Source organism: Caretta caretta, chromosome 2 (genome assembly GCF_965140235.1).
Source record: "Caretta caretta isolate rCarCar2 chromosome 2, rCarCar1.hap1, whole genome shotgun sequence".
Taxonomy (NCBI): Eukaryota; Metazoa; Chordata; order Testudines; family Cheloniidae; genus Caretta; species Caretta caretta.
Window position 1 is genome coordinate 79,962,862 of NC_134207.1, and position 72,089 is coordinate 80,034,950.

Below are 72,089 nucleotides of genomic sequence, written 5' to 3' on the forward strand. Positions count from 1 at the left end.
TGTCTTCACTGCACACCACCCAGGGAAGGAATGAGTGGCAGACCAGCAGCAAGAAGCTGGGGGTAAGCGTCTTGTTCTTACTAGGGAGCTAAGCCTGAGTTTGTTCGGTGGACTTGAGATGTTTAGAAATTGCAAAGGTAGCCAGGACAGGCATAGGTGGTGTGGGGAGGGGAGGGGGTTTGTTCCTGATCTTTTGTAATCAGCTGTATTTATTAGAGAGTATTCTGACTGTATTTTTCCTGCCACTTTTAGAGCAACGAAGGACGACGTGTGAAGAGGGGAAAGGTGGGGGAAATACAGATCTTCTCCCGAGCCAATGCACTCAGCACCTCCCAGCCCGACCCCAAACCCAAGCGAGCACTCACCCAGGGGTTTCCCTGCTTTCCAACTTGGCTCGGCAAGAGCTGGCTGTCCAGCGCGACTTGAAAGAAATTAGCAGGAGCCGGCACAAGCCGTTCAGAGCAACAAACCCCGCTTTGTTCTGGGGCCGGGCTGGGCCCCGTCCAGCGCTGCGGGCGCGAGTTGCAGCCAAGGGCCAATCGGCCGCCCCGCACGGAGCGCCGAGGGGGCAGAGCGGGGAGCGCAGGCCGGGGGCCGCAGCGCCGAGAGGGTTAAATGGCTCGGCGCGCCTGTTGCCTGTGTGACGCCAAGGCAGCTGCGGCTCCGGGGGCGGGGGGGGGGGGGGTGCTGCTTCGTCTGCCCTCCCCAGTGTCCTGCGCCCAGAAGCCCCGCTCCCGGCTTTCTTCGCAGCAGCCCCAGCCCCACCTCCTCCCCCTCCCCGCTCTCCGAAGCGCAACACATGAGCGGTGCCTTTAACACCTTCCCCGACCATCCCCGCTGGCCCGGGGCTGCTGCACCGGCCTTCCCGCTCGCTTGTGAGTTGCGCTCTTGGTGGGTTTTGTTTTCCGCTCCCTGGGCAGCCGGTGGTTGGCTTCCAGAGCAAGGCAGGGGCGGGGAGGGATATTTGTTGCATGATCTTGGCCAAGAAAGTCTTTGGTTGCAGTGGGATGAAGCTGCCCTAGTAACTGGGCTAGCCCGTCCCTGTCTGGTAGAGGGGTGGGTGTTTTGTCTGTGTGCTGAAGGGGAAACATTAAACCACACGGGGCTGCAAAGTGGTCACGAAAAGGTCAGAGGCGATGCATTGCCTTTCGCCTGTTTGGACAGGGTCCTAAAAATACCTTTGTCTGTAAAAACAACAAGGAGTCTGGTGGCACCTTAAAGACTAACAGATTTATCTAGGCATAAGCTTTCGTGGGTAAAACACCGCTTCTTCAGATGCATAACTATCCCCTGATACTTTTCAGAGTAGCAGCCTTGTTAGTCTGTATCCGCAAAAAGAAAAGGAGTACTTGTGGCACCTTAGAGACTAAACAAATTTATTCAAGCATAAGCTTTGGGATGCATCCGATGAAGTGAGCTGTAGCTCACGAAAGATTATGCTCAAATAAATTTGTTAGTCTCTGACTGAAAGGTGCAACTGAAACTGTTTTTCGCTTGTAATATGGGGTCACTGTTAGGGCTGCCAACTTTCTAATCACACAAAAGGGAACACCTCTGCCCTGTGCCTTCTCCGAGGCCCTGCCCCTGCCCACTCCATTTTCCCCCTCCCCCCAGTCACTCACTCTTCCCCACCTTCACTCAGTTTCACTGGGCTGGGACAGGGGGTTGGGGTGCGGCAGGGGGTGTGGGCTCTGGACTGGGGGGGTGCAGGCTCTGGGATGGGGCCAGAGATGAGGCGAGAGAGGTTTGGGGTGCAGCAGAGGGCTCTGGGCTGGGGCAGAGGGTTGGGGTGTAGGGGGGATGAGGGCTCCGGCTGGGGCTCGGGATGAGGGCTGTGGGGTGGAAGAGGAGACACCCAGCGTTCCCGTCGAAAACCAGATGCCTGGCAACTCTAGTCACTGCCTAGAAAAGATTGAGAAGCACTGCACTGGATGTTTCCATCCAACCAAGCCATAGGTTTGGTTTGGCTCATAAGTTATAGGTTATTTTCTCCTGAAGAACTACAGTACACGTGTGTTTCTTGCAAAATTGGGTTGAGTTACATTTTGAAAGCAAAACAAAATTGGTGAGAAAAACCTAGGACAGCATGTGCTTGCCTTGCTACAACAGCTGACTGTCACACAAATTGTATGCAGGGTAGTTGTAGATGTGTCCGGCCCAGGATATTAGAAAGATAAGGTGGATGAGGTAATATCTTTTGTTGGCCCAGCTTCTGTGGCGAGAGAGACAAGCTTTCAAGCCATCCAAAGCTCTTCTTAGACATCCAAGTGAGTAATGTCTGTTGAACTGCAGGCAGCTGTGCCATAGAGGGCTGAGAGTGCTCCAGCTTGCTACAGAGGTGGCTGTTAAAATATTTGTGAGATTCACAAAACATTGAAACAAGTGACACGTGGAGTGTTGTTTGTAGTAATCCTTCACTTTGTTTGCTCTGCTCACTTTTAATCACTGACATAATTTTAGTTAGAAATGGATGAATTTTTAAAATTTAAGTGAACTTTCTTAGTGCTGTCTTTATTAGTGGTATTGCTTATAGTAATGCTTAGAGACCGTAATTCAGGTTGGGGTCCTGTTTCACTAGGTATGTATATAGTAAGAGACATGTCCATGCCCCAAAGAGCTAACACTGTAAATAGACAAGGCAGGCAAAGGACATGAGGGAAAACTGAGGCATGAAAGTGAAATGACTTGCCCATGGTCACACAGCAGATCAGTGGCAGAGTGAGAAATAGAACTGATGTCTCTTGACTCCCAGTCCACTGCACTACCCTTTAGGCCATAATGCCAATCTTCGTATCAATCACAGTTCACATTTCAGTGTCATAGCTACACTGGCACATCCATGCCCATAGGATGTTAAGAAAGAGAGGTGTGTGATGGCCGTCATGCTCGCTGAGGCACCCAGGTCCTCCAGAGCAAAAAGCATGAGCAGCTCCAGCATGAGAAAAGAGTTACAGCTCTGTAACTAAGGGCTGTAACAATTCATATCCTCTATGGATCAGCACAGAGGGGGACCAGTAACACACTCATTAGCGGGTTACATGTGCGTAAACAAAGCAAACACTTAAGATAATACTTGTAAAAATATAGATGAAACAATACAGGGCTACTGTGTTTTTCCACAAAGCTTAACAGGATGGAAATTCACCTTCTCTTGATAAACAGAGCCTGACTATTCATTTGTGTAATGCCTTAATATAATACTTGGCTCTTAAATAGCACTTTACATTTTCAAGACCTTCACACTCTGACCTGGATTGCCAGTTTGCAATCTGCCCTTTGTAAGGAGCAACCTGTTGTTGCACTGACCCTGGAGCAGCCTAGGAGAGACTGTGGCCTGGTCTACACTACAGAGTTAGGTCAAGGTAAGGCAACTTACGTCCATCTGATTATGTCAGTGTCTACTCCAGCCGATGTAAGTGCCCTACTACACCGACATAATAACTCCACCTCCACGAGAGGCACAGGGCTTATGTTGGTGCAGTTAGGATGATGCAGTGTCTGTGTAGACAGTGCATTACAGTGTTGGCTGTCATTCTTGTCAATTTCACAGCTCCTGACTGGAGCCCTAAAATTGACTAGAAAGGCAGGTAGGTTCCCTCCTGAGAACCTTGTGCCCGGCTCACAGCTGGTGCTGTCACCCCGGAGTAGGTGGAGGGCTCCAGCTGTAAGCCCGGCTACCGCCCAGGCTCTCAGCTACCCACCTGCCACAGAGCTAACTGCTGGAGCCTGGGCTCCCGTCGCCCCATTCATCACTAGGAGCCCAGCTGCCACCTGGGCTCCCCACTCTCTGACAGGAGCTTGGCAACTGCCTAGACTCCCTGCGGGGACTCCATGCTCAGAGTCTGGGCTGCTGCTTGGCTCCCAGCAGAGAGCGGGGAGACAGGAGCCCATGGGGCAGTTGGGCTCTAGATGGAGAGCTCTGCAGGAAGCTGAAAGCCCAGACTGTCAGCCTCCCACCCCCATACTGCTCCTCTTAACTCAGAGGAAGTGCTGAAAGTGAGCAAGAGCACCATCGACAGTGTAAACATGAAAAACCGCAGTAATTACTGTGGTGGCTGTAAATTGACCTAACATAGGTGCACTTAATTTTGTAGTTTCAGAGGAACAGCCGTGTTAGTCTGTATTCGCAAAAAGAAAAGGAGTACTTGTGGCACCTTAGAGACTAACCAATTTATTTGAGCATGAGCAGCTGTGGCTCACGAAAGCTCATGCTCAAATAAATTGGTTAGTCTCTAAGGTGCCACAAGTACTCCTTTTCTTTTTGTTAATTTTGTAGTGTAGACATGCCCTGTGACTCCCCAAATTAGTCTCCCTTCTGGTCTCTCTGCTGCTCCCGGGAGGGAGTAAACTGCACCAGGTTGATTCCTAGATTTATAGTTTTCAAGGCCAGAAGGGACCAGTGTGATTATCTAGTCTGACTTCCCATATAACACAGGCCATAGAACTTCCCCAAAAGAATTCCTAGAGCAGATCTTTTAGAAAAACACCTAATCTTGATTTTAAAATTGTTAGTGATGAAGAATCCACCACGCGCTTGGTAAATTGTTCCACTAGTTAATTACTCTCACAGTTAAAAATGTGTTCCTTATTTCCAATCCTAATTTTAGTTTCAATTTCCAGCCATTGGATTGTTTTATATCTTAGTCTGCTAGAATGAAGAGCCCATAATTAAATATTTGTTCCCTATGTAGACACTTATAGACTGTAATCAAGTCACCCTTTATCCTTCTCGTTGTTAAGCTAGATAGATCAAACTCCTTGAGTCTGTCTGTATAAGGTGTGTTCTTTCATCATTCTCATGGCTTGTCTCTGAACTCTCTCTAATTTATCAACATCCTTCTTGAATTGTGGACACCAGAAGTTACTCCTGAGGGAATTCTGTGCCAAAAATATTAAAATTCTGCACACAATATTTTAAAATTCTGCAAATTTTATTTGTCAATAAATAAGTGTGGAGGCTCCAGCATGGTAGTGGGGAACACAGACCACTGACTACACAGAGGTAGGAGATCACCCTGTGCCTCCTCTCCCCCAGACATGGACTCGGCGGTAAAGTTGCACCCGACCCTGACATTGTGCAAGACCAGGACTGTCCCAGAAACACCCCAGGGCCCTGCCCCTCCGTGCCAAGCACACTAGATGTAGGCAGACAGGCTCAACCCAGCAGGATCCAAGTATGGAGGGACTTAGTGTAGGGAGATCCAGGTGTGGGTGATAGGGTTCTGTATGGGGCAATCTGGGTGTGGGCAGGGTGGTGGGGCGTCCGGGTGCAAGGGAGATCTGGATGAACAGGGGCTTATTGGGGGTGGGGATTCTGGATGCAGACAAAATGGGACTCTGCTGGGGGGTCCAGGTGAAGGTGGTTGGGGCTCAACAGGGAGGTATGGGTGTGAAGGGCTCAGCGGGGGAGTTCAGGTGCTGGCTTTGTGGGGTGCAGGTCCAGGTGCTGGCTTGGTGGGATTCAGTGGGGTGGAAGTCTGGGTGCAGGGGTAGGGTGACCAGATAGCAAGTTTAAAAAATCGGGACGGGGTGGGAGGTAATAGGTGCCTATATAAGAAAAAGCCCCCAAAATCGGGACTGTCCCTATAAAATTGGGACATCTGGTCACCCTATGCAGGGGACTAGTCAGGGTGGTCCAGGTGCAGGTGGGTGGAGCTTGTTCTGGTGCGGGTTCGAGTGCAAGGGGCAGTCTGGGTGCAGGGGTGGGGTCCAGATGCAGGGAGGTTGTGCTCGGCGGAGGGGTCTGGGTTCAGGGGGCTCCAGCTGCAAAGAGAGGCTTGTTGGGGTATGGGTTTGGGTTCAAGGGAGTCAGTGGGGGGGGCGGTTCTGGGTGCAGGGCATGAGGCTGGGTATGAGGTGAGTCTGGATGCACGGGGGTTGGGCAGATGAGGGAGCAGCTTCCTGTACAGCGACCCCTCCCCCCCACAGCTGAGGAGCAATGGGGGCAAGAAGCAGCGGGGGAGGGAGTGCAGCGCTTCCTGCAGCTAGAAAGATTTCTGGGGGTGGGTCTGACCCAGCCCTGGCTGTTTCTTGGAGAGGCAGAGGAAGTCCTGTCATCCCCAGCCCAGCCAGGATTACTAGCTGAGCCTGGCACAGGGTAGGAGCCACTGACCAGGACGTCCCTAGCCCGCCCCCCATCCCCAGTGATTACCACTCCACTGGCTGCTCCGGAATCCCAAAACAATGCGCCCACGCTGCTGGGGAGTGGCGCATGGCCGCTCTTGTGGCTTCCCTTTGTTTCCCTGTCAGAAAGTCATTTTTTCTGCAGGGAAGCAAAGAAATCTGTGGAGGACATGAACTCTGCGCATGCGTAGTGGCACAAATTTCCCCCAGGAGTAAGAACTGGGCACAGCATTCCTACTGCAATCACACCAGTGCCAAATATAGAGGTAAAATAACCTCTCTACTCCTACTCAGGATTCCTCTGTTTATGCGTCCAAGGGTTACATTCGGCCTTTTGGCCATAGCATCACACTGGAAGCTCACGTTCAGCTCATTATCCACCACGACCACAAAATCGTTTTCAGTCACTACTTCCCAAGATAAAGTCCCCTATCTTGTAAGTATGGTCTATTGTCTTTGTTCCTAGATGTATGTATTTACACTTAGCCATATTAAAATGCATACTGTTTGCTTGAGTCCAGTTTACCAAGTGACCTGTCCTCTTCATTATTTACCACTCCCCCAATGTTTGTGTCATCTGTTTGTGTCATTTGTGTCATTGTGTCATCAAACCTGACACATCATATGCTCTCTGATGTGCTAGTGTAGCTATGCCAACAGGTACATTTTCCAAGGCTCTGCCCCTTTCTGCTTACTTGTGCAAGGGTGGGGAAATGAAGAGCCTGCTGCCCCTGCATGCTGGAAGCAACAGTACAACACACTGGTGCAAGGGAATAAGGAGGCACTTCAGGCCCCCTTACATTCCACCAGCATATAGGACAGGCCACAGTGTCCTCTGTCAGGCAGGAACATATTTTTATTCTAATTTTACAGAGGAGGAAAATTAAACACAGAGTGGTTGTAATTTGGCCAGCATCGCACAATGACGTGAGAGTAAATCCAAGGTGAAGATTAGGAGTTCCTGTCTCCCTGTCCCATGCACAATGCACTAGACTACGCTGTTGCCAGGGAGGTAGTATTTGGTTGGATCTGTGTTAGAGTTAGGCCAGCAGTAGAGGGTGGGTTTAAGTGACAATCTGGTTTAGGGTTCAAATTCAGTGTCAATTTCATAAGCTGTTTTTGTGAACGTTTGGCCATTTTGAATGATAGAAATGTTGCAGGGTTAGCTGTTGTTGCATGTCTTAGTTGTCTTAGTGTGACTAGGTATATTCCGCCTGGCTGGGAGCCCCGTGGTACTACTGTACCCCAGCCCAAGAAATAGAGAGCGGAGAGGAGAACAGCAGCGAATATGGGTCCTCCAAGTTTACCTAGAGAGGAGTCTTCAGAACAGCTGTTTTGGAAACCACAGGGACCAGGTACTCCAAGGGCTAGAGGGGTCTGAAACAGCCAATCAGGCCCTAGTGGCCCAGATAAAAGGAACTGCAAGGGCCTTAGCAGTTCAGTTTCTCGCTGGGAGCAGAGGGGAAAGGAAGGGTGCTACTCTCTGGCCACAGGAGCTTGTGGGATAGCCAAAGATTGCCTGGCAGTATTTTGCAGAACTGGGTTTGCACGGAGAGAGAGTACCTAAGAACCTTAACTCTGGGATAAGGATGAAGTTAAAATGCCTGGTGGGAAGAGGCCTAGGGAAGAAGCAGCAACTGATTGACTCAAGCAGTGTGTGGTTGCTAGTGTGTAGGGTCCCTGAGCTGGGTTGGAACCCAGAGTAGCGGGCAGGCCTGCATTCCCCCACAGGTAACATGGCATAAACCCCAAGAAGGACACGGAGTTTGTTTGGGAGCCTGAACAAGGGGCTGAACTTAAAGGACCCAGAGCCTCTGCGGAAGACCCTACCGAGGGCAAAGAGATTGTTTATTTATTGGGCTCTTTAATACCCTGGGAGGGGTTCACTCAGACTTTGTGACTTGGACAGAGGGCCAAGCCACTGAACACCCACAAAAGTCAGTCTGCAGGAAGAACCTGGGGTGAGAGAAGGACTGCAATACTGCATCCAGCCCCACGGAGGTGGTCAAGAGGTGAATTTGTCACACTGTGGTTGAAATCTTGTGAAAACAATCTCATCTGGGTCAAAAAAAGAAAAATTTTGTCCCATTCTTGTTCAGGCCCTGACTGAAACCAAAACTCTAGGTGCTGGTTCATATCTAGGTATCCAACATTTTAAAGGGGTTTAAGGTTCCAGTTTTGCTTTATCTCTTCATTGCTTCTATGGGGGGTTGTCCCAGGGAAATGCAGCACTAAATAGTTAAAGGGAAGCAGAAGGTGGCTGCTACTTATAAGGTCCCTGGGTTGGGACTTGGAGTAGTGGGCATGCCTGGGTCCATTCTCTCCCCCCCCCCCCCCCCGCCCCACACACCCAGGCCCCAGGTGGAGTGGCCAATTCCCTGAAGAAGGGGCTGAAGGCCTAGAAAGAGGGGCAGTATTTGTGGGACTTCTGATACAACATACACACCCCAAAGGGGACTGAACTGTAAAGAGTGACCCAGCTGAGACAATAGGTGAAAAATCTCCAAGGAGGAAGCCCTGGGGGTACTGCTCCATACCAGAGCAAGGACAATTTAAGACTGAGCCCAGGGAGGGCTGCAGGAACAGACCAACTGTGGGTACTTGATTGGCCCTGTTGGACTTGTACTCCAGAAGGGATCTGTTTGTTGTTTCACAACAACAGAGGGCTGAGTCACTGAAATCTGCCTAAGACATTTAACTGCCAGTAGGGGTCACCACAAGCAGAGCAATGCAGAGGGAGTGCAGGTGTAGACACACACTCAGCCAGTACGGGTGCTCATGTGAAGTGGGTGGGCCCTGCCACACCTCCTCTGAGAGCATCAAAACTGCACTGCTGAGAAATTCATGGTCATGTGTGCCTCTGGTGCTTATGAAGATACATAATGCATTCTTTCACGTGGAAGTGTTGTTGGGTATGTACTATGGCTCAATTACCTTAGGTAACTGGTTATTACATTCCTCCATCCTTCCACTTGAAATTCTGCTCTGAGTTGTAGAAGTTATTTTCCTTTGTTTAAATTAAAAAAAGAAAGAAAATCTTGTTTGCATTCCTTGGAAACTCATAAAATGCTACCTTTTTGGTTTATTCTCAATTTATTAATACTACAAATAACTTCTTCAGTAACCCACTTTCATAGGTCTCTGGGCAGCGAACAAAAATGTAACTCATGATGAAGGCAGCGTAGCCTACCTAGTAAATATCGGTGCTGGTGCACAAATGAAACCAAGGTACTTCTTTCTCCTCCCACCCACAGCTCTCCACAATACTTATCCAATAAATATTACTACATCTCGCTCCTCACCCTACAAACATAGCCCAAAGGAAATTGAATGTTTGATTCAGGGGACAAGATTTAGGATTTCTTGTATTCTCCTGGTTGTATTCATTTTACCAAATGTCCAGCCTGAAGAAACTGTTTCTTATTGACACAAAGTAATATTTCAAAAAGAGGCTCTCTTATAAATGCTTCTAGGGCAACTTCCAAAACTGCAACACCAATGTTGCAGTTTGGGAAATTAGGATTTTGATTGGGCTCTTGGCCTTTTATTAAAATATTGTATATGTGCTGGTAAAGTACGAATTTGCACAGAAAGGGAAGTTCTCCATCGAACACACACAAGGGACAAAGGGGCCACTGAAGTTAATGGGGTTTTACAGTATGCAAGGTCAATGCAGGATTCAGAAGAGCAGCCGTGTTAGCCTGTATCCACAAAAAGAAAAGGAGGACTTGTGGCACCTTTTAGAGACCAACCCATTTATTGGAGCATAAGCTTTCATGGGCTACAGCTCACTTCATCGGCTGTGTGCAAGTTCAATGCAGACTTTGATGCAACTAGAAGGACAAGCCTACTTAGTTTTAAAAAAAACTATAGGCTTCTTTACCTGAAACTCCATCTATTCAGAGAGACTTTCCTTCTCAAACATGATGACTAGTTGCCCTGCGTCCTTTAGACTGCAGTATACTAAGAACAGGACTTCCTGAGCATGAGTAAGGTTTGTTTAGGAGGTCACTCTCTCTCACAAGGCACATCTTTATTATTAGCCCCACCATAGAGTGCCCAGTGTTGCTGCCATCCCCAGAAGGTCAGCCATATAATAACCCTCTGCAGCAAGATCTAAGGCTGACTTGGTGAATTCTGATGCAGATTTGTTTTCTTTTTCAGTAAGTGTGGACGTCTGTGTAAGTGTGAGACCATCATGGTGGCATTTAAAGGCGTCTGGACTCAGCCTTTCTGGAAAGCTGTTTCAGCAGAATTTTTGGCCATGCTAATTTTTGTCCTCCTCAGCCTTGGCTCTACAATCAACTGGGGTGGATCTGAAAAGCCTCTGCCTGTAGACATGGTCCTTATCGCTCTCTGCTTTGGACTGAGCATTGCAACCATGGTGCAGTGCTTTGGACACATCAGTGGTGGCCATATTAACCCTGCTGTGACTGTTGCTATGGTCTGCACTAGGAAGATCAGCCTTGCCAAGTCTGTCTTCTATATTGTTGCCCAATGCCTGGGTGCAATAGTGGGGGCAGGAATTCTCTACCTTGTCACACCCCCAAGTTTGGTGGGAGGCTTGGGAGTTACTACGGTAACAACTTTTGCTCCTACTCTTAAAGTAGAATAACTTTTTAGTGTCAGATTTAAACCCAGAAAGTAGAAGTGATGGTTTAAGTGCATTGCTGGTTTATTTACAGCTCCTATATGTGGCTTAGATCTCTCATTAGAATGGGTTTATACTAAGCAATATTTACAGCTATTCTTTTACAGAATATTTCTCTTCTAGAATTCCCCAAAATCTGGTAACAGCAGGTAATGCTAATCTACATTCACAGTTTAAATATATATGCATGAAATACAATTTCAAGAAGAATTCTGAAATTAATTCTATGCCAGTATGATGGTGATTGAAAAAAACATCAATTTAAAATGACACACTTCTGAAATAGATTGTGCCTCAGATTTCCACTTTGTTCTAAGCTAATAAGGAATGCCATCAGTTAGCCCTGTTGCAGGACTTATTAAAAATGCACTTGAGCCACACGCTGCTTAATTTTTAATTGAAATTTCAATTAATTAAGTCAGGGCTAATTAATTAATTTATAATTGAATCGTAAATTACAGTGCTCTCAAGGAAAAAAAGTTGTGCAAGTTTAACTGCAGCATTTGCAAATTCAAGATATAATAAATGCAGTCTAGCTTTGAAGTGCTACATTAAAATCCAGTAAGAACTTTGTCAGTCCATCAGTAATTTTCCATGGCTGTCAAAAAAAAAAGGGGGGGAAGGGGGGTAAAAAATGAATCCATACCTTTCCAAAGTGCAGTGCCATTTCATCACTGTGCATGATTCAACATTTTCAGTCATAAAACAATTAATATTTGTAGTAGCTTTTTGAACTGCAAACTCACCTTTGCTTCATCTTCGGTGGTTGTTTCTTTTTCCAGGTACATGGAGATCTTTCCGCTGGCCATGGACTTCTGGTGGAGTTGATAATTACATTCCAGCTGGTTTTTACTATTTTTGCCAGCTGTGATTCAAAACGAAGCGATGTCACTGGTTCAGTGGCTTTAGCAATTGGATTTTCTGTTGCAATTGGACATTTATTTGCTGTAAGTTAATGACTTCTGCTTAAATAATAGAGCCCGTCTTCCACTGTCCCTACTCCTGAACTAGATGGGAGCTCCAGGAGCCTTTAGAGCTGTAATTCTTTAATAGCCTGTTGGGGATCCCTTGCAAAGCCCAATGACCTCAATGGGCTTTGCATTCTATTGATAGGGTATTGGATCAGGTTTTTATCTGTCTATGTATATGTTAATTCTGTCACTAGAAGGGTGATCTGGAGAATGATAACACAGTCTGATACTACTGTAGCTGGTAGGAATACAAAAGCAGAGATGGCTCGAAGTGGTTTGTGTGACAGTACTGCATTCCAGCAAATGGCGACAGTAAATGGTTGAATAAGAATGTTCTAATCATAGCAATAGTTAACATTTTATTTTTACTGTAGATCAACTACACTGGTGCCAGTATGAACCCTGCTCGATCATTTGGACCTGCAGTTATCATGGGGAAATGGGAAAACCACTGGGTAACCGCTTTTATCCTTCATTTATAGTAGTAATGACCAACTACCAAATTATATTTTTTCTTCATTTTCTCTTCTTATTCTTCATAATGTTCTATAGAGACAATCACTGAGAAAGATGGGCCACTGACCTGCCACAAGCTTTACCATATTTATCTGTTCTTTGCCTAAAGTACAGGTCTTAAAGTTGTACTCTGTCTGTCCTGCGTGGGATGAATTATAATTGCCTATTGTGTATTTGGAGGTTAGGTTTTTGAGGAGACTGCAAGCATGGAGAGAGAATCCGGACATGTTAAAAACAAAAAACGCAATGTGATCAAAATAATTTTTGTTATTGGAAAGAAAGATACTTTGAGCTTGATTGCAAACCCCTCAGTCAAGCTGGGGAGTAGCTACTCAGGTAATCCATTGGCTTCCCATTTTCTAAATGCTTCTAAAAAAAGGAGGCCAGATATGCAATGTGAGAACTTCTCCATTTTGATCTGGCATGAGTGGGCATACGTGAGTAACTGCTCACCAATGTGAGATAACGGGATCAGAATCTGGGCTTGTGAGAGTAAAACCTGCTTTGATGAGCAAACATCAGCCCAACTAAGAGTACATGTGTGGGAGGCAGTTTTGATTAACAGATTTTGCAGTGCTAATGGTGCAATAGTTTATTAAAGCATTCTGGATAAAATAATTATTAAAAACAAATTCACGTATGATAGGCAAGAGGGGTAATGTCTTACTTTCCCCTCATTAAAGTCATGACAGGCATTTTTAGAAACACTTCCAATATTATTTTTAAGACGGCCACATCCTGTCGTGTTTATCTATATTTCCTAATTTGAAACAATGGGCCCATCTTATTTCCCCTGCAGTTCATAGCAAAACTTTCATTGCCTTCAACTGGAATAGGATCAGGCCCATAGGCTCTGATCCTACAAACACTTACAACACGCGTAACTTTTCCCCCCATTAGTCAATTTACTGAAGTGGATTTACTATTACCACCAAATGGTTTATTCAGATTTTAAAACTACTGTAATAATTCACAAGATTAATTAATTATCCAAAGACATCTAATATAGAACTGTCAAGGTTTCTTCCCCACTCTGAACTCTAGGGTACAGATGTGGGGACCTGCATCAAAACCTCCTAAGCTTACTTTTACCAGCTTAGGTTAAAACTTCCCCAACGTACAAACTATTTTACCTTTTGCCCTTGGACTTTCGCTGCCACCACCAAACATCTAACACCGGTTACTGGGAACAAGTCCATTTGGAAACGTCTTTCCCCCCAAAATCCTCCCAAATCTTACACTCCCTTTCCTGGAGAAGGTTTGATAAAAATCCTCACCAATTTGCATAGGTGACCACAGCCCCAAACCCTTGGATCTTAAGAACAATGAAAAAGCATTCAGTTTCTTAAAAGAAGAAAAAAGAAAAAGAATCACCTCTGTTAAATCATGATGGTAAATACCTTACAGGGTAATTAGATTGAAAACATAAAGAATCCCTCTAGGCAAAACCTTACGTTATAAAAAGATACAAAAACAGGGATATCCATTCCGTTCAGCACAGCTTATTTCCTCAGCCGTTTAAAGAAATCAGAATTTAACGCATCTCTAGCTAGATTATTTACTAAGTTCTAAGACTCCATTCCTGTTCTGTGCCTGACAAAAGCATCACACAGACAGACACAGACCCTTTGTTTTTCTCCCTCCTCCCAGCTTTTGAAAGTATCTTGTCTCCTAATTCGTCATTTTGGTCAGGTGCCAGCGAGGTTATCCTAGCTTCTTAACCCTTTACAGGTGAAAGGGTTTTTCCTCTGGCCAGGAGGGATTTTAAAGGTGTTTACCCTTCCCTTTATATTTAAGACAACAACCAAAAGTGTAAATATATGTATAGTATTTATTGGAGTAACAGCCCAGGGGAAGCAGAACTGCTGTCCTAGCTGCTTGAAAGATCTCTTCTGCTCCTGAAATAAGAGAGAGTCACCTGCCCTTAGCAAAGGCAGGTGAGACCTGTAACAGTACATGGCTAACTAGTATTGCAGGACTATTGGGAATTATGTTGAAGCAAATTGGCATACCATGCATTTGTGTGCAAATAGGATAATTAGAAGTCTAATTGCCTCTTCTGGGTGAACAGAAATCAGGTATGCAGAGCTGTCTGCAATTTCAGAGACCAGGTTTGGATTCTTTTGAAAATGTGGTCCTAAAAATAAAAGTAGAAATATTTGTTTATGCACTCTGATTTGTTTTCTGCATTTATACACAAGACAATGAGGTGTTGGTGAGGAAAAGAAAGTTTTTAATTAATAAAGGGTTTTATTTTCTTTGTGCCCTCTTGTAAGCAAGGCAAATATAAACATGTCTTTAAGTGACCAAAAAAACAAACACAAGGACATTTAGAGGAGGCCTTATGACAGACTATATATCAACTAAACTCCCTAACAACTGCTTTCACTTTGCAGATAAGAGGCTTGACTCTCCACTGCCTTTCTTGCACAGTCACTGACACCTGTGCAAAGCAAATACCAAATGCTACCACCACAGAATAGTGGCATTTGACCCTCATTTTGCACAGGTATCAATGACTGTGCAAGGGGCAATTCCTTTTCTCCAGAGGGAATTTATTGCTGGGCTTGGCTTGGCCCAAGATGCTTTCAGCATCTCCAGCCTGTCTGATAAAGAGTTTGAATTTTTGCCATGCTGAGAAAAATCAAAAATTTAAGCCAGATCTCTTCTGTCCCCTCAAAGAGAAAAATAACATAGGCGATTGGGGTGGAGGTGGGGAGGGTGGGAGCATGCCCAGCATATACATAGGTAGGCACAACTACACCAAAAAGCCCACCAATGCCACTGTTTCCAAGGCCACCGATGCCATCTACCCAGTAGTCCCCAGGACCAAAACTTAAGTTGGGGACCAATGAGGCTGGGTATCTGCCTGTAGTGAAGCATAGGGAGGCTGAGGAATACTGTACAGAGGTGGTTGGGGACCTCAAGGGGAGGGAAATGTGTGCTCAAGATGAAGCATTTTCCCTGTGTCCCGTGTTTGTCATAGTATCCTGACCTGTCTCATCAGAAAATGAGGGAATGCCTTCCTAACATTCCTGTAAAACCACTCAGTGCCCTCTCTGCACCATGTTGTTATGTTGCATGATGGTTCCACTCAGGATGGCTAGTCAGAGTTTCACATATTTTCTCCTCTCCAGAAGAAGGAGAGAGGGACTGAGAACATGTGAAGGACATACAATCCCTCTGAGATAATCACATGGAGCCCACTGAAATCAGTGGGAGTCTTTCCATTGCCACAGACTTCCTATGTGACTTTAGGCAAGCCACTTAATCTCCCTGTGCTTCAGATTTCCCTTCTACAAAACTGGGATGATACCACTTATATCTCATAAGCGTGTTGTGAGGACAAATTTATCAGCATTTATGAAATGTTCAAATACTATGGTGTTAGAGGCCACAGGAGGACCTAGACAGGCACAGCCTCATTGCTCAGAGCATGTCCACTTCTGAGCAAGAGAGGTTGGTTAAGCTCTCTACTCAAGGGGCTTTTGTGTCCATTTAAAGTCTTCACTAAACTGCTTTTCTCTGAAACATTTTCCTTTCCATCATGTACCCCTGTGGGGTTTCTTCCCTCTCTTGTAGGTCTATTGGGTTGGACCAATAATAGGAGCAGTCCTTGCAGGTGCCCTTTATGAGTATGTATATTGCCCAGATACTGAGTTCAAGCGACATTTTAAAGATGTCTTCAGTAAGGCTACCCATCAGTCTAAAGGGAAATACGTGGAGGTGGATGATAGCAGGAGCCAGATAGAGACTGACGACTTGATCCTGAAGCCTGGCATGGTTCATGTGATTGACATTGAGAGTGAAGACAAGAAGGGGACTGATCCAACCAATGAGGTGCTATCTTCTGTATGACTAGCAAGGAGCACTGAAAGCAGAGAATGGCCTACTAGAATGTCCACAGGTATCCTTCCACCCATTAAAGAGACAGATCTACTGTAAACCAGACACCTGCAATATCTGAAACTGTATGGAGATGACAGCAGCTATGTAGTTCTTCACCAAGCTATACACCTGCTCAGTTTGATTAGAAATTTACTGTATTTAAGAGTCCCCATAGATTCTTCCAAATTCAGAACTATCCTTTTTTGGGAGAGAGCATCCCAAGGTCAATTTGAAAGAGCTGATAGCATTTCCTTTTTAATAAGGCCATCAATAGCAAGATGGAAATAAAGATGTTTAACATTCAGATTGATAGTTAAGACTTATCTGCAAATGCCTATAGCACACAGACAAATTTATCAGATTATTCTTCTGACACTTAATTGGCTGTTGTCAACCCTGATTAGAATGTCTTATCCGTTAAGTGTTCTTTGTAAGGTTCAGTGACAATAATGCCAAAGTACAGCATGTAACAGATTCTTCCAAATTTAGGGTAGTATTTTTTGTTCTTATATATCCTATCATTATTTCTTTACAAACTCTGAAAAACTATATTTTCATAGGCAAAAATTGGTTCCTGTCAGTCATCCTACCAATTTTCATCCATTACATATCCATGTTCTGGTGTAAAAAATACTGCCTTCTTCCCGTTCCCCACAACTAAAAATATTGAAGCCAAAGGCTCTAATCTAATGCAATAATGCTGCAAAACCTTTAAATGTATTGTATGCAGGTTAGCATAGTTGTCCATCTCGTGAAACTTTCTCTTGAGGTTCAGCTATTGACCATTTAGTATTAGCTGACTATAGATCATGCAGGGAACCTGAAGGTCCACATGTTACTCAGTAACTCAAGCAAAAGTAAATAAATGTTCAGGTATCAGAAGAAAGGAAGGCGTTATCTGTTTTCAGTGCACTTATTCAAACAAATGTCACTGTGCTAATTTATATAACTAAACATTTAAATTACTTACCCACTTTGCTTACAATCTTATTTTTATTTATTAGCAAAATAAAGGTGGATTTTTAAAAAACTTTTAACTATATTGAAGCACTGACTGGAACATATTTGTAATAACAGGTTATATTGATATGACTGCTTTTGGTTTTGACATTTTTTTGCAAACTGGTCTCTAGTTAGTTGAACAGCATCAATGACTGTGGCACTGTTCATATAATCTTATTCTGTCATGTCTGTGGCAAAGTTTTCTCTGTTAATTAAATTTGACAATAAGAAATGCAAGCATGTGATGCTTTTTAGAGAAACAGGGAAAGGGATGCCCCAATGATATTACATGCAAAAGTGCTTAAGCGACCAATCCTTCTTGTATAGACGTGTTTCAACAGATGTAGCTAACCCAACATAAAATCTTTATAGAATCTTTTTAACTGGCTCATGGCTTTGTTCCTAACTAGTTGCTTTGGGGTTTGTTTGTTTTTGTTGGGGGTTTTTGTGATTTTTGCAATATGCCATTACAGTGCTTGTTGGAACACCATTTTCTGTCACCCTAGTTATATAGGTTGTATCTAAAACTTGAAATATGTTCATGATTATTTAACTACAGTACAAAAACAAGGTTGTGGATTGTATGTAATAGACTTGTCTGTCCTTTGATTTACAATATGTGCAAGTGTGTAACTCATTAAAATGAGTAAGGGGTGTGTGTGTGTATGTATATATAGTAATGGGATAACAGACCACTGCTAGGATCAAATCTCTGCATCATTGCATAAGGGCATGTCTATTACCAACTTATTTCAACCAGTAGTCTAGGCATTATCATGTTATATTCATTTTCCTGATCTCTTCCTCTCTTTGATAGTTTCTATCTCTGTAAGAAAGGGGACTGTTTTTCATGAATTGTATATATCTGATACAACTGCTGCATCAAAATTCAGAAATACAAACATAAATAAGAACATGCAAGACAATTTCAAATTGTATTGATGAATGTTGTCATGTGCGAAGGATGAAATCCATCCCTGTGCAGAGAACAGTGCAAGACCGCCACATATGCTTACCAGAGAGATTTTGCTAAACATTTAATAAATGCATGATTTCAACAGGCTAACTAAAAGAGACAAGTTGTACAACATTTGCGGACTGTTGGATAGAGTTTGTTTCTTGCATTTCAATATTTTAAGAAGCACGGTATCCAGTGACTCATCACTTGTGAAGTTTGTACAGCCTCATGTTCTTTAAATACAAGGCTGTGGTTTTTGCACTCAGTGGCTCGTCTAGACAAAAGGAATGAAACTTGTAGCTTCCTAACCCATCTACAGCCAGATTCTGTGGCTGAGGTGAGCATGAAACCAGCCAAGACAATTCAGAGACTTTTCCTTGTTACACTCTTTATTAATGAAGCGTGGCAAACGCTCAGAGCCAGTCCCAGGAGAGCTCCTCACACAAGGAAAGAGACAATGATAAGACACAGAATGTTCAACAAAGAAGTGAAAAAAGGAGGCAGCCAAAACAAATAGGACAAACTGATAAAGAATATTGCCACTTGCTCTCTGTAGACTTAGGAAGGAAGGGGCAGAAAGTGAGATACAGTGGGTCTACTCTTCCTCCATTGAATTAGAAGTTTGCCATTGACTACAATGGAAACAGGATTAAGGCCTAAGTATGTTTTCATTGAGTACCTTCTTAGGGCTTGCTCCTGTTCTCTGATACACAATGCACTTCACTATCTGTCTTGCAAAATCAGAGGTCAAAAGAGAGCCATTTCATTTTGAAAGTAGACGCATTGGATTTGAGTTTTATGACCCATCCCTAAAATAAACTCCAGCCGTACTCCTCTTTATCATCTGTTCTTCAGCACCACAAGGAGAGAGCACCATTTATCCAAGCCACAGTTTGATCTCTATAAGAAATTGATTTAGTCTGACTTATTGATTTTTATGTTGCTTCTAAATAGTTTTATGGTGGTATCATTAACATACAATATTTGAGTTAAACAGTATAGGCCTACATGATCTTTTTAACTGCTTGTATGTGTGTTTGCCTCACTTAATTTTTAAAATATATTTATTTGTATTTTAATATTCTTTCATGATCACTTATGTGCTACATTTTGTCAGCTATAAGTTTGTTGCAGCTGGTAATGTAACCAATGATCTATTAAGTGATATGTGGGAGCTTTAAAGCTTAAAACTTATTTTGTTTATGATGGCAGACGGTCACTGCAATAAATACACCCGGTGTGTCATCATAATCCCAGAAACTTAGAAATGGAGAAGACTTCTTGTATCCCCTCTGTCAGTATAGGATTGGTTCTTACAGTAGAGGCACATCATGACTAGTGTGTTCAAAATATTTATTTTTAATTACTGTAAATCATAAGAAAAAGATGAACGTTAAAGGTGGGGTGAACTTAAGCAAATACTTTTAGTTTGCAAATACCTTAAGTAGTCTATCACCCAAACGACTACTGATCTCAGCAAAAAATGTGATTCCTGAAGCATCTGGTATACTGTAATTCTTACCCCACTGAAGTACTAGAAGCTGTATCGTTGACTACAGTGGGAGTAGGAATAGGCCAATAGTCTCGTATCACATGCTGTGCTAAAATCTGGTATATATGTTAGTACACAAACTTTCTGCAATATATTTTGTTTCTGGTTATCAGTACTCTGCTCAGCAGTTAAGTTAAAAACATCCTTTAAAATAATCCTACATATTTCCATTTTTTAAATGTTTGGTTACAAAGATGTAACATTTATGCTTTGCAGTGTTTAGTCTGCAGCTTATGAAAATGTATGCCAGATATTCTGCACTCGACAATGTTGACTATATAAGAGAAATTACAATCTGGATATTTTATTCTAAGATCAGAGATGCAAACTAGTTATCAAATTTATATAACTCACCATCAAGGTGTGTGCATCTGAGTTGTGCAAGGACTCATTAAATAAACATGCGTGAAAATATACACTCAAGTATTTATTATTCTCTTGTATGAACCAAGTTATAATTGCACAGTTACTGTAATTCAGGATAAATTGTGTAAAACACACTGAATATCAGGATGTTTCCACAAAGTTATGTATTATTGAAACATTAGTCACCACAATATTAAAGCTAATATAATAGTATTTTAAACTTCCAGTGTGTAACATTTGGAATAATCTATTTAAATATATGCTTGTCTGGTGCATTTCGCTTGCATTGCTGTATCTCAGAGAGTTGAGCTATTGTAAATAAACTATTGTCTGTTTAAAAAATATATTTGGTCACTGGAAAATATTTTAAAACTATAGCTAAAGTACATAATAATACAAACAAACAGCAGGTGTCTGAGACCTTCTTCAAATGAACAAATTTGTGCTGTAAAGAATGAATGACTCTGTGAGAGAGAGCGTCTCCCATCAGTGAACAGATGGGTGTGTTTCTGGAAAGACTCCATAAGTTTACTGACACAAGCTAAACAAATTGAGGCAAGGGGTTAAACTGGTTTAAGTGCATCGGTATCAGGAGTTTGCACTCATTTAGGTAGATCAATTTAAAATTGAGTTAGAGTAGTTCCACTTTTCTTGTAGAGCCAAGGGGTAACATTTTTTCAAATTTTGATTTGTCAAAAGTGACATAGGCTCTTAAGTGCCTACGTCGCATTGTCTGTCTTTCCATGAGATGAAAGCTCTAAGTGCCTCTGAAAATGAGAACTTGGCTCATAAGTCACATACGCACTTTTGAGATTTTAATCAAGACTTTGGAAGATGATTGGTAAACTTGCTGAGGAGCAAACAGAAAGGCCAGCAAATGTGGAAAGTGTGTCAGATCAACTGCAACTGTATCCTCAGGGATGGTAATACAGGGCAGTCTACTGATAAAAATTACCTCATTTCCTCAAAATCAAAATGTTTCTCAAAGTCAACTTCCTCATAATCAAACTTTCTTTTAGACTCTTATCAAAAGTAGATTGTAGAGTGTTTCATGTATTTTTACCCCTCTTAACTTTTATCAGTCTGATAGGACTATCTTGGTTATTAATGCTTTTTCTTTCTTTTTTTTTCTTTTTTGTCCTTTAGCAATTAGAAAAACAATTGATACAAGTACAAAGATTGTAAAAATAACCTCACTTAAAATCACAAGGTACTCTTGAATGGAGAAACAAATCTGTTGTTATTAATTTCTAACCTTTTCATTTATGAGAGAAAAAAACAGGCACCTTCTATGGTGCTCACTATTCCACTCATAGCAAACATGGTTCATAACCTGCCTGTCAAACTTTTCATCTCCAATTCTCTTTTGGCTCTGAATGCCCAAAAAAGCTATGCAATTCATCTTCTTTTTAGAAGATTATATCGGTATAAAGTATAATAGGCTTGTGTGTGTTGTACAACTGGACATATCTGCAGGACTTAATTTTTCCCATGCTTCCACCATCATAAAAGGAAATGGTATAGTTATACAGTATCTTAAGGTGCTCGAACCTTGACATGTTCCTCTCTGTGTTGCTGAAGTACATTATTTCCTTTAAAGAGTCCTGTAGACTTTTTTTCACTTGACCCATTTAAAGGCAATGTGGTTGTTTACTGTGTTTTAGAACTTGAGGTTCTAGCACTGTAAAGTACTGTACTAGTCTCCCAACATTAGGCAACTGGGGACTGTTCCCTTTTACATCATGATTAAATCTAGCTATTCTATACAGTGTATGCTATGTTGTGTCGATTATTTGCTTTGTAACAGAGTCTCATTAGTTAACATCAGCTCAGGCTGACTCAGCATTCGTTTTTGTGTTGTGTTGTGTTTTTTGTTTTTTCATGCATGAGCCTTTGTAATTCTGATGATGAGTCTATTCTATTCAGGTTCTCATACCACTCCCATCTCCATGGTATGTGTGAGCCCAGCTACTTAACAAGGATCTCTTCAGATTGACATGCTGCCATGTTATTTATTCTGTGCAAATAATTTCTAACAGAATGGGCTCGCCAATGATCGGTGGCCAAATTCTTCAACATCAGTGGATCTATGTTGATTTAAACCAGCTGAAGATCTGGCCCTGGTGTTTTTAGAGTGGGGATAGAATCAGCAATGGCCCAGAGGTCCAATAATACATTTTGAAAAGCCTAATGTGTTTCAATGGCTCTGATTTGACAATTTAAAAATTGAGGAGAAATCCAGTACAGCAGTATGCTGTCCCTGTGCCTTCTTAGCATATACCCAGGAATATATAGTAAGATAAAGACTAACATGTAGTGATTAAACATGACAGAGTAAGGACAAAATGAACTCCAAAGACCAGGCAGATGTACAGAGATGTTTGGCTGTGCTGTTGTTTGCCCAGTGGTGTTGCTCCAGAGAAACAGCTGCACAGCATCTTCTCAGAGCTGACTCAGACCAGCTGCGCTGGGTAGGTTGCACACAATCAAACACAAATGTTTCAAATGCAGTTCCCCCTCCCCGCCCCTTTCCACAGCTGTCCAAAGCAGTTCAAGCCTACAGGGGGAGGGCATACATTGCTAGGGCACAATGCAGAAGTTGCTGTAGCCTCGAGAGTAATGTGAGTATAATGCTGTGTGTCCTACAACCTTTTATCTTTGAAAAATCCTAGAAAATAAAACATAGGCAGTCTTAATATAGAAGGTCAGAGAGTCCCTCTGGATCTGTCCGCCATCCAGGTCACTCCTAGAGCTATTCTTGAAACTTTATTTCATAGATTAATTACACTGAGTGTAAATAACTTCCATCTAATTCCATTTAATACCACTTTCCTTTATCCTTGGATACAAATTTATAGCACCTATTGCTATTTTGCCTGAGTGCTGGAGAAAAGGCCGGAGCAAAATGGTCTTTTTCTTTCTCCAGAGGAGCATGGTTTTCTGTATATGTAGGATTTTTTCCCTCTTACGTATCTATGTTCTTTTCTGTATATCACAACTTTATTTTCTATACCATCTTTCCTATATGCTGCATCCAGAAATGCTTTTCAGACTTAAATAGTACAATTAGTTTACAGTTTATCACAGTGATAGCTCTTACTCTCCTTATTCACCCAGGAATATGGATTGAGGATGCTTTAACTTTTTTAAATTATTAATATCCTCCTGTTGCATTATCTGTTTACATCCTTTGCTATATGTTCTACATTTCTACATCTTTACTCCAGAGAGAGACGTTCTTTCTATGGGGTTGGCGCAGAGCTTGGCATTTAACAATGAAGTTGCAAATGCCTGAGTTTCTGATAGAAACTTTTGAGCTTTGTTTTTGATTTTGTTGATAATTTTCCATATTAATAATCAAGACACCATGAACTTCACTACCAGCTGGACTGAAATTCTGCCTTTAAGTTCCTGGATTTTGTGACTTTGGTGAAGCAGACTAGAAATTGTGTGGAAGCATGATGTAAAAATGGAGGGCTTTTTAATTTAAAACAAACATGAAAGCAGAATAATAAAGTCCTGCATTGATTTTAGTATAAAAACAATTTAGTGTATGTTGTCCCCAACACCATAGACAGAGTCAAGTAGGGGCAAACTGGAGGTTTTAGCAGTGGTGTAGAGTATAGTGGGGACTTTTGACATCTGAGAGAGCATGGGAGACATTTGAGATAAGCACAGTCATTTTGTATCCCTAGATGTTTCTTCCAAAATGAACATCAGAGAAATAGCTAACATGAAACTCCTGTCTTTAGGTTTCAGAGTTTACAATCCATTGAGAAGAATAGGGCAGTTCACACCTCCCTAAGTTATTGTTTTAGGCTGTGTGCGGATGAATGAAAATAACACTGCATTTGTTAACCTAGAATATGTGAACCAAACGTAAACTTCACATGAGGGCTTTTTTAATGAAAGCCTGGATTCTGGAGTCAATTTTGTAGCAAGGGGTGGATTCCGTGACCTATTTCTCAGCCACAGAAATGCAAAATTCTTAGGGCCCTAATAATAATTGGTTTGTATTTATGTAGTAGTGGTTGTGTAGTAGAGTTGAATTCATAGAGTCGTTGGCCTGCCAGGCCCCAGAAAGGACGAGGGCATGTTGTACGAGGACCTTAATAAAGTAGGAACTTCAAGCATTTAGCAGAGAGTGATCTTCTGTCTAGAAGTCTGATGTTTTTCTGCCCATGATCTCTTAATGCATACTACACTGTTCACCGGAGAATCTGAAAGCACCTTGGAAACACTGAATCCCACAGCTCTGTTGTGAAGTAGCTAAGTGCTATGTTGTTTTACAGATGGCTAAACTTGAGGTACAAGGGAGGTTGTGATCTGGTCAACGTGTCCCAATAAGTTAGTAATATTCCTTGAATGGAAATAAAACCTAGGTATAACTCTTGTTCAGGGCAACAATAAACCAGCCCCAAAAGGATTGCTTTTACTCCTAAATTCCCTTTTGAGTCTCTCTGGCAGCATCACCCCCATAAAAACATAATGCAAATAACAGTGAGAACGTTGTTCATCTCCATTTTTATACCAACACAACCAGAATTATTCGCAATGTATCAAGTGTTGGTGATACACATGGTGAGGGTGGGTGCCTAACAGAAGTGTATGTGCCAGGCCCCACAGCCTGTGAGGCAGGTATTTTTCCCCAACTAACCCACCAGCAAACTGGACGGCACAGTCACCATGAACGCTTTTTTCAAGAGTATCGTGATTATGGTGGAACCCCACTCCACATGGCGGCAGCAGCAGCGGGAAGGGCTACTCTAATTGTTCAGGGGATGGGCCTCTCCATTCACCCAGAGCCCTGGTTGGTTAGAGAACTGGTAGAAAATCCCACCCCTACTGTCTGCTGCCAGCTCTCCCATTGGAGGGTGGGGATGCCACTAGAGAAAAGACGTAATGGGCTGCTGTGGGGGGGTCTATCATGCTGCAGGCCCACAGTGTGAGCTCAGAGCTGGGAGACAGGCCTAGGGAGCCGCTAGAATTCATGACTACTATGAGCTTGCATTACATTCAAGATTCAGTCACCGTCAAAAGGAACAGCGGTGACCTGACTGGTGAATGTGGAGGGGCACTTTGGACTGTGTGTTTGCTGATGGCATTTGAGTTACCTTTGAAGTATTGGCTCCATGAGACCAGTAATGCCAGACCCAGCTATTCAGAACTAATGAGTTAGGATCCCCCAAAATCATACAATTGGCTTTAAGGTTATGAGACGTTTTTAAAATAATAAATAAATGTTGGCTTCTTTTTATTTACCTTCTGGATTTTGAACCTGTGTGCAGTGAAGTCATAGTTTTACAATTTCCTCTGCAATCATGAGGGCTGAAAACTCATGTGGCCCCCTGTATCTGGGGTCTGAGAAATACGCCTTCTGTTGTGAGACTGGTGATAAAATCACAGGTGTTGGCAATACTGTCTTATTTGCACTACCTCTCCCTTTCAGTGACACTGGGGTTCTGTGATGCAGGTGCTGAATTAAAGAGGTATGCACTGGAATGATTCCTGGGCAAAATGCTGTCACCCCAAAGGCAGTAGGAGGGTTCCTCACCCCAAGGCAGGGGCGGGAGTTTGGTAAAACCTACTGGAGAGGGGAGCCCTCACCATAATTACAATGGACCACACCATAATTACAGTTGGTCAAAAGTTCCTCCCAGGTTGCCATATACTAGATTTTTGCCCCCTTTTGAGTATGGTAAAGTAGTTGAGAGAAACCTATAGATACCAAAAGTCTCTCTTTACAGATTTCTTGCATAGACCCTGTCTGGCCTCGAAGTTCTCTCTTTGGAGAGTCCAAACAACTGGAGTAACAGTGTTGCTTGTTCACCAAACACAGTGTTCCATTGAAATATTTTCCATGTCATCTACAAAGCTTTTGTCAAAATACAGTTACAAGTGTAGCCTGGTGGGGAAGGTGTTTGTGCTGCTAATTAGCAAGTCTGAGTTGAAGGTGAGCTCATGGTCTCAGGGGCAGATATCATTTGTTCTAATCTCTTTGGGGAATGAGCTATCATCTCTGCAAAAAGTCACCTGATTTATGATGACCATTTGTATCAATACACTGTAACAGAGTTTAATTTTCTGTTGCAAGGAAAATATTAAAATTACAAGTCTGAAATGCACTAGAGTCCTAATTAATGGTATTAAGGTTGGCCAATTTAAATGTGCTCAATAAGAAAGCTAAGCCCTTTGGGATGTACTTTTAAATCTAGAGATCAGGGTATCTGGTTCCAGAAATGTGCATGCACTGAGCATATGTGCTCTCAAAAACTGGGAACATGAGCATTCAGATGAGTTCTTAGGAACCTACAGAGTTGTCAGTGGGCACATTTTTCTGCTCGACGTGCACACTTGTGGTAAATATACACGCAAGTCCAAATACATTGTGTGCGCTTATGCATGGACTTCTGATTTGTTTTAAACATTTTCCCTTTATACACACTATTGTGGCGATCACTTCTCCCCTAGCTGGGATAACAATTAAAAGAGCCAGCACACCATACTGTATAATGGCAGCTGAAACTAAGCTGTGTGGCACTGCGGATACAGCACTAGACTAGGACTCAGACCTGGTTTCTATTTCCAGCAGTGCCACTGACCTGCTAGGTGACTTTGGGCAAGTCACTTTACTGCCCCGTGCCTCAGTTTCCTCATCTGTAAAGCAGAAACAATAATAATCACCTCCTTTGTACAGCATAGCACTTTGAGCTCAAACGATGAAAAGCGCTATATAAGAGCTAGCTATTGGTATTGTAATTAAGTAAGCTGGAGCCTGATCAGAAACAACCATGCATGTCTTTCTTTAATAATCTGTAACCCAAACTACATGTACTTAATGCATGGACTCTCTTTATAAATCTATCCCGCCAGCTCTCTGATCATTTTTCTTGCACATCTCTGAACTCCCCCAGATTTGTCAATGTCTTTGTGGTTGTGGTGACACCTGGAACTCGTTGCAGCATTACTGATGTGGTTACACCGATGTATGGAGAAAGATTAATACCTTCCAGCTCTAGGATGCCTCTGAATACTGAACTCAAAATTGTCTTTGCTTGCTGCTATGCTGCATTATAAAATCAAAAGGCCAAATTCTGAACTGATTTATTGGGGGGTGGGATAGTTCAGTGGTTTGAGCATTGGCCTGCTAAATGCAGCGTTGTGAGTTCAATCCTTGAGGGGGCTGTTAAGTTGATCTGGGGCAAAAAATGGGGATTGGTCCTGCTTTGAGCAGGGGGTTGGACTAGATGAGTTCCTGAGGTCCCTTCCAACCCTGAGATTCTGTGATTACCTGATTACATTGACAGAATAGGAGAAAGTGTTAATGTTTTTTCATCAGTGGATCTCAAAGAGCTTCACAATCTTTTTAACATATTTATCCCCACAGCACCTGTGTGCAGTATGGAAGTGCTATTATCTCCATTTTTACAGATGGGGACCTGAGACACAGAGAAGCTAAGGGACTTGCCCAGAGTCACAGAGGAAGTCCGTAGCAGAGCAGGGAATTGAATCCAGGTGTCCTAAATTCTAAGATAGTGCCCTAACTATTGGCCCATCCTTCCATTCATAAGTGGCTTATCATATCCAGTTTGCTGCCTACAGTCACCTCTAGCGCTCTTTTAACATTACCATTTGCTGGTTCTTTCCTTCCCATTGATTAACTGTATTTTTTAGACTGTTTTTCCAATTTGAATCTCACTGACTATGAAAATTACAACTTTAAATGCTGGAGTGGGGGCAAGTTGAAACTCTGCAAACATAACTAGGCACCAAGTCTAATCCTGACCAGCATTACCTCCTCCTTTGTCCTGCCTCCATTCAGCATCAGGGCAGGAATCCTAGTCAATGCTCTATGTGCTAGGAAGGTTCAGCTATCCTGCCAGCTCAAGCACCATTCCCGCAAGGAGCACAGTTTGCTAGCTAAGTACTATGGCTTGCTCCCAACTGATTGATCCAGGTGCTGGTTGGGGTTGCCTACTGCATTTCATTGAATGTGTCACAAACCTTCCTGGCATCCTGCCCTGGCCAACAGCATCCTAAAAGCAAAGGGCATGCCAGGCAGTTTTTCGGCTCACCTACTTGCTGCTCGTGAAAGCAGAATATGACTGATAATCTATCATTCCTAACTAGAATACATCAAACCTAGGAAATCCCAACACCCCAGGGTCATTAAAACTATAGGCAAAAATATTAACTTTTCTTCAACAAAGCTGCCAGTTTTGAAACTTTCACTTTGCAGCAACCAAAGAAGACTGAACTGGTGAGAGGGGAAGAAACAAGCAGAAGCAACGAGATGGCCGAGGAGCAGGAGAAAAGAATCAGTGCAACCATAAGGTAAAAACAACAAGCATTTGTCAAGCTTCATCAGAGCCTTCTGTACTTGCTTCATTACATGCACATTCTTGGATAAGAAGAACTCAGCACTTCTCGTTAGTGAGAGAGCTTTGCTCGCTCTGTTTTAAATGACAGCCACATTGTGCCACCTTATGGTAATACCAGTTCCTTTAGCTTTAGCTTCATACAGGGATGAGGCAAATGTTTTTATCTTTCATTATTTTGAAAATGATTTGAAAAGAGAATAATTCTGTTTAATATGACCTACTTAGACAGCGATTCCAACTTCTTTTCTAAGGGGCCAAGAAACTGCAGCCTGGCTATAAATCTCTCATGTGTTATATGCACTGAAAGAGTTGAAGAAATTTAAAATATAAGCTAAATGTTGTCATACCCTGTCATAAATATAAAGGGAAGGGTAAACCCCTTTGAAATCCCTCCTGGCCAGGGGAAAGCTCCTCTCACCTGTAAAGGGTTAAGAAGCTAAAGGTAACCTCGCTGGCACCTGACCAAAATGACCAATGAGGAGACAAGATACTTTCAAAAGCTGGGAGGAGGGAGAGGAACAAAGGGTCTGTCTGTGTGCTGCTCTTGCCAGAGACAGAACAGGAATGGAGTCTTAGAACTTTTAGTAAGTAATCTAGCTAGGTATGTGTTAGATTATGATTTCTTTCAATGGCTGAGAAAAGAATTGTGCTGAATAGAATAACTATTTCTGTCTGTATATCTTTTTTGTAACTTAAGGTTTTGCCTAGAGGGGTTCTCTATGTTTTGAATCTAATTACCCTGTAAGATATCTACCATCCTGATTTTACAGGGGGGATTTCTTTATTTCTATTTACTTCTATTTTTTATTAAAAGTCTTCTTGTAAAAACTGAATGCTTTTTCATTGTTCTCAGATCCAAGGGTTTGGGTCTGTGGTCACCTATGCAAATTGGTGAGGCTTTTTATCCAACATTTCCCAGGAAAGGGGGGGTGCAAGTGTTGGGAGGATTGTTCATTGTTCTTAAGATCCAAGGGTCTGGGTCTGTAGTCACCTAGGCAACTTGGTGAGGCTTTTTACCAAACCTTGTCCAGGAAGTGGGGTGCAAGGTTTTGGGAAGTATTTTGGGGGGACAGACGCGTCCAAACAGCTCTTCCCCAGTAACCAGTAATTGTTTGGTGGTGGTAGCGGCCATTCCAAGGATAACGGGTGTAATATTTTGTACCTTGGGGAAGTTTTGACCTAAGCTGGTAAAGATAAGCTTAGGAGGTTTTTCATGCAGGTCCCCACATCTGTACCCTAGAGTTCAGAGTGGGGGAGGAACCTTGACATGGTGGCACAGTGGTGGGATTAACCTGAAATCATTTGAGATCCAGTTGAGATTTTTTGAACTAGAAATACAGATTTTAAAAAGGAAATTTTTTTTTCTTTGGAAAGAAAGTCCAGAAAGCAGCTTTGAAACTGAAAGCAGCTTGGTTTCTCTCTGCTTTGTGGCCAAGCAGAGACAAAAGGGGATTATCTTGTGAATTGCAGGTTTTTTTTTGCCTGGAGGCAGGGTACTTAACTCCTGCAGGGAAGTCTTCCATCCCAGAGGTTTTTTTTTTCTTTTCTTCCTAAAAGTAAATAGGGGGTGTGTGTTCTACCCGTTTGCTTTTTCTTTGGGCTGGGTAAGCAGGTTTCCAAGTAGTTGGAGGTTTTTTGCTTTAATTTGGGCCCAGAGCAGAGACAAGGGAATTGTCTTTTTCTGTAGGCTGACAATCACTATCAGAGAATAGGTATTCTATTGCAGCACAGCAAAATTTTACAGCCAAGTTTTGTTTGTTTATTTCTAAACCTCGGGTGTAAAGTTAGTTAAAAACAGAGAGGTTAGAATGACCAAATCCTCAGCTCGACTACAGCTGGAATTAGCCAAATTTCAGGCTGAGGAAAGACAAAGGGAACATGAAAGACAGATAGAACTCATGCAGCTGAAGAAGGAACAAGAAAGGGAGGCAGCGAGAGAAGCAGAACAACACCAAGCAGCTGCTCACAGGAGAGCTATGGAAGCGAGGGACAAAGAACTGGAGGAGAAGGAAAAAGAGAGGAAGTATGTGGAGGAGATGGAGAAGATAAAGGCCCAGCAGAATATACCAACAAACCCTAGCAATCCTTCTCCAGGTACCACTTCCCATCCCAGAAAGTTCCCCACCTACAAGGCAGGCGATGATACTGAGGCCTTCCTAGAAAACTTCGAAAGGGCCTGCCTTGGGTACAACCTCTCTACTGACCAATACATGGTAGAGCTGAGGCCGCAGCTCAGTGGACCCTTAGCTGAGGTGGCAGCTGAAATGCCTAAAGAACACATGAACAAGTATGAACTGTTTAAATCCAAGGCGAGAGTCAGAATGGGGATAACACCCGAGCAGTCTCGTCGGAGGTTCAGAGCCCTAAGGTGGAAACCAGACATGTCATTTACCCGACATGCCTACCACATTGTGAAACATTGGGATGCCTGGATATCAGGAACAAGTGTTGAATCTCCAGTAAATTTGCCCTTCCTAATGCAAATGGAACAATTCTTAGAGGGTGTTCCGGAGGAAATAGAAAGATACATCCTAGATGGGAAACCCAAAACTGTAATTGAGGCAGGAGAGATTGGAGCCAGATGGGTGGAGGTGGCAGAGAAGAAGAAAACTGGTCGCAGTTGGAGCGGAGACCAGAAGGGACCACCCCAGACCACACCTTATTACCGGGGGCCGCCCAAAGCCCCACCTACCTCCCAAAGAACCCTCCAGACCCCTTATCGTCCCACCACCCCGTTCTCCAGCAACCCTCCTCGCCCCAGTGACCCGTCAGCTGGACGATGTTTTAAGTGTAACGAGCTGGGGCATGTAAAGGCCAACTGCCCCAAGAACCCCAACAGATTACAGTTCATTGCACCGGAATCACACCAGAGGTCCACAGGCCCAGATACCTCCCAGATACCCTTGGAGCGGAGGGAAACTGTGAGTGTGGGCGGGAAGAAGGTCACCGCGTGGAGGGACACCGGAGCACAAGTGTCAGCTATCCATGCTTCCTTAGTGGACCCCAATTTAATCAACCCAGAGATCCAAGTGACGATTCAACCCTTCAAGTCCAACTCTTTCAATTTGCCTACAGCCAAGTTACCTGTCCAGTACAAGGGCTGGTCAGGAATGTGGACTTTTGCAGTCTATGATGATTATCCCATCCCCATGCTGTTGGGGGAAGACTTGGCCAATCATGTGAAGCAGGCCAAGAGGGTGGGAATGGTCACCCGCAGCCAGGCTAAACAAGCCGTGAGGCCTAGCTCTGTTCCGGAAACTTCTATCAGGACCCAGTCAGAGGTGATGGACCCGGACCCCAGGCCAATGTCTGCAACAGCAGTAGTGGATCCAGTCCCAGAGACCCAGACGGAACCAGTCCTAGAACCGGAACCAGCCGAACAACCAACACCAGACCCCGTGTCAGCACTGAATCCAGTACTTGCAACCTCAACACCAGAAGGCCCCACCGAACCTGAACTGGCAGCAGCCGATAACCCTACACAAGAGGCTCAGCCGGAGCCTGAATCCCAACATAGTGCACCAGCGGAGAGCGGTTCACAGTCAACAGAAACAGCTCCATCCCCTATATCGCTTCCAGAGGGACCAAGCCTAGGTCCACAATCCCATGAGGAACTGATGTCCCCAGCATCAAGGGAACAGTTCCAGACCGAACAGGAAGCAGATGAAAGCCTCCAGAGAGCTTGGACGGCGGCACGGAGCAACCCACCGCCTCTCAGCTCTTCTAATCGATCCAGGTTTGTTGTAGAAAGAGGACTTTTATACAAGGAAACTCTTTCTGGTGGACACCAGGAAGACTGGCATCCTCAGAGACAGTTGGTAGTTCCAACTAAATACCGGGCCAAGCTCTTGAGCTTAGCCCATGATCACCCTAGTGGCCATGCTGGTGTGAACAGGACCAAAGACCGTTTGGGGGGGTCATTCCACTGGGAGGGAATGGGCAAAGATGTTTCTACCTATGTCCAGTCTTGTGAGGTGTGCCAAAGAGTGGGAAAACCCCAAGACCAGGTCAAAGCCCCTCTCCAGCCACTCCCCATCATTGAAGTTCCATTTCAGCGAGTAGCTGTGGATATTCTGGGTCCTTTTCCGAAAAAGACACCCAGAGGAAAGCAGTACATACTGACTTTCATGGATTTTGCCACCCGATGGCCGGAAGCAGTAGCTCTAAGCAACACCAGGGCTAAAAGTGTGTGCCAGGCACTAGCAGACATTTTTGCCAGGGTAGGTTGGCCCTCCGACATCCTCACCGATGCAGGGACTAATTTCCTGGCAGGAACTATGAAAAACCTTTGGGAAGCTCATGGGGTAAATCACTTGGTTGCCACTCCTTACCATCATCAAACAAATGGCATGGTGGAGAAGTTTAATGGAACTTTGGGGGCCATGATACGTAAATTTGTAAATGAGCACTCCAATGATTGGGACCTAGTGTTGCAGCAGTTGCTCTTTGCCTACAGAGCTGTACCACATCCCAGTTTAGGGTTTTCCCCATTTGAACTTGTATATGGCCGTGAGGTTAAGGGGCCATTGCAGTTGGTGAAGCAGCAATGGGAGGGATTTACACCTTCTCCAGGAACTAACATTCTGGACTTTGTAACCAACCTACAGAACACCCTCCGAACCTCTTTAGCCCTTGCTAGAGAAAACTTACAGGATGCTCAAAAAGAGCAAAAAGCCTGGTATGATAAACATGCCAGAGAGCGTTCCTTCAAAGTAGGAGACCAGGTCATGGTCTTAAAGGCGCTCCAGGCCCATAAAATGGAAGCATCGTGGGAAGGGCCATTCACGGTCCAGGAGCGCCTGGGAGCTGTTAATTATCTCATAGCATTCCCCACCTCCAACCGGAAGCCTAAGGTGTACCATATTAATTCTCTAAAGCCCTTTTATTCCAGAGAATTAAAGGTTTGTCAGTTTACAGCCCAGGGAGGAGACGACGCTGAGTGGCCTGAAGGTGTTTACTACGAAGGGAAATGTGCTGGTGGTGTGGAAGAGGTGAACCTCTCCATGACCCTTGGGCGTATGCAGCGACAGCAGATCCAGGAGCTGTGCACTAGCTACGCGCCAACGTTCTCAGCCACCCCAGGACTGACTGAACGGGCATACCACTCCATTGACACAGGTAATGCTCACCCAATTAGGGTCCAACCTTACCGGGTGTCTCCTCAAGCTAAAACTGCTATAGAACGGGAGATCCAGGATATGTTACAGATGGGGGTAATCCGCCCCTCTGAAAGTGCATGGGCATCTCCAGTGGTTCTAGTTCCCAAACCAGATGGGGAAATACGTTTTTGTGTGGACTACCATAAGCTAAATGCTGTAACTCGCCCAGACAACTATCCAATGCCACGCACAGATGAACTATTAGAGAAACTGGGACGGGCCCAGTTCATCTCTACCTTGGACTTAACCAAGGGGTACTGGCAGGTACCGCTAGATGAATCTGCCAAGGAAAGGTCAGCCTTCATCACACATCTCGGGCTGTATGAATTTAATGTACTCCCTTTCGGGCTGCGAAATGCACCCGCCACTTTCCAAAGACTTGTAGATGGTCTCCTAGCGGGATTAGGAGAATATGCAGTCGCCTACCTTGACGATGTGGCCATATTTTCGGATTCCTGGGCAGACCACCTGGAACATCTACAAAAAGTCCTTGAGCGCATAAGGGAGGCAGGACTAACTGTTAAGGCTAAGAAGTGTCAAATAGGCCTAAACAGAGTGACTTACCTTGGACACCAGGTGGGTCAAGGAACTATCAGCCCCCTACAGGCCAAAGTGGATGCTAGCCAAAAGTGGCCTGTCCCAAAGTCAAAGAAACAGGTTCAATCCTTCTTAGGCTTGGCTGGTTATTACAGACGATTTGTACCGCACTACAGCCAAATCGCTGCCCCACTGACAGACCCAACCAAAAAGAAACAGCCAAATGCTGTTCAGTGGACCGGAAAGTGTCAGAAGGCCTTTAACAAGCTTAAAGCGACACTCATGTCTGACCCTGTACTAAGGGCCCCAGACTTTGACAAACCGTTCCTTGTAACCACAGATGCGTCCGAGCGTGGTGTGGGAGCAGTTTTAATGCAGAAAGGACCTGATCAAGAATTCCACCCTGTAGTGTTTCTCAGCAAAAAACTGTCTGAGAGGGAAAGCAACTGGTCAGTCACTGAAAAAGAATGTTACGCCATTGTCTACGCTCTGGAAAAGCTACGCCCATATGTTTGGGGACGGCGTTTCCACCTGCAAACCGACCATGCTGCACTGAAGTGGCTTCACACCGTCAAGGAAACTAACAAAAAACTTCTTCGGTGGAGTTTAGCTCTCCACGATTTTGATTTCGACGTCCAACACATCTCAGGAGCCTCTAACAAAGTGGCTGATGCACTCTCCCGTGAAAGTTTCCCAGAATCAACTGGCTAAAATCGTCCTTGAGATGTGGAAAATATTGTTAGTCTTTATGTACTTGGTAGTATATTTAGAGATGCATGTGTCTTATTAACTCTGTTTTCCTAGAGCTCCAGGAAGAAATCCCAGCCAGTGTTTCACCCTAGCTGAGATTTGGGGGGCGTGTCATAAATATAAAGGGAAGGGTAAACCCCTTTGAAATCCCTCCTGGCCAGGGGAAAGCTCCTCTCACCTGTAAAGGGTTAAGAAGCTAAAGGTAACCTCGCTGGCACCTGACCAAAATGACCAATGAGGAGACAAGATACTTTCAAAAGCTGGGAGGAGGGAGAGGAACAAAGGGTCTGTCTGTGTGCTGCTCTTGCCAGAGACAGAACAGGAATGGAGTCTTAGAACTTTTAGTAAGTAATCTAGCTAGGTATGTGTTAGATTATGATTTCTTTCAATGGCTGAGAAAAGAATTGTGCTGAATAGAATAACTATTTCTGTCTGTATATCTTTTTTGTAACTTAAGGTTTTGCCTAGAGGGGTTCTCTATGTTTTGAATCTAATTACCCTGTAAGATATCTACCATCCTGATTTTACAGGGGGGATTTCTTTATTTCTATTTACTTCTATTTTTTATTAAAAGTCTTCTTGTAAAAACTGAATGCTTTTTCATTGTTCTCAGATCCAAGGGTTTGGGTCTGTGGTCACCTATGCAAATTGGTGAGGCTTTTTATCCAACATTTCCCAGGAAAGGGGGGGTGCAAGTGTTGGGAGGATTGTTCATTGTTCTTAAGATCCAAGGGTCTGGGTCTGTAGTCACCTAGGCAACTTGGTGAGGCTTTTTACCAAACCTTGTCCAGGAAGTGGGGTGCAAGGTTTTGGGAAGTATTTTGGGGGGACAGACGCGTCCAAACAGCTCTTCCCCAGTAACCAGTAATTGTTTGGTGGTGGTAGCGGCCATTCCAAGGATAACGGGTGTAATATTTTGTACCTTGGGGAAGTTTTGACCTAAGCTGGTAAAGATAAGCTTAGGAGGTTTTTCATGCAGGTCCCCACATCTGTACCCTAGAGTTCAGAGTGGGGGAGGAACCTTGACATACCCGATCTACACCGCTGAGCTGTCTGGCGCTCACACCTAAACACATTTAATCTACAACCATGTTTATAATCGTGTGTGTGTGTATCACCTTTTAACACCTGCATCAATTGCATGTACCTGGATTTAATGCTTTATGTCCTGACTCCTTTACAAAATACGTCCCTTCCATATTCCGTTGTAGTAGTATGGTCCTTAGAGTAGCGGAGTCCGTCAAATATTATAGTTAGGGACAGTTATGTATATTTAAAGATGACTCTTTCAATAGAAAATACCCTTCTGGTGAAACCCTTATGGCTTGTTTTAGCTGAGACAAGGTGGGTGAGGTGATGTCTTTTACTGGACCAATTTCTGATGGTGAAAAAGACAAGCTGTCGAGCTTACTCACGTTCCCATATCGCTTCTCCCCACAAGCCCTCTCAACCTATTGTCTCTCTTTTCCGCTCCTTCCCTCTTTATTTCCCCGTTTACAACAGTTTTTTACAAGTGACTTGACAAACATTATTTTTGCTCTCATTGGATAGTCCAATTCTTTGCACTCTGGGACATCCTCCTTCATTAAATTGGACACATCTGTCCCCAATATTCCACTGTGCCAGACATTTTTCCTGCCCCCAGGAAATTTGATGTCCTTTGTGTACTCCAGATTTACCGTTCCAGAGTTGGGCAGAACTTGTAAAGATGAAGAACTTTGTCATAAGCTACAGCTAATATGACAACATGGCGATCGGCAGTTCATATACCTTTCCTCCCCTTTATACTTGTTACTATCGTAATAAAACCTGAGACTAAATGATGGCAAGGTTTAGTCTTGATCGTATATGCTGCATACTCCAAGCATAGATTGTTCCCAGAATGACCTGTCATACTGGGGTAATGATGTCCAGAAGCCATGTGCGCACACCCTGATATTTCTTACTGGAATTTTTTTGTGTATATACTTTACCTCTGGCACACAGCCTTCAAAGTTCACCCCACTGGGCCTGCTCACCTGTGTCATCTGACTGAAAAAGCAAACAAACCAGGCTAACGATATTTTTTTCAGTTGATATGGCAGCATCAGCAATGGCGCAGGGCTTTAATCTTTGTTTTCCAATCTAAATCAAATCTGTCCTTAATCCCAATGATGTAAAAAGCATTCAGTTCCAGTACCTCTGGTTAGTAATGTAAAGACAGATTATTTCTACTAGAGAAATGCAAGCTAGTTTGGATAAAATAAGAACCAAATTTTAACTGAGCCTAGGCTTTTAGTGAGATTTGTAAAGATCTCTGATAAGATTAATTAAAACGATTTCAGTTGTCTTTGCACTTCTTGATCTTTGGTTGGCAGTGGAGGTATCAAAAGACCTGAGACAGGCAATGGGCACATTGCAGTTGTGTCAAATTCTGCCACCCTTATTGCAGTCCTTTACACCACAAGGTGTCCCAGAATCCAAGGAAGGGATGTCTCAATGGGAGTCAGGGTATCAGACTGTGGCCCTCACTAAGCTTACACTGAAGGTCACATGCTACGTCATTTAGTTCAACTTGTTTGTTTATTTCTCTTATGCCTTGTATTTGTGTTTCAAAAGGTCATACTGTTAAAAATTAAACCACCTCCCATCACTGATTAATATACTGTAAATAGCTCAATGAGCTCTAGATCATGCTTTTAACGTGGAGTCCATAGCTGGGGGCAGTGTGGTGGCACACTGTCGTGGGGGAATTGGGGATGAACGGGGGTGCCTCTAGGAAAGGTCTGTAAGGAAATCTGACCCGAAATGTGGCAGCTGAGCATGCTGTCTCCTGTATCATAGGTTAGTTGTTCCTGCTGCTTGTGGAACGCAGCTCTTCATTCACAATGTCTGATCCTTCTCCTGTTTACTTCAAAGGGAATAGGATTGGGCTAATACGGTAGTGACCATGAGTAATGAGGTGAACAATGTTTGTGTCAGAGCCAGGAAATTTGCCACATCACTTTTTTCCTTTTTCCTCCCTTTTAACTATCTGTACTCTGATTATAAATATTCAATAAATTCCTAGTCAAAGAATGTATTTGCCCCCCTCCCTCTTCAATTTTTTGGTTTTGCTCTATGTTAGCATCATTTCCTAAATATATTAAATGCTGTTTACGTGAGTCATTAGCTTCAAGACCTTCATGTTTCTTTCACCAGCTCCCCCGCCCAGGACTTTCACAAATGATGATTTCTGATCAGTCCTTTTATGGACAGAGGAGTTAGATTAATGCATACCCATGTCTTAAACACACAAACCCTCACTCAAATCAGTGCCAGTAACTGCCTATATAGCTCTATGATTTTTCCTCTTTAAAGTGAGAAAATACTCTAATCTCAGCAACTATGCACAGGAGCTGTAGTGATATTGGTTAATGCTCTCACAAATAATACTTAGAGTTGCATTATATTTTACATAGATATGCGCAGATAGATATGCAGATAGATATGGGCAGATAGATATCCAGAAATGAGACAGCCTTCGGCAAAGCAAATAAACATTAGATGTATTATCTAATGAAACAATGTCAGTCAAATATTATTTTCCCTTTGATAAAATATCAGCTCCTTAAATGACCCTCTTAATGAAAACTACACAGCATGCTAACCATCTGCCTGATCTTGCTATCCAGTGGGGATACAAAGTTGTGTGACTGAGCTAACATAATGCAACACACACAAATTCTAAATCTATTATTGAGGAACAGTTGAGCAACGTCAGAGCAACCTCGCTGTGCTCGGCATTTTAATACAGTAGAAGAGAGCCGTTGCTCTGAAGAGCACATAGCCTAAACAGACAAGATAGACAAAGGGTAGGAGACAGGTATAAAACATATAAACAGAAGATGGGGAACTGAGGGACACAGAGGGAAAGTGATTCCCCTAAGGTCACACAGGAAGCTTGTATCTGAAGCACTTTAGATCATTTGAGTCTCCATTCATTGCCATAGCTACAAGCCCACCCTCTGTCCCAAGGCACTAAGATAATTAATGAAAAGTTGTCAAGAAAATAAACTGCACACCACACGAGTGAGAGAACTTTAACAAAAAAATATAAATATAAAACCAACTGGCTAACACAGTATTAAACAGTAGTGATTGCTATTACAGTGCAGCATATTTGTGTGACCTCTTTAGTTAATGAGCCAAATTAATGTTTGTTTTGTTTTTCTTCTTCGTGCTAAGGTCCACAGATCTGTTACAGTGGGTACTTCAGCCAGCCTAGTTTGCCTCTTGGGGGCAGAGCTGGGCCTGTCAGACACTGGCTGCAGAGGAATGCCTCATGCCTTGGAGGTCGCTCCCTGAAGGCTCCTCCAGGTTTATCCGCCTCCCCAGCAGCCCAAGGCTCAGCCAGACCTCCCAGCTGCAAAGGTTTTCTGAAAAAATTCCAAACATTTGCTTTAAGCTTCTGAGTAATAATCCAGATCAGTAAAGTGTCTGTCTAATTGTTAGCCATATCACAGAGAGCTGATTGTCTTTCCAAAAGACTGTCCCCTCAACGCCTCTTCCCCTTCTGAGTGGTTTGCAGCAGCAGCAGCTGGGGCCCCTGAAGGCTTCCTTTTTTGCCAGAGGTAAAAAGGAAAGGCCTGTGTCTCCTGCTCCAGCTTTACAGAGCCTCTCACTGAGGTTAGCTAGCTTCAGGGATGAGTGGCTGCCCCTCCCCCATCTCCCTGAGGGGCATGATGCTGGAAGGGCAGCGTATCAGAATGAAAATCACACCTAAGTCCCTAGAGCACACACCAGCACCCATACTCCTAACTGCAGAACTCGGTTGCCTTCTCCCCCCAGGCAGTGGATGGGGGGCATTGGATTCAACACTGACAGTGCCATTGCCAAGGGGTGCAGTAAGAGGCCTTGGCGCTAGTGTGTAACAGGGACAGCACTTCTGGGGAAACTGAGGCAGGAGTGCATGGGGAGCCCTTAGAGCACAGAGACAATGGAACTGAAGAACTGAGCTTTTCCTGCCCTCCACTTCACATAGTGCTAGTTTCACTTTCACCTCCCTGCAAATCCGTAAGTCACTTGGAAAATAAGGGCCAGATTTCCTTGCATGTTGCAGATGCTTTGCATTGCTCTAGCAATGCAAAGCAGCTGTAAACCCAAGTTAACTGGCTTGTTCTCTCTGGCTGCTTTGCCCTGCTTTGGAGTACTGGTAAATCTGCCTTTAAAAGTTTAAAATTTAAAAAAATACTTAAAGTTGATATTAAATATGTTCAAATCATTAGAAATATTGCATGAAGTATTCCTTTTGGGTTTCTTGTTTAGCATCAGAGTAGAAAATGTTTAAGTGTTTTTAATTTTTAAAAACTTAAGGAAATTCTCAGGCAAAATGGTACATTAAAATGGAGTTTACATGAGGATATGTCTCAGTAACTTAAGGGACAAATCATTACAGTGATGTTGTAGTTATCCCCAAACTAAGCATTATGAACCCAGAAATTCAGAGTTAAGGTTACACTTATCTGTGCATTTCTTACCTTAAGATATGTTAAGTGACCCAACCAACCTTAACTTGGTCCTGATTCCACCCCCAAGGTAGTCCTCATAACTGACAGAAGAAGAGCTCTGTGAGAACTCAAAAGCTTGCCTCTCTCACTAACAGAAGATGGTCCAATAAAAGCTATTACCTCACCCGCTTTGTCTTTTTAATATTCTGGGGCCAACACTGCTACAACAACACTACTTGCTGCATTCATTCCCAAAGAAAATTCAGTTTTTTGTCACAAAATTCAAGAAATATCTTCCTTCCTGCTATCAAGCCTCAGTCCAATTCTTACGAGCACTGACAACTCAATTGGAGGAGAAGTCCTATGTCGCCTGTCATGAGATCTGTCAAGTGGCCATCTGCCCATCAGTTCATCAAATTCTACAAATTAGTCATCCAGTTTCCATCCAATGCCATTTTTGGCAGAAGTCTTCTCTATGCTTTTGTCCCCTAGTAAGGGGAAGATGGAATGTGTATAATTTACCTCATTTTTGGATGTCCATAGTTTAAAATATGATCCTGCTTCCCACCCTGCAGGCACTGTGCTGTGAAAAGCCTGCTGTAATGGATCTGTGTACATTAGCATGATGAAGAATAGGTTAACGTATGTGAAAATTTCCTTTCTTTGAGTAATGAAGTCCATAGCTCTGGTCTACCCTGGGATCATCTGGAGTCAGAAAGCGATGGTAATTGACATCCAAAGATTCAGGTTCATTTCATCTGCTCAGCAGTAGGATAAACTTGTCCTTTTTAAAGTATAGTTAGCAAAATCACTAACTTAGGAAAAAAGGATATAATTATCCAGGCTGAGGTATTTGTCACAGCCGGAGGGAGTGGTGCATTCTCTTGCTGCCAGTGACTGACAAGCCTGGTTATGTCCCCAGGCTGAAGCACCTATTATAATGGGTCTTATTACTCAAAGGCAAGAAACATTCATGCAAGCTTGGATAAATTTTCCTACGTAGGTTTTGGAAGTATCAATTTAAGAAAGACTTCTGGTTGCCAGAAGACACACTATATGGTTTCAGAGTAGCAGCCGTGTTAGTCTGTATTTGCAAAAAGAAAAGGAGGACTTGTGGCACCTTAGAGACTAACCAATTTATTTGAGCATAAGCTTTCGTGAGCTACAGCTTACTTCCTCAGATGCATTCACTGGAAAATACAGTGGGGAGATTTATATATGCAGAGAACATGAAACAATGGGTGTTACCATACACACTGTAATGAGAGTGATCACTTAAGGTAAGATATTACCAGCAGGAGAGTGGGGCAGGGGGGTGGGGGGGACCTTTTGTAGTGATAATCAAGGTGGGCCATTTCCAGCAGTTGACAAGAACGTCTGAGGAACAGTGTGGGGTGGCGGGGGGGATAAACATGGGGAAACAGTTTTACTTTGTGTAATGACCCATCCACTCCCACTCTTTATTCAAGCCTAAATTAATTGTATCCAGTTTGTAAATTAATTCCAATTTAGCAGTCTCTCGTCAGAGTCTGTTTTTTGAAGTTTTTTTGTTGAATTGCCACTTTTAGGTCTGTAATCAAGTGACCAAAGAGATTGAAGTGTTCTCCAACTGGTTTTTGAATGTTACAATTCTTGACGTCTGACTTGTGTCCATTTATTCTTTTACGTAGAGACTGTCCAGTTTGACCCACGTACATGGCAGAGGGACATTGCTGGCACATGATGGCATATATCACATTGGTAGATGTGCAGGTGAACGAGCCTCTGATAGCGTGGCTGATGTGATTAGGTCCTATGATGGTTTCCCCTGAATAGATATGTGGACACAGTTGGCAACAGGCTTTGTTGCAAGGACAGGTTCCTGGGTTAGTGTTTTTGTTGTGTGGTGTGTGGTTGCTGATGAGTATTTGCTTCAGGTTTGGGGGCTGTCTGTAAGCAAGGACTGGCCTGTCTCCCAAGATCTGTGAGAGTGATGGGTTGTCCTTCAGGATAGGTTGTAGATCCTTGATGATGCGTTGGAGAGGTTTTAGTTGGGGGCTGAAGGTGATGGCTAGTGGCGTTCTGTTATTTTCTTTGTTGGGCCTGTCCTATAGTAAGTGACTTCTGGGTACTCTTCTGGCTCTGCCAATCTGTTTCTTCACTTCCGCAGGTGGGTACTGTAGTTGTAAGAATGCTTGAAAGAGATCTTGTAGGTGTTTCTCTGTCTGAGGGGTTGGAGCAAATGCGGTTGTATCTCTTTGGTCACTCAATTACAGACCTAAAGGTTAAAATTCTTCAACAAAAAAGCTTCAAAAACAGACTCCAATGAGAGACTGCTGAATTGGAATTAATTTGCAGACTGGATACTATTAATTTAGGCTTGAATAAAGACTGGGAGTGGAAGGGTCATTACACAAAGTAAAACTGTTTCCCCATGTTTATCCCCTCACCCCCCACTGTTCCTCAAACGTTCTTGTCAACTGATGGAAATGGCCCACCTTGATTATCACTACAGAAGGTCCCGTCCTGCTCTCCTGCTGGTAATAGATCACCTTAAGTGTTCACTCTCGTTACAGTGTGTATGGTAACACGCATTTTTCATGTTCTCTATGTATATAAATCTCCCCACTGTATTTTCCACTGAATGCATCCGATGAAGTGAGCTGTAGCTCATGAAAGCTTATGCTCAAATAAATTTGTTAGTCTCTAAGGTGCTACAAGTCCTCCTTTTCTTTTTACAATATATGGTGTAATTTCTTCTCTGATGTTCTCTGTAATCCCATCAGTTGGACATCTAATTCTAGCATCTCACAAGTGTGGTTGCCATAATACTGCAAAGCAATTTAACTCAATTTGTTCAGTAGCTTAGAAGGAGCAAGCTGAGACTTTGGTTTTAGCCGTTTAAAGATGATGCATTACAGATCTCGAATGTCAATATATCTATAGAGTGACTAGGTGGTTTTTAATGAATGTAGATAATGATGTCGGTCACAGTGCAGTCCTCCTTCACAGAAAGCCATTTCTCTTCTGTCCATTCTAAAATGTAAACTGTGCTCTTTGATTACCACCGAACATCCATTAATACATCTGAGTAGAAGGTATCAGGTTCACCTTTCTAACAAAAAAGTTCTTCCAAGCAGATACCACATCTTCTTATGCTTTTGTACAACACCTAACACAGTGGGGCTCTGAGCCAGATTAGGACCTTTGGGTACTACCATAATATAAATATTGATTTTTTTTTTAGTGGCGTGTTAATGGAAAATGGCCACACAGCAGGTAAGGTGGCAGTCTAGCATCAAGAAAATTGAAATGTTCCTCCCACACTTGCCAAAACAAAATAAACTGTTACAGTTTAGTGACCAGCTTCCTGTCCCTTGTTCTCAATCACAAAATAAATACATACGCTTTGGGGGGAGGTCTTTTCTTCTGAATATCTATTTATAACTTGAGTGAAAAGTCTGTGTATGGTTCTGTAGTAGTAGTAGTAAGGAAAACTGGACAAGCTGATTTGGAGATTGGAAGGGAACTCCCTCAGACTTGGCCAAAATGTGGAGGATGGAAAATCATTCCTCTCAGCTCCTGCCATTCAGAATTCTTGTCTGTGGCATCTTTTTTTCTTTCTCAAAAGGGAAAAGGACCACCAGGAAACATATTTAAAAATCATCTGTGGTGCACAGAAGGAGAAGAGAGAGAAAGTTGTTGGTACGTTTCAGCACGCCTCGTTAAAAACCTCTCTAGGCACTACAAAGTGTATGTTATCAATATGCATGTGTGATTCTCTAAGGCAGAGTTGCCTTTGAGGTATATTTTCAGGAGGACAACATTTTCCCAAGTGAGGCAAGGAACAACAGTGAATCATATGTGTGGGAGGGAAAACCCTTCAGGCTATGTACAGTATTTATTCCCTTTTTTGTTTTTTGCTTTTTTTCCCTCTCTTATTAATGGCTTTTGCAATTACTGGTAACACTGCATTGCTAGCTGGCAGAAAATGGTGGCTCACTTGCAATCAGATTGTTTAAGGGGAGAGGTTGTATGTACAGGGAAATGAAATGGTTGCTTACAGCAATAGAATAAGGAAGCTTCCCTGGATCCTCAGCCCCATAAGTGAGCGTCAGTGTAGAGGCTATTGCGGAATGGAATTTTGCTCCCATGTAGACAAGGGTTCCATGTTACATTACTCAATGTTCTAGAAATACACATACAGATTTTGATATATAAAGGCTGAGGTCTTAAGTACACACGTTCTGTACATCACATTTTTAAAATTCCAACTGAAGAGATCAGCAGGAGAGCCAGAGAAGTTGAGCTCCATGTAATCTTAGGAAAGAATAGCTGCCTGCTCAACTTAAAACTGACTAATGCTTTGATTTTTACCTCTGGTCTTATTAAAGATGAGTTCCACCCTGAAAAATGCTACAAAGCAGAAAGATGCAACAAAGGGAGTCATGATGAGCTACCATGAAAAGTTGTTGGAGTTCCTAGCAAGGCTGAGTGATATGACTGGCAATAGGAACAGTAAAAAGAAAAGGAGTACTTGTGGCACCTTAGAGACTAACCAATTTATTTGAGCATGAGCTTTCGTGAGCTACAGCTCACTTCATCAGATGTATACCGTGGAAACTGCAGCAGACTTTATATACACACAGAGAATACGAAACAATACCTCCTCCCACCCCACTGTCCTGCTGGTAATAGCTTATCTAAAGTGATCAACAGGTGGGCCATTTCCAGCACAAATCCAGGTTTTCTCACCCTCCACCCCCCCCACACAAATTCACTCTCCTGCTGTGTGTGGAGTGGGGTGGAGGGTGAGAAAACCTGGATTTGTGCTGGAAATGGCCCACCTGTTGATCACTTTAGATAAGCTATTACCAGCAGGACAGTGGGGTGGGAGGAGGTATTGTTTCATATTCTCTGTGTGTATATAAAGTCTGCTGCAGTTTCCACGGTATACATCTGATGAAGTGAGCTGTAGCTCACGAAAGCTCATGCTCAAATAAATTGGTTAGTCTCTAAGGTGCCACGAGTACTCCTTTTCTTTTTGCGAATACAGACTAACACGGCTGTTCCTCTGAAATAGGAACAGTATTTCCCCTAAGTACTGACCGATAACTGGGAAGTGATGTGAACTGTCATGTATTTAGTAGACAGCAGGTTGCTCAGGGTTGGGCAATAAATTGTAGCTGAGAGAGAGAACTGTGCTAAAAGGACCATTACATCCCAGCAGAGTTATCCTTCCTCCAGAACTCTATCTTGAAGTGATACCTATAGCAGTCCCAAACCATATGATAGCAAACTATCCAAGTAATGGGACAGAAATAAGGGAGAAGACCTCTCAGACAACCAGCTGAATTAGCCTGGTATGCCATGTTCATGGGGTATTATTATTTATGATTATTTGTATTATGGTAGCATCTAAGGACAACAGCTGAGAAGAGAACCTCACTGTGTAGTAAAGTAAGAGACAACTTCTGCCCTGAAGACCTGACATTCTGATAGCCAAGACAGGGAAATGGTTGAGGATAAAACTTGCAAGCAGGGCAAGCAATGTGATGAGTTAGAAACATGGTGTTAGTTTCATGGTTTTTTGCTGGCTTGTTTCAAGCTCTGTGGGGTTTTTTTTATACTTTGTTGTTTGAGAGGGGATTAGCTAAACAGACAGCAAAAGGGAGGTAGAGGACACTGAAGTGAGTGGAAAAAGAGTAATAGGAGAAAAGAATACAGGGCAGGAGGCGGGTAGCTTTTTTTTTTTTTTTTCTTTTAGACTAAAGTAACTTTATTGCCTGGTCACAACTGAGCACCGGGGGTGGGGGGGAACCAAGCCTTCCCCCCCCTTACAGTCATGTTAAATAAGGACAGTGTGGGACCTACCCCCCCCCCAGCTCTTCCCTCTCTCTTGGCCCTTGTCCAGTATTAATAATAACTTAAAATAAATTACAGCGAGCAGCAGGTGCTGGGGAGGGGAGCGCTGCCCTCCCATGGCATACAGGAACCTGCCCCCCTACATGGATAAGGCGGGGGGCGGATACGAGATGGGGGGGCACAGGGGAAATGGGACCAGCTTTGAGAGAGCAGGGTGACCCCCCACACACACACACACACCAAGATATCTCCCCTTCCCCCCCAATGTGGGGGCAAGGTAGAGCATGGAGGGCAAGTAAAAAGATTGTACTGGAGATGGCAGGAGCGAGTTGGAGCAAACAGGCATTTAGCAGAGGGGAAAGAACATCCAGAGAGCAGTAAAAAACTGCTGGGGACTGATGACCTCACAGGGCACATAGGTCCTTCTGTGACTGTTTCTGCTGCTGAGGGCTGAGTTTCTGGGTAACCCCCTGCAGTGATTACTTTCCCTAAGCTCACATGGCTGAGGGCCAGGGTTGGGCTGCATGGGCCTTGGTGCCCTGGAACGGGGCTCTCCCCTGCACAGTTCTATGTCCACAGGTACTGGAGGGAAGGGTTTCATTTTGGCTGAGACTCAGTTCCCCAAGTCTGGCTTCGTCATGAGATTCTTGGGAACTACTGTGCAAGGAGAGACTGACATCCAGTTGAAAACCATGACCTTGGAGTTGCAGGCCATTACTGGGCACTGAGGCTGATGAGTATGGTAGAAGGAAGTCTTTCAAGAGTACAGTAGATCCTCAGAGTTACGAACACCTTGGGAATGGAGGTTGTTTATAACTCTGAAATGTTCATAACTCAGAACAAAATGTTATGGTTGTTCTTTCAAAAGTTTACAACTGAACATTGACTTAATACAGCTTGGAAACTTTACTATGCAGAAGAAAAATGCTGCTTTTAACCATCTTAATTTAAATGAAACAAGCACAAAAACCATTTCCTTACCTTGTCAAATCTTTTAACTTTCCCTTTGTTTCTTTAATAGTTTCAATTTAACACAGTACTGTATTTGTGTAACCTGCACACGTCGAGGGTATGGTGTTCTGTCCCATCAACTGGCTCCGAGACCACCTAGAGAGAGAGATTAATGAGTCTGCTCCACAGCCTTAGCCAACAGCCACGTGGCTTTTAGCTCATGCAGTAGAGGCTTATGCATTTTGCTCCAGAGGTCCAAGGTTTGATCCCACCCACTGATGATTGGGGTCTGTTGGCGTTACATTTGCACTTCTTTTTTTCTTTTTCTTTTTTTTTTCCTTTTTTTGTCACTGCTGCTGCCTGATGGTGTACTTCTGGTTCCAAATTAGGTGTGTGGTTGAATGGTCAGTTTGTAACTCTGCGGTTCTACTGTATTAGCCTGGTCCAGGTGAATTTAATTAACTGCATAAGATATTATGGAGATTTTCGGGAAATACTCCTGGAGTAAGTTAAGGTGTTATGCACATACGTTTGCATTTTATATAGAGAAGGTTTCTTGGGGTGTGATTAATATGTCTGCTTTGAGCTACTGGCTTTGCCTAGGCTAGATATCCCTGTATTATATAAATAGGGAAAGCACTCTAGTATTGCAGATACCCTGAAGATTGACTAATAAGTAAAGCACTTCTTCTTTTGTTAGTAGCTTGTGTCCTTGCATAGTAAGTCTCATTTCTGAGCAGCCAAAGGGGAGTGTTGGGGGCTCCGTAAACAACAACAACTGCCGTAAACAAACACCAGGCAGCTTGAAATGTGCTATTTCCACTCTTGTAAGACCAAACCAAACTGAAATACTGTCTACCGCTCTCCTGGCAGTTAGCGCGTGAACACACTCTCTCTGCTTCTCCTCCAGAAGAGCGTCACAAAGTTTTAAACTGTGTGAAATGCAAATCATCCAACATGAAATTGCTCACCTGTTTTTTTTGCTGACTGGATTAGCAGATACCCAGTGGTCTGACAAACTCTTTGCTTTACCTAAAGTAAGGTGAATACGAACAGTTGCGGCTGCGGCTTACTGCTCCTCCAGGATTGTATCTTGTTCTGTCTTTTAGATTTGTTTTCAAAATCACTTATCCAAGACTTCAGCTGCTTCTACAAAATTAGAATACAGCACAGTACCAGATTCACTTGCCGTCTCCAGAACCACACCTGTCTCTCAAAATTTAAAGTTCCAATTTATTCAGTCCTGTGATGGGGCGGCTGCCCTCAGTGGCAAAACGGGTTAAAAGCAGCCCTAGGGAGGCTGTGCTGGAGGCAGCCAATTAGAAAGGGGCTGAAAGGAGTAGCCAATCATGGCCCGGCAGGCTCATAAAAGAGAGGCTGCAGGGCAGAGCAGAGTTCAGTAACTGACTGGAGCTTGAGGGGAGAAGACCAGGCTCCTAGTAGGAGGAAGGAGCCCCAGCATCTGGGACAATTCAGTGCTGTAAGCAGGGACTGGGGGAGCTAGAGAGATCTCTGGTGGGCTGCTAGGGCCTGCAGGCTGAGGCTCTGAGGGCAGAAAAGGGTGCTGGAGCCACATGGGAAGTGGCCGTGGGACAAAGGACTGTAATTGCCACTGAGGTAGTGGCTGGATGGAGATTGCAGGTCCCCCAGAAGGGGAGAACACAGAGTGTGGCACAGCCAGAGGGCAGTATCACTGAAAAGGACGCTGCAGTCCTGTGAGTGGCACGGGTCCTGGAATGAAAGTGACGGTAGTGAGGCACCACCAAAGGAGGGTGCTCTGGTGAGCAAAGCTAATTCCTATGACAGCCAGCAGGAGACGCCAGAGTGATGAGTCCCACCCTATCACAAATCCCCTCAAAAATAACATTTCTCATCAGACCGTCCCATAGCCTTCAATCCAACTCATCATGAAAAGCCCAAGAAACTGTGTGAGCCTTGAAGTGTGTCCCAGATATCAACAAAGCCTGGATTTGTTGGATTTAAGGGTGGACATAAAACCTCCACAGTTGATGGCATTTTACATGAGTTGTCCTTCTCCCTTTTTCAGCTCTATTGAGCCTCAAGCACAGTTGCTAATTACAATTGCATGGTATCACCCAGAGGGTGAGAGGCAGTCTCCCAAATTATATCTTAAACTTCACCTAGAAACTAAATAGAGCCAGTGCAGACAATGTAGTTCCATTATGTGCTCCTTTTGCAAAGAAACTACATGAAGATGACTGGGGTTTTTCCATCTAATCTGGAACAAATAGTGGTATGTTACTTTTAATGTAGCTAATTTCCTTAGCAGTCAGTTACTGCCAGACATTTGCAGATGTTCTTAAACTGTCCTATCCAGCTTTAAGTTCCACCTCCAGATTTTGTTGCACTTGTGCTATTTAGAACTAGAGAAAGGTGGCAGGCTAGTGCTGCATCAAAGGCAAAACTACCCCCAAATAGTCCATTTTTTCCATTGGTTTATATAAAATGCAAAGAACCCATATTTCTTTTCAAAACATGCATCCAAAATATTACTTTAAAAAAAGTCTGATAAATTATACTGAACCTGGCTTGGCTTTGCAGTTCTTTTATCTGAATGGTTCACAAGTCACAACCCTCATCATATTAAAAGGTACCTGCAGCTATATTCAGTAATGTATTTAAGAAGACTCAAAGAATACATCAGCGCCATGTGTGTTATACCCTGTAAAGTATGAGCAATGGCTATTCAGCATTTATGAAACCTAACTGAGAGGAACAGTCCTCCTCCTTTTTTATTCGGCTAGGGCAAAAGTGGCTGCAATTAGGTAAAACCTTCTTTAACGTCCACCTGTTCAACACAGCTGGCCATAGACCATTCCTCTAGCTGAGGACATTGATTGTCCAAAGCCACATTCTGTTTGTCCAGCTGGGTCCCTCTGATGTCTCAGCACCCAATGGTGCATAGCTGGAACCTCATCCCTGAAAAACAGACACCCACAATGGCCACAGGAAGCCCCCAGCTGCAACCCCAACCACCAGCCACTTCCTCCATAAGCACTCTACAGCTACCTAACCTGTAGCTGTGTTCCTAGCAGTACCAGCCACTCCTGTAAGAGTATATTTGACACAGATAGAGAACTGTGGGGAGACAACTCTCCAGAGCAGCCACGTAGGAGACCATGAAGCAAAGTCTGCAAAAGGGCTCAGCCTTAAGGGGGCAGACGAAGGCTTACGGAGATGAGGAGAGTTCCCATGTGCCTGTGGCTGTGCCTTCCATAAATGACACAGACAACCCTGCCCCGGGGAAGAGGACTACTCACAGAGCCCTGGTATGGTGGGACTATAAGTACTATGCCCAGAGGACTAGATATTTGGGATACCCTACTGACCAGGGAAGGAATGCCTTGCACCTTGGGAAGACCTAAACAGTTTGTTTGCTGTTTTTAAGTAAACAAGGCACCCAAAATGGGAACCTTAGTTGAAGCACCTAGGTATGTGCAAGTACTTTGGAGGGCCAGAAGAGGGCATGGTGTATCAGATACCTGGGTGTGGTAAGCCCTCTCTGAAGGACCTCATTTCCTAGTGGCAAGAGGATAAACTCCCTAATGTAAGCCAATGCTGTTTCTTGAATAATTTGAAGCACTTAAGTAAGACAACGTAAGTGAGGTTTATTCAGTACTTTTTGGGCAAGTCTGTGAAATGGATACTGTTGGGTTTGTATTTTGTAACAGTTTCTATTAACCACTTCTCTCCAATGTGAATTACGACCTTTAAAATTACACTGGGTCTTTTTGGTATTATATGAAAACCACCATCTCTGAGGAAAGATGGTCTGTGATTTTGTTGTTAGTTTAGTGTGGATTTAAAGCAAATGTTGAACTGTGCTAAAAATAGTTTTGGGTGTAAGTCTATAAATTTGGGCCATTTAAAAAAAATAGAATAACTTACTAACAGCTCTAGAGTCCACCATTAAGGAAAGAATCAAAAGCCACAAAAGGGAAAAATCAGTATTTTGTGCTTAGCTCATGTGCCAACCATGACCAGAAGATGCCCATCCCCCAGCTCCGACCACAAAAAAATCCAGGACCAAACAAAAATCACCTGTTTGGTTCTTGCTTTTTTTTTTAATGTTATCTGAATGTTGCATTCATCTGTTCCTAATCGTTTGATCTATGTCTCAAATATACAAAGAAATTCTTCAATTCTTTTATCTACAACTGCAGAACTAACGGAGACATTATAGGTACCAGTGCTGTAGAACTGTGGAGGGAAAAAGTTTCACAACTCTTGTTTGGTTGTGTGCTTACAAAGTTACAGGCAGGCTTCTGCAGAGGTATGCAGATTTCACCCCGGAATTCCAAAGTCTGAAGATGCAAACTGTTTAATACCTATTTTAAATTATGGCAGTGCTAGCTTTCAAAGGAGAAACTTAAATGTCTGACCTCTTGCATCAAGTAGCCTTTTCTTGTTCAGAAAATTCCTTTGAGATCTTAATAATTCCAAGCAAATGAATCATATGTGTTCTCCCTGATTGTTAAAATTATTTTATTTTATTGCCTTGGGATGAAATCCTGCTCTTCTTGCTCTTGACTTCAGTGGGGCCAGGATTTCACGCATTGACTCTAACCCTTGAGGAAAAGACTTTCCTGCAGCAGCTTCTATTTCTGATGAGTAATTTGGCCAGTTTATGGCAGTTTTACAGGGCATACTTTGTAATTTTGTAGGGCAGCAGAGCAATTAATTTTTAAATTGATGGAGCTAAAATACGTGGTTTTGTTGGTGGCATATTACACTGTACTTTCAGATACACACTTTTAAGACTTTTCTATGTCAGGACTTAGAATTTTAGGGTAACACAATACATGGAATTCACTCAGACTGAGAAGTCTGCTTAATGGATGCTGTCCCCAATGTAGCAAAAAGGTTTCCTTTGTATTTAAGAAAGGGATGCTTCTTTCCTCCCCAAGTTTCTGAAATGCAGCATGAGTTCAATTACAACACGTTCCCTGCTAAAGAGCTTTCTCTTACCTGCCCCCAACATGATCAAAATACTTAAGTTATCTGTTTTTGCTACCTATAGGCCCCTGATCATTAACAGAATAGGGAGAAAAATTTTGCTGCTGGGACATAGGTTTTTGCTTTGTGTCATTTACAGGTGTAGTCATTCTCAACACTTGTTGTTCTTTTCATACAAAGTAATGTACCACCAAGGGGCATTAACCAGTGTCATTTCTGGCAGTGCACATTAATACACATTCAAAAGGTACAAGAGTTGCTTCCACTCCATGCATCTGATGAAGTGGGTTTTAGCCCATGAAAGCTTATGCCCAAATAAATGTGTTAGTCTCTAAGGTGCCACAAGAACTTGTTGTTGTTGTGTTTTGTTTTAAGAGAAGACTGTGACCCAAGTTGGGTTGAAACGCTGCAGACAACTTTGAAGGATAAAATAAACTACTTTAGATGGGAAGTTAGCTTAATAAGTTAAATGCAGTATTTAAAAAGCATGTTATAATTTTGTTTTATATGTAACCTGATATAGAAGTATCCTTACTGTCTCTTGAATCTTTGATGATAAACTTAATTGTTGTTTTCACTATACGTATATTTCAGTGTTGTCGTAGTAAGCCAAGTGCTGATCCTGAGTTGAATCGTACAAGCTGGTGTGTACAATGTTCCCTTGGGGACGGCAGACCTGGTATTTGTGAGAGTGTTCAATGGATAAGGGGTTGGACACTACAGGAGAATGCTTTGAAGGGACTCGGGGACTGGGGTGCAGCTACTGTTAACCTACAAGGCAAATTAAGGTCTGGCAGAGTCCAGAGCACTTCCGTGGCTAGTTGGCTGGTGGTGTTGCAGAGCGGAGACCCAGTTAAGTACAAGTAAGTTTTTTCCTCGACCTGGAGGCAAGAGGGGTAACAAGGTGGCTCATAGTCCTTGGTACCCTGAGAACTGTCACAAAGACAAAAGTCACATTCAGTTCCATCTAAATAGTTTATTATGTTTCTAGCCCCAAATTAAAAGAAAAATAAACATTAATTGGATATCAGTTTAGCAGTTTCTCATGCAGCTAAGAGCTATATTCCAAGAGATTACAGGATTTTTATAAGACAATAAAGCATTAGTTATGGATTTCAGCATAAAACTCATTGTAATCTACACCAATAAGAAATCTTGGAATTTGTGGTCTCTCACATGGCCTCAAAACAATACCCAGGAATGGATGGCAAGTGTTACTCATGTCAAAGAGACCACTATAGAGATAAAAAGGCAAACACAAGGTAGTAATAAAAATAAATAAAAAAACAGGGGGGGGAGGCAGGTGACAGTATCAAGGTGAGGAATAGATTGCATATGCCTGTGTTAAAATATATATTATATTAAAAAAAAATCCAGAACTTGAACTTAATTAGCAGTCTCATAATTCAAAATGGGCCTGTAACTTCATCAAAGAACTTTAGGAATATGACATTTGCTCTTGTCATAAATATAAAGGGAAGGGTGTACCTTTCTGTATACAGAACTATAAAATCCCTCCTGGCCAAGGTTAAGAAGCTAAGATAACCTTGCTGGCACTTGACCAAAATGACCAATGAGGAGACAAAATACTTTCAAAGCTCGGTGGGGGCGGGAACAAAGGCTCTGTCTGTCTGTGTGATGCTTTTGCCAGGAACAGATCAGGAATGCACGTCAGAACTTCTGTTAAATTAGTAAGTAATCTAGCTAGACATGCGTTAGATTCCTTTTGTTAAATGGCTGGTAAAATAGGTTGTGCTGAATGGAATGTATATTTTTTTGTAACTTAAGGTTTTGCCTAGAGGGATTCTCTATGTTTTGAATCTGATTACCCTGATTTTTCAGAGGTGATTCTTTTACTTTTTCTTTAATTGAAATTCTTCTTTTCAGAACCTGATTGTTTGTTCATTGTTCTTAAGATCCAAGGGTTTGGGTCTGGTTTCACCTATGCAAATTGGTGAGGATTTTTATCAAGCCTTCCCCAGGAAAGGGGGTGTAAAGGCTTGGGGCGATATTCTGGGGGGAAAGACGTTTCCAAGTGGGCTCTTTCCCTGTTCTTTGTTTAACATGCTTGGTGGTGGCAGCATGGGGTTCAAGGACAAGGCAAAGTTTGTACCTTGAGGAAGTTTTTAACGTAAGCTGGTAAGAATAAGTTTAGGGGGTCATAGAATCATAGAATATAAGGGTTGGAAGGGACCCCAGAAGGTCATCTAGTCCAACCCCCTGCTCGAAGCAGGACCAATTCCCAGTTAAATCATCAAATCATAAATCAGTACCCTAGAGTTCAGAGTGGGGAAGGAACCTTGACAGCTCTTATAAATTATGTTTGTGATTACTGGGACTGTGCACATTTTACAAGATAATGGTTAGAAAGTTGTGCAGTCTGGATTAAGAGAAAAAGTATAAAGAGCAGCAGCAGCAAACATGAGGGGGAAAGGATTTGAGAATATTCATAACATGTTATCTGATAACCTGTCATTATAGTGTTGTCGTCGTCTTTGTTAAGGCTTTGATTTTTTTTCAGACTCTCCCTTGGGAACAAATGAGAGAGTTTGAATAGCAAAGAGTTTAAAACATCTGCCCTCTTCTTAATCTAAAACAAAGAACAATTCTTCATAAACCAGATCCCTCAAATTAGTATCAACAACTATGTGTACTAATTAACAAATTAACATCAATAGTTTTTGGCACTGTGAAAGATTCAAGAATCAAAATACCCACTAAAAAAACCACAATTCATAAAATGCTTTGATTCCTAGGAAATAAAAGTATTTTTATTGTAATTAAGATCATCATTCTTTTATGTAAGATCTATCCCATCCCAAAAGTGGCCATCAAAAATAGAATTTCCCCATTCTCCTTGTATTCTAACCAGTTTCATAGATTCATAGATATTTAGGTCAGAAGGGACCATTATGATCATCGAGTCTGACCTCCTGCACAACGCAGGCCACAGAATTTCACCCACCACTCCTACAAAAAAAACCTCACACCTATATCTGTGCTATTGAAGTCCTCAAATCATAGTTTAAAGACTTGAAGGAGCAGAGAATCCTCCAGCAAGTGACCCGTGCCCCATGCTACAGAGGAAGGCGAAAAACCTCCAGGGCTTCTTCCAATCTGCCCTGGAGGAAAATTCCTTCCCGACCCCAAATATGGCGATCAGCTAAACCCTGAGCATATGGGCAAGATTCACCAGCCAGATACTACAGAAAATTCTTTCCTGGGTAACTCGGATCTCACCCCATCTAATAGCCCATCACAGGCCATTGGGCCTATTTATGAATATTTAATTACCAAAACCATGTTATCCCATCATACCATCTCCTCCATAAACTTATCAAGTTTAATCTTAGATCTTTTGCCCTCACTGCTTCCCTTGGAAGGCTATTCCAAAACTTCACTCCTCTGATGGTTAGAAACCTTCATCTAATTTCAAGTCTAAACTTCCCGGTGGCCAGTTTATATCCATTTGTTCTTGTGTCCACATTGGTACTGAGCTTAAATAATTCCTCTCCCTCTCTGGTATTTATCCCTCTGATATATTTATAGAGAGCAATCATATCTCCCCTCAACCTTCTTTTAGTTAGGCTAAACAAGCCAAGCTCTTTAAGTCTTCTTTCATAAGACAGGTTTTCCATTCCTCGGATCATCCTAGTAGCCCTTCTCTGTACCTGTTCCAGTTTGAATTCATCCTTCTTAAACATGGGAGACCAGAACTGCACACAGTATTCCAGGTGAGGTCTCACCAGTGCCTTGTATAACGGTACTAAAACCTCCTTATCCCTACTGGAAATACCTCTCCTGATGCATCCCAAGACCACGTTAGCTTTTTTCACAGCCATATCACATTGGCGGCTCATAGTCATCCTATGATCAACCAATACTCCAAGGTCCTTTTCCTCCTCCGTTACTTCTAATTGATGCGTCCCTAGCTTATAACTAAAATTCTTATTAATCCCTAAATGCATGACCTTACACTTCTCACTATTAAGTTTCATCCTATTACTATTACTCCAGTTTACAAGATCATCCAGATCCTCCTGTGGGGTATCCCTGTCCTTCTCTAAATTGGCAATACCTCCCAGCTTTGTATCATCCGCAAACTTTATTAGCACACTCCCACTTTTTGTGCCAAGGTCAGTAATAAAAAGATTGGTCCCAAAACCGATCCTTGAGGAACTCTACTGGTAACCTCCCTCCAGCCTGACAGTTCACCTTTCAGTGTACCCTGTTGTAGTCTCCTCTTTAACCAATTCCTTATCCACCTTTCAATTTTCCTATTGATCCCCATCTTATCCAATTTAACTAATAATTCCCCATGTGGCATGGTATCAAATGCCTTACTAAAATCTAGGTAAAATAGATCCACTGCGTTTCCTTTGTCTAAAAAATCTGTTACTTTCTCAAAGAAGGAGATCAGGTTGGTTTGGCACGATCTACCTTTTGTAAAACCATGTTGTATTTTGTCCCATTTACCATTAACTTCAATGTCCTTAATTACCTTCTCCTTCAAAATTTTTTCCAAGACCTTGCATACTACAGATGTCAAATTAACAGGCCTATAATTACCCGGATCACTTTTTTTCCCTTTCTTAAAAATAGGAACTATGTTAGCAATTCTCCAATCATACGGTACAACCCCTGAGTTTACAGATTCATTAAAAATTCTTGCTAATGGGCTTGCAATTTCTTGTGCCAATTCCTTTAATATTCTTGGATGAAGATTATCTGGGCCCCCCGATTTAGTCCCATTAAGCTGTTTGAGTTTCGCTTCTACCTCAAATATGGTGATGTCTACCTCCATATCCTCATTCCCATTTGTCATGCTACCATTATCCCTAAGATCCTCTTTAGCCTTATTAAAGACTGAGGCAAAGTATTTGTTTAGATATTGGGCCATGCCTAGATTATCCTTGACCTCCACTCCATCCTCAGTGTTTAGCGGTCCCACTTCTTCTTTCTTTGTTTTCTTCTTATTTATATGACTATAGAACCTTTTACTATTGGTTTTAATTCCCTTTGCAAGGTCCAATTCTGCTTGACTTTTAGCCTGTCTCACTTTATCCCTACATGTTCTGACGTCAATAAGGTAGCTTTCCTTGCTGATCCCTCCCTTCTTCCACTCCCTATATGCTTCTGCTTTTTCTTAATGACCTCTCTGAGATGCTTGCTCATCCAGCTTGGTCTACAACTCCTGCCTATGATTTTTTTCCCCTTACTTGAGATGCAGGCTTCCGATAGCTTCTGCAGCTTTGATTTAAAATAATCCCAGGCCGCCTCCTACCTTTAGATCCATAAATTCTTCAGTCCAATCCACTTCCCTAACTAATTTCCTTAATTTTTGAAAGTCAGCCCTTTTGAAGTCAAAAACCCTAGTTGCAGATTTATTTTTATTAATCCTTCCGTTCAGTTTGAATTGAATTAGCTCATGATCACTTGAGCCAAGGTTGTCCCCTACAACCATTTCTTCTATGAGGTCCTCACTACTCACCAAAACCAAATCTAAAATGGCATCCCCTCTAGTCGGTTCAGCAACTACTTGCTGAAGGAATCCATCAGCTATCGCATCTAGGAAAATCTGAGCCCTATTATTATTACTAGCACTTGTCCTCCAGTCTATATCTGGGAAGTTAAAGTCTCCCATGATCACACAGTTTCCATTAGTATTTACTTTATTAAAAACATTAAAGGGCTCTATCCATATCCAAATTAGATCTTGGCGGTCTATAGCAGACCCCAAGCACTATCCCAGGGGAGGCTCTAATAGCTTTCTTCCCCAATTTAATTTTTGCCCAGACGGACTCAGTCATATCCATTTCATCACTTCTTATTTCTTTACATTCTATCTCATCATTGATACACAGTGCTACTCCACCACCTTTACCTTTATTTCGGTCTTTCCTAAACAGCACATACCCTTCAATAGCTGTAGCCCGGTCATAACTACTATTCCACAATGTTTCTGTTATCCCTATAATATCTGGTTTCACTTCCTGCACCAGTAGCTCTAGTTCCTCCATTTTCTTACCTAGGCTCCTCACATTAGTGTACAAACATCTTAATTTTTGCTGTTTGGCCTCACTCACATTCTGTACCCTATTAGACACAGTCATTTTACTACCAGTACAACCTATTAGACTTGTATCTACACTGCCCTTCCTCCTACCCACGGCTGTATCCACTCACTTCATTTTCTTTCCTCTCAATGCTAAATTCTGGCGTGGAGATTACCTGGATATCTCCCAACCATCTCCCCCTAATTCCTAGTTTAAAGCTCTCTTAATCAGTTGTGCCAGCCTCCATCCTAGAAGTCTTATTTCCTTCCCTACTCGGATGAAGTCCATCCCGAGAGAACTGTCCTCTGTCCATGAATGCCTCCCTGTGGCCATACATCCCAAAGCCCTCCTTATAACATCACTGCCTAAGCCATCTGTTGACAGTCATAATCTTGTCACACCTTTGTTGCCCTTCTCTAGGAACAGGCAGAATCCCACTAAAGATCACCTGAGCCTCAATTTCCTTAAGCGTCTTCCCCAGCCTAGCATAGTCTCCCTTAATACTTTCCAGCGAGAATCTAGCCATATCATTTGTTCCCACATGAAGGATAATTAGGGGATTCTTTCCCGCTCCCTTTAGAATCCTTTTCAACCTCAGGTCTACATCCCGTATCTTAGCACCTGGAAGACAGCACACTCTCCTATTCTCCGGATCAGCTCTGGTTACAGGCCTATCTATTCTTCTCAGTAAAGAGTCCCCAATCACATAGACCTGTCTTTTCCTAGTGATGGTGCTATTCTCCAGTCTATCCCCTGTTCCCTCTGGCTGCAAGTTCTTTCCATTCCTATTCTCCCTTGTAATCCTCTTTAACCCATCCTGTATCCTCCTGGGGCTCATATTTGGTGTAGTCTCCGTTGATTTTTCCCCTTTTCCTATAGGACTAGCCGCTCTTCTCTTCTTCCTTGCCCTTCCACCTTCAGTGACTACCTGCTGAGCCCCTTCTTCATTTTCCAACTCTGCATACCTATTCTTAAGCTCTATTTCTCCTTCACTAGTCCGTCTTTTCCTCTGCCTGGTTCTTTTAGTCACATGCTTCCACTGACCACTTTCCTCACCCAGTCTCCCCTCAGAATTCCCCAGTCCTGCTTCCATCTGCAAGTCTGAGCTTTTCCCTTCAGATACCTCATGTCTTTTTGCTCCATAATCTGCTCAAACACCTTCCTAAACTCTACCAGACTTTCCACCTGCATCTCCAAGCCTCGGATCTTTTCCTCCATCAGCTCTATCAGACGGCACTTCATACAGACAAAACTCTTACCAGGTGCCCCCTCCAGGATCATGTACATACCACAGCTTCCACATCCAGTCATCTTCATTGTGTCTTGCACTACATGGGTCACTCCCGCTGCTGCCTCTGTATCTGTCATTGCCTTCCCACCTAAATCCTGTTAATATGGGAAACACAAACCACACCCAAAACACCACCACCCACAGCAAAAAAACAAGCATCACAAGACAAACTCCTCTTACAAACTCCCACTCAAACTCCCCTGTTTACAGTTCTGGTTGCTGGCTCCTGTGCCGCTGCCTGACTGGCTGCTACCTTTTAGGACCCCTAGTCAGAGAAGCCCCACCCCCTAATCAGGGCTCAGCTTCTCTGCCAGCACAAAGCCCCTACAAGCCTCTCCACATACAAATACAGTTACAGTTCTTTGGCCAGAGAGTAACTCAGGATCAGGTCACTCCCATCCCTAGAGGGTGAAAGAAGTATCTACATTATGCTGTAGATGTGAAACAGATATCGCCAAACCAGTTTATGGTTTGGAATTTCATAGCATTACTCCAAAGCCAAAGCAGAAACCAGAGGTTAAATACAGATTCCATTGAAGTTAATGACAAAATTCCTATTGACTTCAATAGGTTCAGGATTTTTTCCCAGGAGAGCAGCAGAGACTAATAAATGGTTTATGCAGAGCCCGCTAATTAAGATATAGCAACAAGAAATATGAACCAAATGAACTCTGCTTGTGAAGTTTCATTCTCCCAGAACTTCCATAAAGTGATGCATATTAAAAGCATCAATGAAGGAACTGCAGTTAGTCCATGGCAAAGCTGTTTGTTAGTTTCTAATAGACAAAATACTATCTTTCCAACTCCTACATTTTGAAGATGAACATTTCTATAACGAGTATTTTCAATACACGTCAATTCTAAATGTGCTGAAGGCAAGAAAGGTGCAGCAATTGTGAGTATCGCAGGATGTACCAGTACCAGGCAGTAAACATGCAGCAGACCTTGACCACTAGACATACGATCCATGTCCCAGGGGCCCTCCACAGAATGATCTGTAGAATTACTAGAATGACAAGAAGGACAAAGAACCAGAGGGAACACAGAAGAAGTCCACTCCAGAACTTAAAGCTGTGATGTCCCTGAAGTGTCAGGTCCTCAGTAATGGATGAAAATGTCCAGGCAAAGGATCAGAAAATGGAGATAATAAGGAAGTCCCAGACAACTAATCTAGTGGTAGAGGAGCAGGAGCACAGCAGATTGTGGGTTTAAAGGTGGAATGGGAAGGAATTGGGATAAGGTGGTATCTAGGGAGGACTTGGGGATGGAAGGGGACAGGGCTGAGGTCAACAGGGGAGAGGGGACAAGTCAGGAAACAGTAAAAGGGAGGTTAGACTTCAGGGACAAGATGTCTCTGGCACTTGCTCTAAAATTGCCTGAAAACAGGAGCTCTTGTCATTGCAAAAACTCCTGCAGCAGAAAGCAAAATCAAGTGATTCACAATTAATTATTGAGAGTTGGCAATAGTAAGGGGAGGAAGAAGAGTTGGAGCTGGGGCATGTATCTTTCTAACTTCTCTTGTGCAGTGTTCCTGTGTACTTAAATATGTAAGTATTTGAAGTACTCTACGTACTTGTAATTTTTTTAAATATTCTGTACTTGTATTTAAGTACACTTTAAAGGTACCTGAAGCATAAGTAACTTTTAAAATCTGCAAGTACTTTTTCAAAATAGTTGTTTTTTGTTTTTAAACAATCACATCCCTCTCAACCGTCCAGGATTCTGGCGGGGCCCCCAGAATTCACTATCCCATCTTGGGAGCTGCAGGCTTAGGGATTCTGCCTGCCAGGGCTTTTTTCTATTGGCCTTGCAAACGAGAGTGGCAGCCCCACCTGCTTCCCTTCTGATTGGTCACTGCAACTGGCAGTGGGGAAACTCTTCCTCTATGTGCTTGTTGACCTTTTCTTGACCAGGGAATATGGGAGCTGAAAGTACCTGCACTTGTTCTTCATACTTTTACATATGAATACATAAATTCTATTTCCACAGCATACTTGTATGTATAAGTACTTCTGTAATGGAGTACTTGGCACTTATACTTGAGTCTTGTGTATCAGTACTTACGGCCACACTCCTCTTGTGGGGCACTAGAGACTTGTAGCTTCAGCTGCTCCCTCAGTACAAACCAGACTCAGGGGCGTGTGACTTTGAGGAATGCACATGCAGCTCCTTTAAAAGCCTCTTTGGTCCTTTTCTCCCTTCCTCTGTGGCTCTCACCTAGACAGTGTTAGAGAGAAGTAGCTGCAGTATTTTACTGATGAGCAGCCCTGTTTCAGGATAAACTCTTTATGAACAGGAACTATGTACAGAATGAGGTAACAGAACTTCCTACTACTCTGGGTAGCTGCAGCCTGCAACTGCTGTGTCCTTTTGTCTCTGCCCACAGTGGGAAGTGTATCCTGGGAAACCAGAGACTGCTTCTAGAGTCTGTGGCATCTCTATACCTCCTGGAAGACTTAGTCTGTAGCACATCTTTCCTTTTTCAGATCCCCCCCCTTTTAAATTTCCTGACTTAGTTTAACTTGACAGTGGTTCAGTTATCACTATTACAGGTACAATAATGGACATAACTTGTCAGTTGGCGTAAACAGAATCCTAACATGTCTCAATCAGCCTCTTAGGGCATGTCAGCCATCTTCCCAGTCTGCTCTATGGGAAAACCTTTAGTCAAATCCTTGTCTGTAGCAGACTGTTCCGTCTCCTCACCAATAACAGGGTCCGTTTGTGTATTGTTTTCAACTTGTATGCCTGCTGTCACCTCACTTGGCACATGGGTGCATAAGGTTACAGGGACCCACTGGATCTGGTATTTACATTCTAGTTCACCAAAGAGTGTCCTGTGAGATCTCGAATGAAAGCCTGTGTCACACTAGTCATCGATATCGTGAAACAAATGTATGGATGTTGTATAAGGAGTTATGATTTACACTGAAAATTATGTTCTTAAGGTCTGTGTCTAGTGACTGGTCACCAGCAAAAATGAAAAGCAGGTTTTCTTTCAGAGAAGAAGTATTTGTCTGTTTGCATGTAAATTAAGTATTGATTGGTTTGCAATGGGCCTTCACAGTTTTCAAGTATATAAAAGGTTATTACAAGGAGGAGAGAAAGAGGCTAAAGAGAATAATTTCTGAGGATAGAACACTGGGCTTAAATTGCAGCAAGGGAGGTTTAGATTGGTCATTAGGAAAAACTTCCTAATTGCCAGGGTGGTTAAGCACTGAAATAAATTGCCCAGGGAGGTTGTGGAATCTCCATCATTGGAGATTTTTAAGAGCAGGTTAGACGAACACCTGTCGGGGGTGGTCTAGATAATACTTAGTCCTGCCATGAATGCAGGGGACTGGGCTAGCTGACCTCTCAAGGTCCCTTTCAGTCCTAGGATTCATTCACAAGTTTGAACCTTCTCATCACTGTGGGAACTATGATCTGTGTTCCCTTTAAGAGCGCTCCTGAAATCACTAAAAGCTCATTTTTTTATAGTAGTATGGGAGTATGCCGGTAGTAGTATAGGAGTATGCCGGTAGGAAGACATATTGTTTGTATTACTGCTTATAGCATTTCATTTTGAGCTGTTTCTACCTCCAGTTCATCCCACATGTCTGGGAGTACAGCATTTGACATTTCTGTCACGTTCACGTGTATATTTATTGCTTTTTCCTGTCTGTGTATTGTCAGATGGGACATACCTCTTGAGTGTGTCTGTCATTACTAAGTGGCATTTGGATTGGAACTCCAGTGTGATAACCTATTTCTGTTTTCAAAAGTAGTCACTGTATCCTTGTGGAGCACCTCCAAATCTTGTTTTGTGTGTCGCTATCAGTGGCTTGTGATAAGTTTCTGCTTTGAAGCTACAGTCAGAGAAAGTCATGCAATCTTGTACCTACACTAGGTCTGGCATATGGATTTTTTTTTCAATTTGTGCATACATACTCTCTGCAGGTGTCATAACCCTAAATGCGTGTGAGATTTGAAACCTATCAGTTCCATGATACTATAACCCTACTGCTCCTAGCACTCCTTCTGAGGAGAGTTTGATGTCTTTCAATGGGTGTGGTGTGGTATATAACACCAGACAGGTGACAAAAGTGTTAAAGTGGTCTGAGAGGCCAGTTATCCTACTTGGCTGTGTGTGGAGGGGTTCAAGGTCTAATTGGTGATCAAACCCATCAAGGAAGGGTCTGGGCCTTCATAAAGGAAGGGGCAAATGGGCTGCTGGGGGAGAAGCCAAGGAGGAGACCCAGGTGAGAAGTAGCTTTCTCTCTCAGGCTGAGAAAAGCCTGGGATGCTGGAAGCCTGACTAAAGACTGCAGTGCTCTTCTCAGTTGTTCTTGATGTTCAATGGCAGTGCCATGTCATCAATGTACACTTACATGCCTGCCAGACCCTCTGGCATCTGGCTTATTGCACAGTGAAATATTTCTAGAGCCATTCATAGAATCATAGAATCATAGAATATAAGGGTTGGAAGGGACCCCAGAAGGTCATCTAGTCCAACCCCCTGCTCGAAGCAGGACCAATTCCCAGTTAAATCATCCCAGCCAGGGCTTTGTCAAGCCTGACCTTAAAAACCTCTAAGGAAGGAGATTCTACCACCTCCCTAGGTAACGCATTCCAGTGTTTCACCACCCTCTTAGTGAAAAAGTTTTTCCTAATATCCAATCTAAACCTCCCCCACTGCAGCTTGAGACCATTACTCCTCGTTCTGTCATCTGATACCATTGAGAACAGTCTAGAGCCATCCTCTTTGGAACCCCCTTTCAGGTAGTTGAAAGCAGCTATCAAATCCCCCCTCATTCTTCTCTTCTGCAGGCTAAACAATCCCAGCTCCCTCAGCCTCTTCTCATAAGTCATGTGTTCCAGACCCCTAATCATTTTTGTTGCCCTTCGCTGGACTCTCTCCAATTTATCCACATCCTTCTTGAAGTGTGGGGCCCATTCATATTCCAAAAGGCAGTTTTGGGAATCGGTATCTGCCAAATGGTGAGTTGAAAGTGCAGATATTGGAGCTCTGTGTCCAAGAGGATCTACCAAAATCCACTCAATGCATCTAACTTGCTGAAGAATTTGGTTCTTGCCATATCAGACATCTGTTCACTTCTCGTGGGTAAGTGGAAGTATTCTGTTTTCAAGCTTTTGTTCAGTTCTTATGGTTCATCCATAGCTGTAGTCCCCCTCCTTTTCTCTCTACAATTACTAACGAGTGAATCCAATCTTCTGGCTGTTCTATTCTCCAAATGTTAGCATTTGCAGTCATGTTTTGCAGGTCCTATTCTAGCCTCTGTCTTAGGGCTTGTGGAACATTTTGTGTAGCATGTATCACCGGTTCTGCATCGTCTCTGAACTGTATCTTGCATGTTACTGTGAGGCAACCGTTTCCTGTGAATAAATCTTCATATGACATTAGGATGACCAGACAGCAAGTGTGAAAAATCGGGATGGGGGTGGAGGGTAATAAGAGCCTATATAAGAGAGACCCAAAAATTGGGACTGTCCCTATAAAATAGGGACATCTGGTCACCCTATATGACATTAACACTTCCCTGTCTGGTTCTAGGTTGTCTTTCTGTCTCTCTGTGTCATACATTCTCTTAAGGACACGAAGCAGCTCACACATAAATAGTCCTAAGATCAGTTGTTTGCCTCTGTGTAGCACCACAAACTCTCTTCGTTTATCACTTTTCCCTCTGAGTCTCCCAACTCTAGAATTTTTCCTTCATTATACAGTAGTCTTTAACAGATACTTTTGACTCTTCCACTGGACATTTATGTGCAGTCTGTCTTCCCGCTTCAAGACTAAGGACTTTGAGGTCTTGGAAGTGTGCCCTACCCTCATTCCAAATTAGTGGCTAAAGGGAGAAGCAAGGTTGAAGGAAACTCTGTTCCATATGCTATTTCTGGAGTGGCGTAGTCCTGTGACTGAAAGTTCTGCTGGTAGTTATGTTAGCCATTTTTACTAGGTAATTTTAAGCATACCTTCTCCCCCATTATTTCCAAAGGGCCTGATGTCAGGCTGCCCTTCGCTAAGATGACTGATGTTGTTGTAAAGACATTCTTATGTTAGAAAATCTGTGCATCTCACACAAATCTTTATTGAAAAATAATTGGAAACCTTGAGATGGACAGAAAGTGCTTTGTGTTTCCTGGGTATTTATTTTCCAGTTCCATTTTACAGCCCTTCTACAGGAGGGGAATGTTGGTGTCGGGAGAGAAGGTGGGAAACTAGGAGGGGAGAGAGTAAGGCAGTAATAGGGGAAATGCCATCCATTTCCTATCTTAGAGGTGATAGTAAGTAGAATCTCCATCTGAGCAGCCAGAGAGAGGCACACATTTCTGTGTGCATTGAAGGTCAACTTTTCAATCTGAAATTCTCACAGGTGCATTGGCAGAGGAGCAAAACACTTCAAATCAAGCTTTAGTCTTTTTAAAAATCTCATGATTTTTGGCCTCCACTAATAATTGTGGGTTTAATTCCTGGTTTGTTTGGGGTTGTTTGTTTTTTTTTTGTTTGTTTGTTTTTTTAATCTTTTGAGGCTGGTAATACTGCTTTATTCCCATAGGAGAGCAGCTGAAACATTTGCCCTCTTCATGGGAGGGGAAGAGCAGCAAAGAGACTGTCAGCTGGTGAGGAGGGTCTGTGAGGAGCATCATATCACTGGGAGGCAGCGGGCCGTGTCGGGGATCTGCATCAAGAGTGTGTGGCAATCTACATTGTGTGAGGACTTCCATCATATTGTGTGGCGATTTGGGAAGGGGGGTGGGGGAATGTATCTATATTTGTGTGTATGGAGGCTCTGTTTTGGTGGTGGGTGTCACTTTGGATAGTACTGTGACTTGTCTGATGCTAGTGCTCTCCCTCATTTACTTTAGTAATTGAAGTCTTTATATTGTAGAAGTGATATTACCTTGTATGGTGAGTAAAGAAAATAGCCTTTATGTTAATTCTGTTCCAGAAAGCTGTTCTTCCTTATTGTATCTGGCATAGGGATGTTGTCTATCCAATCAGGTTTTGGAGCAGGGGAAGCAGGACATGGACTCAGCACTCCCATACATAGATTATCTCTCGCTGCTCCTCAGGACACATCAACCAGCCTGGATCTGCTCCACTAGTGGAAGCAGAACACGAGTGGGTCCTTGTAGTGGGGCGAGACTCACCAGCGCAATGCCTCCTGCTGGTCATCCTGGGAATTAGCTCTCCAGCCTGAGGAGCACCCTCTACAGGCCAGTGTCTCGCATGCCGCTGGCCCCTGTGTCCCTCCCAGACCCCGGTGCCCTTTACCCTGGGGTTCTGCCCCAGCAGTACCCCCACACTCTGGGTCTCCCCTCCCCAGGGGAACCCCCAACCCTCTAAACCCACCTTGCCTCAGTGGCTACTGCCAGTCATCATCTAGCCCCTGCTCACTGGGGCAGACTGCAGTGTAATGGCCACTCATCATTGGCAAGGGGTTAGGACCAGCTGCCTCAGCCTCTTCTCAGGCTGCCCCTCTATAGCCCCAGTACCTTTTGGGCCTTTACCAAGGCCTGCAGCCTGGGGGTTTTACTAGACTAGAGCTCCCCAGCTCCCTTGCCCTATTCCCCAGCACTGCTCTAGTTCAGGTACCTTCTTCTCAAGCAGCTAGGCCTTCCCACTTCAGCGCTAGAGTGAGACTTCTCCAGCTTCTGGCCCACAGCCCTCTCATCAGGGTCAGCTGGGCCCTAATTGAGCTGGGCACAGCTGTGGTCAGCTACACAATCAACTTCCCCCAGTGGTTCTTAATCCCCTTATTTCCAGCCACAGCCCTCTCCAGGGCTGCTTTTACCATTGGCTCCCCAGGGAAGCCCTCTCCCAGGGCTGTTTTAACCCCTTCAGGGCAGGAGCGGGGTGACCACCCCACTACAGTCCTTCATATTACCTTGATTAAAAGAGTTGATGCCTACTATGTCCAAGAGTTAAAGCCTGCCATGTGATTAGGATGAATGAATGTTTATCTTCCAGTTCTTTTTTTGCCAGCTATTTATCTATACATGTTCCACACTCCCAGAGTTCCTAAGGCAAAATCCATAGAATTTTTTCAGTTGTTTTTTAGATGAGGTCTTCCATAACCTACAACAGAAACTATATGAATGACTGGTAAAAGAATGCTAATTTTCAGAATGAATTGGGCGGCTTAATATAAGTAGAAAAACACGCCATATAGAACAACTTGGGTATAGTTCTATAGAGTATCCTGACCAGATAGGTTTGTGCATTTAAACAAACATGCCTAGTGTTTCTGAGAAGTTTCTCTGAGCAGCTGGTACGTGCATATGAGCCCACTGTTCTACAGATTGAAGCTACATGTTTAATTGTTGCTTCAACACTTACGTAGAAAAGTGCGTGATGAAGGAACTGAAGAGAATGTTTGGTGACAGTGAAATTATGGAAAAAGATTCTTTGTGACTCCCAGCTGACAGAATTTGTTGTCAACTTAGTGTTTAGGGGCTTCCTACCTGGAGTACTAAAACTGCGTTCATTTGGACTTCGATGCTGGTCAATAAGTGCATGTGTATATAATATTTTATTTGTAAACTGAAAAGTCCTTTGTTTAAACACAATGGCAAATGTGTTAAATTAAAAATTTACCCATGAAATTGTTTCTTCGCTTTTTTTAAATCTGTAGGCATTCAGAATAAACTGCCTCTAGTCTAGAACAATGGATTAAAGCATATAAAAGATTGAAGATGTCTACTATCTCTGACTTATAACATAGCTTATTAAATTCAAACATTATGGGTAAAATCTTGATCAAGTTGAAATCAATGGCAAAACTACTGATTTCAATGGGCAAGGATTTCACCCTATATCTTTATCTAATAAAATTGCAATTTAACTATAGATTCTGAACCAATGCTACGATAAGTTTATAAACTGCTAATCTAAACTCCTAATAATAAAAAAATGCCTAGAGGGTGGAACACATGTTGCAGGTCAGGATTAGAATTCAAAATGACCTTAACAAATTGGAGAACTGGTCAGCATTCAATAAAGATAAGTGGAAAGTACTTCACTTAGGAAGGAAAAATCAAATGCACAAATACAAAATGGGGAATAACTGGCTAGGTGGTAGTACCGCTGAAGAGGATCTGGGGGTTATAGTGGATCACAAATGGAATATGAATCAACAATGTGATGCAGTTGTGAAAAAGGCTAATATCATTCTGGTGGGTATACAGGAGTGTCGTGTAAGACACAGGAGGTAATTGTCCACTCTCCTCAGCACAGGTGCAGCCTTGGTTGGAGTACCGTGTCCAGTTTTGAGTGTCCCACGTTAAGAAAATTTGGACACATTGGAGGAAGTCCAGAGGAGAGTAACAAAAATAATAAAAGGTTTAGAAAACCTGGTCTCTGAGGTAAGGTTAGAAAAGGGGCATGTTTAGTCTTGAGAAAAGAAGATTGGGTGAGGGACCTGATAAGTCTTCAGACATGTTAAGGGCTGTTATAAAGAGGATGGTGATCGATTGTTCTCCATGGCCACTGAAGGTACAACAAGAAGTAAAGGGTTTAATCTACAGCAAGGGAGAATTAGGTTAAATTGTTTTTCCTAGTATCTAGTTAATATAAGGATAGTTAAGCATTGGAATAGACCTCCAAGGGAGATTGTGGAATCCCTTTTGTAGTAGGTTTTAAAGAACAAGCTCGACAAACACCTGTCAGGGATGGTCTAAGTTTACTTGGTCTTGCCTCAGCGCAAGGAGGTTGGACTTAATGACTTCTTGAGGTCCCTTCCAGCCTGACATTTCTATGAAGCTAGGTTCCTAGAATATTGGAAGTGTCTTTGTCAAACAAATGTGACTCACAAAAAGCCTTTTTCCACAATCCCTCTCAGATAAAGCATATCTGCATGCTCTTGGGAGAGGGATCTATTCACCTATAGCTTTGGGGATCGTTTGAAGATTTGACAATCGTTGGGATTCTCCTATTTCTTCTTGATTAGTTCATCCTGTCTTCCTTTAAAAGATATGAGCACAGATGGACTCTGGCTATATGACCACCTTGATATGACCATTTCCTTTGAGATGACTGGTGTAATGGTAATATGATGTCAAACAGAAGTCAAATTGGCCTCATACTTTTGCAGTTGAAGGAAAAGGGTATTTCCTACGTCTGCTGACTACATAAAACACGTACATTAACTTTTTAGTAAATATCTGCACCTCTGCATGTGCTCTAAGTGTCCATGTAATTCCACTGAATGCCTTCTCACAAATTAGCAGTAGTTTATACAGAAGGGTTAATTGCAGCCCTGTTACAGTATGCACTCACTTGCAATCTCTTCTCTGTACTTTGCTAGAGATTGACCTGCTGCTATAGGTAAACAATGATGAAAGCAAAGCTGACGAGACAGCAGGCAGGTGGGGGCACCAAGAGACAGGGAAGGGAAGTCGAGGGGTGATTCTCTGCTTTTGCAATGGTTTCCCTTGGGCCCACTGAAAAAGTCACGTATACTGCCAGGGAGGTGAAAAACCCTTATACAAAACTGAACTGAAATAGGTGGGGGTGAGAGGAGAGATGGCATTTAGACATGAGTATTTTAGCCAAGAACAGTACTGAAGTGGGTGATTGGGGGGGGCATGGGGATGATGCAGTGACACAGGAGTGTCTATGGTGATATTGGGTGGTTGAGGTGTCTTGACTGATATTGGATGCTGTGGGGAGTGAGAAATATTTCTGTATTTATAGCTTTTTAAAACATGGTGTAGAAGAGTGCATCTCCCATTGACTTAACAAGAACTGCCTTTGACTTTGACCAAGTATTTTAAAGAAATGTTCAAAGTAGTTTTAGAAATGCCCCACCCCCACCCCCGTTTGTGTGTGTCCGCTCAATAAGGACATGTCTACAGGTTTAACTGGGTGTGGGGTTTTGTGTATCTTCATTAAGTAGTAATCTAAGATCAGCACAGAAGTTTTGAAATGAATGCTCAGCACTGTGGTTTGACATCCCATAGTGCATTGCTCCTCCTCCTTTCCTGCACCATTTTCAAAGTGCTGTCAGGCAGCCTGGGGGAAACGATGATTGCTGCGCTCCTCAAGGTCATGACTCTAAATAGACTGCTGGTATAATATCTAAAGTAATGCCGTGTCTTTAGAATCAGGGTGATGAGGGCATACAGGAAGGCTGAAAACAATCAAACACTTCTACATCGTTTCCTCGTGCAGATTCACTTGGTGGAGTGCCACTTTGGGGCTCTGCCAGCTAGTACTGGGACAGGTTAGTGCTGCAGACGTGCAGCACAACTCCAGGATGTCAAAAGCCACTTTCTTGGAAATCGGTGCAGTGCTCTCCCCAGAGCTACAGTGGTGGACCAGCTATAGGAACACTCCTCTGAGTGCAGCAAAGGACATGGCCATCCCTTTCTGGAAGCTCAACACCCCTGATTGCTACCAGTCAGTTACTAACCAGTTTGGTGTTGGTAGATCAACCATCAGGGCTGTTGTAATGGAGGTTGCTATTAAGGCTGCTATTTATTAAGAAGGCACTGTCCCCCTGGGACATATGGCTAGTAAATGTACAGGTGGTTTAATGGCTTTCCATGGTTTGTCCCTTAATTGTATACAGGTCATTGATGGGACCCTTATGCCTGTTCTTTGCTCCCAACATCAGATCTTGGAGTGAATCAACAGAAAGGAATATTTCTCTCTGGTGCTTCAAGACCTTGCTGATCATCATGGATGGTTCATCAATAGTTATGTGGTGTGACCCGGAAAGATCCATAATGGCAGGATCTTTAGAAGGTCTGGATTTCTTAATGTTTCTTAATAGAACTTTGTCACTCACAGTCTATATGGACATTTAATGAGATCCATCTTATCCTCTCTGCCCCTGGCTTGCAGAGCCTTTTGCTGGCCGATGAGAGGGGGGGAAAAGAACGTCTCAGTTCTACCCTGAGTAGTTGTAGAATGGATTATGGCATGCGCATTTGGAAGACTGAAAAGTAGTTGGAGGATCCTGATGTCAAGGTTAGATGCTGAGGAGGAACATTTTTCCATTAGGATAGCAGCTTGCTGTGTTTCGCATAACCTTTGTGAGAAGAAGGGATAGAGACTTGCGCATGTATGGGAGCAGGAGGTGGGAACATTGGTGAACAGCCAGAGAGGAGGCCTTTATGGACTGATGTAACCACTTAGGACCACATAGGGAGGGTGGCATTGTGCTCCTACTTCAAGTCTAGGACCACTTGTGGAAAATATATATATTTTGATGAGGGTTAGTGATTATTATTGTACATTAAAGCATTTTTAAAAGTAGAGCTTTGTAGTTTCCAAACCTTTTCAAAGATTGAAGCTGTTGGTCTCCTTTTTGCACCATCAACCTGTCAAGATGTCTGTTGCATTGTTAATTTTTCTTTATATTTAAGGTATTAAAACACTCACGTGAATTAGTCTTCATAATTAGATGTAGTAGCTAGACTATATTACACATTACTTTAGTGTTTTCCTTTAATACTCCTTTTTATGATCGTTTTCCCCTTTTGTGGCAGCACATCTTTATTTTATTTTATTTTTTAATGAAATTAGGTTTACATGCAGATTTTGAGTTAACTGAAATCTCTTCCTCCCCGGCCATCTGTCACGCAACCTGGAGTGGCTGACGGCCATGAGTGCCTACCTCCAGGCAGACTGTCAAAAACAGG

The 72,089-nt window shown here is 43.0% G+C and overlaps 1 protein-coding gene across 1 annotated transcript; it reads left to right on the plus strand.

Annotated features, from left to right (window-relative positions):
- The first annotated feature begins 868 nt into the window (after window positions 1-868).
- Window positions 869-20,371, plus strand: AQP4 (aquaporin 4). Its single transcript, XM_075125256.1, has 5 exons — window positions 869-891; window positions 10,288-10,702; window positions 11,557-11,721; window positions 12,120-12,200; window positions 15,844-20,371. Exons 2-5 carry the CDS (start codon window positions 10,322-10,324, stop codon window positions 16,117-16,119), a joined length of 903 nt encoding a protein of 300 aa, XP_074981357.1. The 5' UTR covers window positions 869-891; window positions 10,288-10,321; the 3' UTR covers window positions 16,120-20,371.
- The last annotated feature ends 51,718 nt before the right edge of the window (window positions 20,372-72,089 follow it).

What these genes read in the sequence shown, in the direction of transcription:
- AQP4 (XM_075125256.1), top strand. Translation starts at nt 10,322, where the DNA reads ATGGTGGCATTTAAAGGCGTCTGGACTCAGCCTTTCTGGAAAGCTGTT. An exon ending in GAGGCTTGGGAGTTACTACG is followed by an intron (nt 10,703 to 11,556) that starts GTAACAACTTTT and finishes TTCTTTTTCCAG; the next exon opens with GTACATGGAGATCTTTCCGC. An exon ending in CAATTGGACATTTATTTGCT is followed by an intron (nt 11,722 to 12,119) that starts GTAAGTTAATGA and finishes TTTTTACTGTAG; the next exon opens with ATCAACTACACTGGTGCCAG.